General features: G+C 44.3%; 1 protein-coding gene, 3 non-coding genes and 1 pseudogene across 4 annotated transcripts; 3 read left to right on the forward strand and 2 right to left on the reverse strand.

Moving 5' to 3' along the window:
• Positions 1 to 5,882: 5,882 nt before the first annotated feature.
• On the forward strand, positions 5,883 to 7,922 carry LOC136484812 (7-deoxyloganetin glucosyltransferase-like; annotated as a pseudogene).
• An 18,880-nt stretch (positions 7,923 to 26,802) lies between these two features.
• On the reverse strand, positions 26,803 to 26,911 carry LOC136490395 (small nucleolar RNA R71). Its single transcript, XR_010767689.1, has one exon. It is a non-coding gene; the product is annotated as a small nucleolar RNA R71 (small nucleolar RNA).
• An 8,899-nt stretch (positions 26,912 to 35,810) lies between these two features.
• Positions 35,811 to 35,917, forward strand: LOC136490403 (small nucleolar RNA R71). The gene has a single exon (XR_010767696.1). It is a non-coding gene; the product is annotated as a small nucleolar RNA R71 (small nucleolar RNA).
• Positions 35,918 to 43,646: 7,729 nt separating this feature from the next.
• On the reverse strand, positions 43,647 to 43,755 carry LOC136490364 (small nucleolar RNA R71). The gene has a single exon (XR_010767653.1). It is a non-coding gene; the product is annotated as a small nucleolar RNA R71 (small nucleolar RNA).
• Positions 43,756 to 66,920: 23,165 nt separating this feature from the next.
• On the forward strand, positions 66,921 to 69,400 carry LOC136488779 (uncharacterized). The gene is made up of 4 exons (XM_066485599.1): positions 66,921 to 67,164; positions 67,276 to 67,515; positions 67,627 to 68,532; positions 68,985 to 69,400. Exons 1-4 carry the CDS (start codon positions 66,921 to 66,923, stop codon positions 69,398 to 69,400), a joined length of 1,806 nt encoding a protein of 601 aa, XP_066341696.1.
• Positions 69,401 to 72,089: the final 2,689 nt, after the last annotated feature.

The raw sequence follows: 72,089 nt of genomic DNA on the forward strand, positions 1-72,089 counted from the left end.
GATAGTCTTGACTCATTAAATCTTTAATGAACTAAACATCCACCATGACTTTGCTCATATGGGACTGGCCAAAGCTAGTTGCGAATGCTTCCTTGGACTTGATGGCCATGGCCTTTGATGTGGATGCTTCCTCCTTGCCCTTGGTTGTAGAAGTTTCGTTAGTGTTCATTTTGCCAAGCGACTGAAATATCGCCAATACACCAACATCCGGTGGGCTGGTATCATTCTCAAATGCTCTCACGTACTAACACCCTTCATTACGGGATACAGTAGTTTTGCCTAGTGCCAGGGGCACTCGGCAAAGTCCCAAAAACACTCGGCAACTGCTTTGCCGAGTGTAACACTCGGCATACAACACACGACATCTGTGTGTCGGCAAATAGTAGTTTGCCAAGTGTTTTTTATCGCGCACTCGGCAAAAATAAACTCTCGGTAAAAAATGTTAACGGGATGGCACGGTGACGGCGATTTTGCCGAGTGCACGACGGGAAAACACTCGACAAAATTTCTCAAGTTTGCCGAGTGTCAAGCCCAAAACACTTGGCAAAGTTTGTAAACTTTGCCGAGTGTCAATTCTAAAACACTCGGTAACGTTTATAAAGTTTGCCGAGTGTCAAGAAAAAAAAACACTCGGTAACGTTTCTAAAGTTTGCCGAGTGTCAAGACCAAAGCACTCGGCAAAGTTTACACACTTTGCCGAGTGTCACACCCAATACACTCGGCAAACAAGCGCGCAACGGGCAGATTTTATGGTCACTTTGTCGAGTGTCCATTAGAATACACTCAGCAAAGACAAAACACTCGGCAAAAAAAAAGGTTCCCAGAATAACAGAAATTGGTCTTTTTGCAGAGTGTTTTGGCTTGATACTCGGTAATGCCTTGCTTTGCCGAGTGTTACACTCGGCAAAGCGACCAATACCCTTTTTTACTAATCTGTCCCGTATGATAGACCCCTCTCAATTCACAATAAACCATCACAATTCACAATAAAGCATCATCACAGGCATAATTATATGTCACATGCATAATTGTATAAACCATCATCACAATTCACAATAAACCATCATCATAATTCACAATAAACCATCATCACAAGTCACAACTAAGTCACAATAATCCACAAATACAAATGCAATCACTGCGGAGGCCATTGGAACCACTGCGACAAATCCGGGTCTTGAGACTGATTATTTGATGCCGCCGATTGATTCTGCACAAAAAAGAAGAGATTGCATGTGTAAGCTGCAGATATAAAAAACTCACTGCAATCAGAAAGTATAAGTAGTGTCTTGAAAAAATACTTGCACGTAAGTATATATAGTACTAATAAAAAGCTCACTGCAAGACTCATCCAGTTAGCAGGCCAAAAAAAAGACAAGTAACCCAATAATGGCTCATCGACGTCTCAGTTAGCAGGCCTCTTACGCCTCGCCATCACTTGGGCCGTGTGCTGCCTGCAGCTGCTGCGGAGTATTCGTTCCAGGAGCTTGAATCGCATACGTGTGCATACGTGTGCTGCAGCAACGTAGAGCCAATCACGCTGACCTACTCACCTACAGCAGTGACTTTGGCCGCCGCAGATCCGATGCAGTCACTGCTGCTAACTGCAAGATAGATATGGAACAGCTTGGATGAGAGCCTCTTTTTTTCTTTACTTTATCATATGAGGCGGAACCAGGCGGCAGGGAGGGGTAGGGAGCGGCGGTAAAAATCTGCAAGTTGATATGTGGTTGTAAGATTCAAGTAAGAAGTGTTTAGAAAAACCCTAGAGTTTTATTATCAACTTTGTGTGGGACTCATATGATAAGGAGTGTAATCAAATGCTGTTATCTAAAGCTACTCTGCAGATCAGTTACAATATGTAAATATTTGCAGTTTTGTACAACGGAAGTCCAAATTTTCATATCTCAAATGTGGAAAAAGAAACATATTGTTGAAAGTCAAAGAGATTGTTTTTATGTGCTGAAACTAGGCAAGTCTAGGCGATGTTATAATTAGGAGTTGGGACACCTAATTCCCTCTATAAAAAGATATACATTGAGGCCTGTAAAGGGCCACGGGCCACGGCTTATAAGAACTGATACGTTTGTGTTGCTTTGTTATTCTGGAATTTGGAGACAAGCAGGCACAAGGACAGCTGTATTGATCCAATTTATTATATAGCAAAAAATAAAGAATCACAAGTATAGCAACAGTTTGGCTCGAACTAGAACTACCCTGGTCTGGCTCCAATTTTATTTATGATTACTGAGACAATTGGCCACTAAATGGCTCCAAGCAAATGAGACGCGACAAGGGATCACAAGCTCACAACTAGAACACGTGGCCCGCCCCGACCTCCTGGAAGTGGAAAAAAAATCCCACCGTCTCAGGAGGCTGCAACTAACCAACCAATCACCCCCAGATCCGGGCCCAAACGATTATATGCGTGAACCATCAGTCAGCTCAGCTCTCATGGTTATGTTAGGCAGATCCCTGGAATATAGTAGTACCCATTTATAAAGCAGGCGACCAAAACCCAAACTGGTCATGATCAGCCGCCTAAATTAAATTAAATATCATCCACAAATCTCAACCGCATCCCCAGTGAGATTTAGCGATAATAATCAGAATATGATCCTCTGCTAACCAAATCTCACATGTGTTTGCAATGCATGTTGATTACTGCTAACAAATCTCACACACATGCATGGAGGCATCTGCTTATCGGCTGGCTAATAATTAGTCTCAGTCTGAACATGCAAGCAGCTAATACCTGTGCACGTACGACGTCACCATCGGCGTCGGCATCACCCAGCAAACCAGACCAAATCATAGAAGAATATATGGGACCAAGGCCAACTTCAGAGGATTCAGACTCGCTTGGGCCAAACACAAACGACTAGTCGTCTCCTTTTCCATTGCATGCCTTGGTTGGTTCCAAGTCAGTCAGTCACTCAACAGATGGACGGACAGACAGACAACTGAGAGCAACGGCAGGCGGCCGTCCTTTCTTCCTAACAGGCTAACAGAATTGGCCAACCTTTTTCTCATCTTGGCTATGTCAAACCGTGCTGCGGTGCGATATGCATAATTTTAGCATAATCATGTTCTCCTAGTTCGTAAAAGAAACACACAGCAATGTCAGCGTTCACGAAAAACACACAGCAATGGCGGAGAAAAGAGCGGCTGGCACGGTGGATTTGCCCATGTTTACAAGGAAAAAAGCTCGATCTGGGGAGATCTGGGGAGGACAAGGAAGAGAGAGGAAGGGCTCACCAGTTACTGGGAGGCAGGGGCGCCGGGTGGCCAGGCCGCCGTGCGGCGGCAGGAGGGGCGTTGCGCCGGGGGCCGGGCCGGGAGTCGCGCCAGGATGGCAGGGGCCGCCGCCGGCGGCACGGGAAGGCGAGGGCCCGGCAGCAAGGGGCGGCCGTCCGGCGGCGGAGGGTGGTGGCCCGGCTGTGGGGGGTGGTGGCCCGGCGGCCGAGGGCGGTCCGGCGGCGCGGGGTGGTGGGTGGCGCTCCGGCGGCGGCAGTTCGGTGGGCGTGTGTGTGCGGGTGAGTGTGTGAGTCTGTGTGAGTAAGTGTACGGCCGGATCGGGTAAAAACCAAAGGGCTTTGCCGAGGATGGTGGGTGGCGCTCCGGCGGCGCGGGGTGGTGGGTGGCACTCCGGCGGCGGCCCGGCGGCGGCGGTTCGGTGGGCGTGTGTGTGGGTGAGTGTGTGAGTGTGTGTGAGTAAGTGTGCGGCCGGATCGGGTAAAAACCAAAGGGCTTTGCCGAGTGTCCGCGATTTGGCACTTGGCAAAGTAAAGGTATGCCGAGTGCCAGATCCAAAATATTCGGCATTGTTTTTCTCAATTTCTCAACCGGTACGGTACTGGTAAGTGGGGCCGGCTTGGGTATGTTGCCGAGTGTCCACTATATGACACTCGGCAACTATATTGTTTGCCGAGTGTCGTACAGTTAACACTCAGCAAAATAAATTGATATGTCATGCCCACCCATCATCTTTCTTCATAACGTGCTTTACTAAATTTGTTACGATGTAATTTAAAAATACCTTGTCAAATTCACTCAACAATGCATATTTGATTTTTCTACGAATATTCATCCATTATTTCATGCAGTTATAGCTCAAATTCAATATATATCAATTAAAATTCTATAATTGCAGTTAATAAATTAAAATTATCGAACCGATCCGAAAAATTACCAAAATTTGACGTGATCCAATCTATGTTGTCTATTGCCTATATAAAAAGTTTTGAAGTCAAACCCCAATTCGACCGTCACTTTGACTCAAAATCTTACCGGATCCTTCTCAACGCTACGATTCTTCTTCGGAGATGCTTCGGTTTGTAAAGGTCGTACGTGACAAATTGTGCGAAACCTTCTCAATTTTTTTCCATAGTCTCCACATATGATATCATGAGATTTTGACAAATCTCGTCATTTTTAGACTTCGTTTTCTTTTTTTAGAATTTAAAAACCATTCGACCACAAGTTCGTGGTCGTGTTTCCTGAACAAAATGTTCAAAAATTCTTTTCATTTCCCGAGTAAGGCCCCAAAATGGACTCAATAACATGAATATGATTTCTCCACTCAATTTATTCCATTATTTGAATCACTTGCAGTTCAAATTTGACTTAAACCAAAAAATTCCTCTAAATGCAATAAATTAATTAAATATAGCAAACAAATCGAGAAATATGCCAAATTTTAACATGTAGTACCACATGTTGTATGTGGAGAGTAGAAAAAGTTTGGAGGACAGGAGAGGAAAAAAATTATTATTTTGCCGAGTGCCAATAAAAAATACTCGGCAACAACATCATTTTGCCGAGTGTCAAAAAAAACACTTGGCAAAAATATCAGTTTGCCAAGTGTCAATAAAAAACACTCGGCAAACCTTGTCTTTACCGAGTGTCTCTAACGGACACTCGGTAAAGTTATAACGGCAGGGCGGCGCACCCAACGGCCGTCACATGGCCGCCGCACGCCCAGCGCACGTGCCTCTACTTTGCCGAGTGTCCGTGTTTGCCGAGTGTTTCATTGTAGTTTGCCGAGTGTTTTTTATTAAACACTCGGCAAAGTTAAGTTTTTCCGAGTGCTATATGTTTACCGAGTGTTTAATTAAAAACACTGGGTAAATAGGATGTTTGCCGAGTGCACGATGGAATGCACTCGGCAAACCCTCAGGCACTCGACAATTCTACTGTTTTTGGTAGTGCTTGTGATGATCACTAGCATCTCTTCTTCAGAGTTGTCTACTGGCGGTGAGTGTTGCTGTGCTACTGTCTCCTCCATGATCGATGGCATCTGTTGATCATATGTCAGCGACGACGGCACACATGCTTCGTCCGTGGAGCCTATTTGTGCTTTCCTCAACCGAAGTCAATTCCAGCTGAGAAGTAGAAGGTAGCGTCGATAGGCTGGTTGATAGCACAATGTCTCATCGTTATCAAGCAAGAAATACCATACAAGGTTGCCCAAGACCATCTCACCTTAGTGTGCTAAATAGGCCGGCAGGGGGACCTCATCTTTGGCTATGGAGGCACCAGGACTCTGCTTTCTTAACTAAAAGCAACTGTGGTAGGTAGGATCAATGGTGGAAAATTAATGTTGTGATAGTTAGTTGGATCCGAAGGCCAAAAAGAACTAATACTACCACGCCAGCACGAAAACCGGCAGGTGTGGCAATAATACACATGGTTCGTGACTGACAGCAATATGCAGGCATGCAGCACGAAGCTATGTAGGTGTGGCAATAAGGCTGTGTGACACTTTGTGGAACCCATACAATAATTGGATGTCGGAGAAGCGACCGCTTCATTAACCGATCGATTTTGATGGTGCAGCGACAAATAGACAGCAAATCTTAGTTTCAAGCAAGGTTTTAAATCTCCGGCTAGCCTCCGCTATCTCCGGCTATAGCTGTTTGATGATTTAGCTAAGTTTTTTATGTACAAGTTAGCCCTTAGTTGCCGCTATAGCCCGCTATAGCCGGCTATAGCTTATTTTTAGACACAAAAAGCTAAATGGCATAGCCGGCTATTTAAAACCTTGGTTTCAAGAGGATCGATCATGTCCATGCTAGGTGACGCCACCTCCGGGGAGATGGCAGCCGGCTGGCACGCCGTGTTCTTCCCTTTCCCAGCGCAGGGCCACGTCGCGCCTGCGCTGCGCCTCGCCAAGCTCCTCCACGTCCTGGGCGGCGTCCGCATCACCTTCGTCCACACCGAACGCAACCTCCGCCGCCTCATCCGCTCGGGGGGGCCTGCCACGGTCGCCGGCGCCCCAGGGTTCCGTTTCGTCACTGTTCCCGACGGCCTGCCACCGCCGCTTTCCGACGAGGACGAGGACGACCACTCTCCGCAGCACATCGCCGCCCTGCTCTTGTCTTTGGAGGCCTCGGTCCCGCGCCTCAGGAACCACCTCGACGATGCCGCCGCCGACGGTGTACCAGCAACCTGCGTCGTCTCCGACATCGAGTGCGTGCTGCGCTTCGCCAAGGACGAGGCGCGCCTCCCGGCCGTGGCCTTCTGGGTGATGAGCTAGCGCGTGCTCGCTCATGGCGGCCTTGCACCTCAAGAAACTCGTCGACAAGGGATTCGTTCCACTCAAAGGCAAGTGATCGATCGAAGCTGTGTACCTCTGTGACTGTCACTGTCTGACCAAGCATGCATGGTTCGTTTTAATATATCGATAGTTTCGTTTTGCAGGTGAGCAACTGAGCAATGGCTACCTCACCAATACGGAGATTGACTGGATGCCAGGGATGCCCGAAAACATGCGCCTGCGAGACATGCCAAGCTTCATACGTACGACGGACCCCGACGACGCCGTGCTGCGCGCCGTCGTTAGCACCATGGACTGCTACCATCCTGCTGTGCTGTCTGCCGTTATCCTCAACACGTTCGACGAGCTCGAGGGCAAGGTCGTCGCCGCCATGTCGGACGTCCTCGTTCCTCACATATACACCGTCGGGCCCCTTCCACTGCTGAGCGAGAGCGCCGGCGCCGGCGGCAGTGGTGGCGCCGCCAGCCTCTTAAAGGAGGACAAGGGCTGCCTAGAATGGCTTGGAAGCAAGCGACCTGGCTCCGTGGTGTACGCCAACTTCGGCAGCATAGCCGTCTTGACGAGCCAGCAGCTGGTTGAATTCGCGTGGGGTTTAGCCAACAGCGGCTACGACTTCTTGGCGGTCATCAGGAATGACCAAGCCAAGAAGAGCACTGCGGCGGCGCTGCCACCGGAGTTCCTCACCAGTGGCAGGGGGGAGACGACAAAGGAGAGACGAGGCTACGTTGCGAGCTGGTGTCCCCAAGGGGAGGTGCTCCGGCACGAGGCCGTCGGCATGTTCCTGACCCACTGCGGGTGGAACTCTATGCTCGAGAGCATTGCGTCCGGCGTGCCCATGCTGTGCTGGCCCGTCGGCGGTGATCAGCAGACAAACTGCAGGTTCGCCTGCACCGAGTGGGGTGTAGGCATGGAGCTTGCCGGCGACGGCGCAGTGCTGAGAGACCAGGTGGAGGCGCAGGTGATGGAGGTCATGGGAGGCGAGAGAGGAAGAGAGATGAGGCGACGAGCTGCCGAATGGAAGGTGAGTGCAGCTGCGGCAGCACTGCCATTGCCAGGTTGTGGTGGGACTTCTTGGGTCAACTTTAACAAATTGGTCAACCAAGTGTTCAGCCCACGTAAGGACGCCCATTGACAAAACTAGAATCTGTTGCTTGTAATAAGTTGTATAATACACAAAGCTCGAATGCATGCTCTCCATCATCAGTTGTATTGCAAAATCATTTTCATGTGCACAGAGCCAATATCTACTGTTACGCCATGTGGGATGGGCTTCATGTGTAGCCCGCTTAGTGTACCCCGCCTTACTTTGGGCTGTCTGTTATCCATGCCGTGAGGACGTGAGGTACACTAGATCAATATCACCGACACTGTAACTTTGGTTTAGGTTATATCTCCTTCCAATGTCGTTTGGAAAAAGCAAAAAAAAAAAAAGAGTTTTCAAAACTCTAACAACTTAAAACATAATATTTTTTGGATTCTAAATAATTTCAAATAAAAAAATTATCAACTACAAAGTTGTATATCTCTTCGGGCTCTACAATTTTGATTTAAAGTTTGCCTTCATACAATACTGGTATGTTGCATGCTAGCTTTAAACTATCAAGAGATCTCAAGCTAAGTGCCAATATACATTTGTTGACTTCAAAAAATGAACATGGCGCACGCGCTCCAGCCTCGCCGCCAACACGTCAGCAAGCTGGGAGAAGCCAAGTGGAGCAGATCCCGAGATCTCTCAGAACTTCAGAAACACAGGACCGGATGGTCGTGACCTGAGGCGTGCCAGTCAATTTGACCCTGTAATTGACAAGGAGGAAAGATTGATTAGTAATTTAAGGCGCAACATGCTAGTGTTGCTCCAGACAGTTCCAAGTATGCGTCTGAATAGCCGATAAGATAAGGCTATCAAATAAAGAGTTGATATCCAGCATGTTAACGATGCAGAGTGAATAAAATAAATGTTATCGATAATTATCATGTATTAATTATGCAGATTTTAATAGCCGATGATCATGAAAACAAGCGGAAGCATAAAGAATAGGTGTGAAAGCATTCATATTAGTTCAGAATCATACTAGCTTTTGACCAGGACAAAAACATGTACAAGCATTGAAAATAGCTTGTATATCCTCAATAAACAGGATATCGACTGAAATAGCCGATTCCAGTGATATTGTCCTACATCATGCAAACACTTATTCATTGGACATAAATAAATCTACAAACTAACTAAACTCAACCTATTATACTGCCAAAAGATCGAATCAGCTGATGCAACATTGACGGTAGGACCCTAGATCAGAGATCAGCAATCGGTAGATCTACTTATATCTCAATAAAGTCATGAAAGCAAGTCATACGCATGATAGCTCAAGCTATTGGCTAAATAGCCGATAGAAACATAGTGAATGAACGACATCATGTTCTCTTAATAGATAAATTCACTAACTAACAACACTCAATCTATTGTACCGTCAACAGGTCAAGTCAGTTGATGCAGCATTGACAGTAGGACCCTAGATCAAAGATTGATAATTGATGAATCTACCTCTTAGTAGAGCAAGACTTCGAATACTTTCTATGTTCGATCAAGATCAAGATAAATTAGTCGATTTGAGCAGAATCTAACGTCAATATAGGCGTGAAGCAGAGGCAGACGATGGATCAATATGGTAAAGACTAACAAATCCCAATCTAGATCGGATAAATTGTGATATTATATTAAACAGTAAACGATCTAACACAATATCGATAACTTTAATTAGAATCGACACCTACCAGAGATCAATAAGCTGATGTAGCCTTGTAAATAACAAAACCAATCAATAACTAATCTATAACATGACTCACAAGAGGTCAATTAGCTGATGCAACCTTACGAATAACGATACAGATTAATAACTAACTTATACAACGACTTGTAAGAGGTCAATCAGCTGATGCAGCCTTATAAGTAATAATGCAAGTTGTGATGGATACTCACAAATAAGCCGGAGGTCAATCAGCTGATGCAACCCTGCTTGTTTGAAGAACTCGCTGAGATCTACTCTACTCCTACTCCTAGGGTTGGCGTAAGCCAAAAAGTAAAGGTACGGGTTTTGTGATTGATCGAAGGATGTCCATTACAATAGCCGGAGTTCAATATTTATACCCGAGGCTTGACTACGAGTCCTGGTCGAACAAAACCAACTACAATATTAGAAGACAAAACATCCAAAATTAAGATAACTTGGACTCCAATTTTTCCCTACTATGAAGTCCATCATGCCTTCTCGCTTCTGATAACTGCCATCTTTTATCAGTAGAGCCCACTTCCGAGATGATAACATCATGAAATTCAGTCGATTTCAACAGTGTCTTAGTTAGCCAATCCTGCAGAATTTTTGGCTTTTCTCAATAAATCTTGAAATCCGGGGTCCTATGTACTAACCCAAATTTTGGTGTCAATACGTGCCCCCCAATTTCTGATGAAATGATTTCATTCCGAAATTCTCCTTTGCACCAGCCTCAGAAGCTGCTGGTATGCCTTTACTAGAAACCAAGAGAATCGCTTTGGTTCCATTGGCTTTGCTCTGTCACTTTCACTCCTCCAACCTGTTGCTCGTAGGCTTCATGGGCACACTATCCCTTTGTTGCTATCCCATACTCCAAGCCCTCATGAGCACACTGTTGTTTCACGGGCATTTGGACTCAGCTTCTTTGATGGGCATATATACCACATCGGCCTTACCGAAAGATTCGAAGCTTCCACCATGTTCTTTCCATTTTCATTCTGTCAAGCATCTTCACCTCTGCTTGACCCTCCATGAATCAATACTACATCATAGAAACCCCTTGTGGCTAGAAGAATTCTTGTGATTAGGGTGATTGTGTCATCCATTCTAGCATCTTGTCGAGTATGGGAATCAACCGCTGCGGCTAGAAGAATTCTTGTGATATTACCTGAGTCTTCTCACCCTCGATATAAGGCTATTCCAATGTTTGCAAGGGAATGAATGCGTGGACACCATCCCCTTGTTTGCTCTGCCTATGTCAAGAAGCCTATGAACAAATCAATGCGTTCTTCATAGGTTTTGGCGGTCACTAACGATCGAATTCGACTACCAAATAAAGTCCAAAACAGGAGAAATAAATAATCTTTTGACACATATACCTTTACTATTAATATAGTTCCACTTGTATTGGAGAAAACATGTTTTGTAGGACACACATTCAAATACAATTGGAAAACCAAGCAAAAGGCGCAATCAAGCAAAGCGTAAAGCAGATTCGTGCAACCAAATACCAAAGAATTAAGTAAAAGCCCATCCAAAAGCCAATTCTGGGCAGGGCACCGACATGGATAAGGTCTAGGCCCACCCAAGAACCAACCACACGAAGGCGGTCGTGAGGCAGGCCCACCAGGGTGCGGCCGTGCCCTAGTTGCAGCCTCTCGGGCCCACACTTCTCTGGCGGTTGCATGCCGCCATGCATAGGCGGTTCCCAGGTGTTTCCTTATTTTCCAGCACCAAACCGACCTCCATGTCACTATATAAGAAGGGGTAGTGCTCATACTCAACACACAACATTTGGAGCTACACACCTCACTACCCTACTCTTGTAATCTTTTAGTTCTTAGTAGTAGTCTTGTGAGCTAGCAACAACTATCAAGGAGGGATTGGCTTCTTGGAAGAAAAGAGAGAAAAGCTTGGTATCAATACGAAGAGAATTTCTTCCATAGTCATGCTCTCATATCATTTATATAGTGGTACATATGAACTAGAGTATACTTATCTTGTTATAATCATGATATATGAACTAGCATATAGTTTATGTGTTATGATCTTAACATGTTCAACTTTATGCATAATCATTCATATGACTTGTATGAGTAGAAGTAGAGCAAGGGTTGAGGTGACGGTTCGTCATTCCTTCGGTTTTGCCCATATTCTTGCTTGACGATCCGTAGAGTTGGAGTCTCACGTGCATATGGGTAGTTTCCTTATACACGGGCGTGGTGTGCTCAGGTACATGGGAACCTTCAGATATGATGGTGCCCCACGTTTGAGGGGTAGGCGGCAGATGGTTACATCCATGTTTGTCCTTTGTAATCCCCCATGTTCAGCTACTATGTAGGAGTCTTAAAGTCTCTATGGCTTGCTAGCAGACCAGTGCCCGGAGATCTCCTCATTCATCTCACCTTTATTTCTAACTCTAGTCATATAACTTGTATGATCTTTAACTGTTCTTTGCACGGCTATATTGGAACATGCTAGCTCCACATAAGAATATTCTTTTATTCTTTATTTTCCTTTTATCCTTGAGGTTAGCCTAGATGTGTGTCCACTATCCTTGAATTACCATTTTTACCCCTATCATGAACTATTGGTCCACTATGCAAGTATGTAATCTTGTTTATGCTCATGCTAGACTCTTTACACCTTGCCCTGCCATGGTGTGGTGTCCTCTAGAATCTTCTAGATCCTTCTAGTGCCTGTTTCACTATGGGTAAGCACGATTAACTCTAACATATTGGTCCACCTTGATAGATTTCTAAATAAACCCTGCTGAAAACATAGATTCACCAAAACTTGTGGAATTTGTAAGTTTAAACCCCTAAACCTTTGTTGATGATTACTTTCATGCCCTTATTCAAGTTATATTGACATTTTACAATGTTTGTTATCTACCATCAACAGATATGTGGAGGAGCTCTCGGTGCCCCTCTCTAGGTTGCCCCTGCCCACAGATGAGGAGTAGAATGGTCTATCTCGGATCCTCCTCCCCCCTAAGTTTTGACCTTATCCCTTATATACCAAGATAGGTTGGGTACATGGCGGTTTGTGGAGAAGTGTCTACGGTCTACATGCGATGGAGTCTAGGAGGGTCTTGCAGTGGTGCTCTATGGACCATGGCGGTGTCATGGAGCTGAAGAAGCCTTGGGCGTTGTCCGACTGCTCTGTTCTAATACTCTGTGTGTCAGGCTATGTCGGCTTGGACCGGCCTCCCCCAGGTGGACCTTCTAGAGTCTTCTTGGAGGCAAAGGAGGTCGGCTCCAGGGGCTGACGTGTAGGCCTGGGAGCCTCCTAGTCCCTAGAGGCCGAGGGGACTTGTCTTCTTGTGTCACGCCCCGTGCGTGACCCTATCATGGGGGCGGCCGATAAGGCCACGCCTGAAGTGCTATGCCTAGGAGCCCGGCTAGCGTCGTATGCCCGGGCAGGAGCCTAGGGCCTAGTATGGGCCATCGTCGATCGGAGCCTGAGGCTCGGGGAAGCCCCTGAGCCCTGAGCAGGGGCTACGCCATGCCCATGCTCGGTTGGGTATCTTTGGTTGGGAACCATTGATCCCAAGGCTTAACATACCCATATGTTAGGATCTCATTAGGAGCCCCCGAGCCCTTCGTGGCCTCAGTTGGCTTGGTACGTGATGGCAATGAAGGGCTAAATTCGATCTTCTGGTGACCAAGCCAGCCATGGTAGGGATGCCTTCTGCTGACGGGAGTGCAATGCCCTTCATGGGGCCCTATCCTATGTTTGATGGGGGTGCTCAGCTATCGGGGCCAACCGATAGATGTGCTGATCCCTTCTGGTCCTATGTGACGTAGGTCTATGGCCCAAGCGAGGGTTTGGTGAACTCGTCTAGGAGTTACCAACTCTAGGCCTGGGGGCACCCCTCCTTTTGGACAGAGCCTACCGTGGGTTAGGTGATTGAGGGTGTCTGGGCTCTGGCTTGGGCCCAACGGATCACTCAGCGCGCAACACCCTTTTGAGGGCTTTAGTAGCAGGCCCCGACCCTCTCGGGCTGGCCTTCTAGGGCAAACCTTCTATGGCCATAGGTCGGGTGCGGGGAGTACGCCAAGCTCGAGTAAGGGACCCTCATTGGGTCCACCGCTCAGTGGCTCCCGACCCAACTCTGGAGAGTTGGTTGGTTTTATGGGTGTGTCGCCTGATCACTCGTCGATCAGAGGGTCAGGTTGCTCCGTCTGGGGAGCTGGTGCAACCCCCAAGGCTACCATGCGGCCTCCTTGTCAGCGGGTGCAGTGGCATCTGGGCACATCGTTTTTGCTGATGCCTTGAGCAGGCGCTTTGACGGCACTTGGGTCGCCGTGCCTGGCGGAGGAGTTGTGGCATGCACTCCCACATCATCCCACTTCGTCAGAGAGATGGGACATCGGGCCACATGGAGTAGATCTAGTGGAGGAGGAGCTACGACACTTGGTCCACGTAGATCTAGGCCGTTGATGGATGCCGGTGGGCCCGAGGGGAGTTGAATCCCCTCAAGTCCTATGAGGAGGCATGCGTGGAGTGGGCAACGCACTTGGTGGAAAGTGGAGCGTGGACTTGACTCATTGTCAATGCCTCCTAACTCCACCTTTACTACATGGCCACCATCACACAACTACTTTGAGGCATGCTGCGGGGATCAAAGGGGAGCATGGCTGGTTCCCTGAGTTCTCTTTAGTAGTCGATGGCTGATTAGAGGGCTCAAAGCCACTCATAGCACATCGACTACGGCTACAAAGAGGGCCCTAGGGATGCGGTGCCTTCTATCCCTCTTCTGGCTCCTTCTCTTCTTCCTCTTAGATCCAACTCTTGGTGGCCATGGCGATGATGGAGTGCTACGCCTCCCTCCGAGTGAGCCTGGCTCCCTCCACAGTTGATCGCTCCCATGAGGGTGGAAGGACTCCAGCGAAGGAGGGCGATGACATGACGCTAGATGCATCTATCATGTTCCCTTCCCTAGAGGGTGGAAGGATTTCAGTGATGTCACTGGAATCCTCCCTTCCTTTGACGGGGAGGGGGAACCACGACATGTCGGTCACTACCCTTCCCACCCCGGCGAAGGCGGGCCACCGGCCTAAGCCACATGCGCCATAGGGCTCCGACCCAGAGGTCAGGCGTGCCCTGTGGTCTCTGCCACTGTATAGGCAATAGTTGATCGTGGTTTTTGTCGCCATATATTGTAATCGGGTCGTTGCCAATTAATGAAATGAAATTACTTTCGTTTGTAATCTCATTGCTCGTGAGTCATGCTCGGAACTTCGGTCCCTCGCTAGGATGGGCTATTACGATGATGGCCTCGGTGGCCAAGATTGCCGCGCCCGTGCTACTAGCGGGTTAGTCCATGAGAACCCAAGTTTACGGTCATTCCGTGCCCCCCCAGAGGGGAGATCCTCAGCTTCCCAATAGAGCCACTCGTATAGTTCCTGAGCCTATCTATCGGGGCTTAGGGCCTCGTTGCCTCCCTCGTTGGGTCACCATGAGTGGCTCTAGGTTGGTACTTGGACATCACATGATGGTTAGCTGGCTTCGCTTCTGAGCATCCGGCTAAGGCCTCTGGTGCCCGACCATGGGTGTCCCTCACACTTTAGGTGTCTCAGGAAGCCTTGACGCCTCTTGGGCTAGCCTTAGAACCCTTAGCGATGCCCCTCTTGGGGTTCCTAGTACCATCGTGTAGCTAGGAGACCCGATCCAACAAAGGATCGAGAAGCACATAGATAGATGTAAATGAATGAAATGGACACAAGAGAAGGGAAATAAGACAGAGCTGGTAATGCGGTGGCTGGGGCCATTCTGTTAGCGCCTTGCCAACCTTTCACCCATTCGTCCTGCTTTGTCCGTTTGATCCTTGGCTCGCACGGGGGCCTTTTGCTGTGATCCTCCTTCAAAGGGGGCAACATGTGATTAGCTTAGTCGATCCTTTGACATGGCCGAGCCACTGCTGGAGTCACTTGAGATGAAGGAGATAGTAGTGCAGGCAAGCAAAGTAAGAATGTCGGGAGGATGGGACTTATCTTGATTTTTGTTGTTGGAGAGGTGGGCCAGCAAAGGAGCTCGATAGGCGGACACTGGCTTGGGAGGTGGCGCTTCTAGGTGGATGCCTCAGCGGTGGCCTTCCCTCATGGGGAAAGGTTAGAACTCACCTCGATCGGGTCAACCGCTTCTGGGGGGCCGAGCGCCTAGTTGGAGGGTCTAGCCGAGCCATCGCTACCGCTAGGAGTCTTGGCCGCCTCGCTGACGCCTGGGTGGTCGGGCACCGCTGCTTCCTTTGTTGCTTCTTTCGCTGGTGCCCTTCCCGTGTCATGGCCAGGGCCGTCATGAGCACAGGGGCCGATGAGCGTGACTGCTTGGGCGACGCAGTCCTATGCGTAGTAGTAGGCTTGTTCGAAGCTACCTTCAACGGTGATGACTCCCTTAGGGCCGAGCATCTTTAGCTTTAGATAGGTGTAGTTGGGGACAACCATGAACTTGGTGAAGCATGGCTTGCCTAGGAGGGCGTGGTAGACGCTGGGGAAGTCGACCACCTCGAAGGTGAGTGGCTCCTTATAGAAGTTGTCTGGCTAGTTGAAGGTGACATTGAGCTGGATGCACCCCAGGGGCATAGCCTCCTTCCCCTAGATGATCCCATAGAACGACACCTTGTTGGGGCATAGGCTGCTCTGCGGGATGCCCATCCTATCTAGGGTGCTGGCATAGAGTATGTTGAGGCCGCTGCCGCCGTCCATCAACGCCTTGGAGAGGCATGTGGTGCCCACGATTGGGCTAACCTCGAGCGGGTAGCGTCCCATGTGGGGGACACGATCGGGTGATCCCCCTAGTCGAAGGTGATGGCCATCTGGGACCACCGGAGTCACATCGGGGCGGCGAGGGTGTGGACAATGTTCACCTCTTGCTTGGTGATGCGGCGCTGCTAGTGGGACTTGTACACCTAGGAGCCCCCGAAGATCATGAGATAGGGATCGGCCTTAGGGAACTCGACATCGTCTTCTAGGGCAGCGTCCACTGGTCCATCGGCCTTCGAGGCTGGCTTCGAGGCCTTGCCCTATTGGCTGAGGGTGCCATGGATGTAGCCCCTAATGGTGGTGCAATCCTTGAGGTGGTGCCTCACCTGGCCTCCATGGAATAGACAAGGGGCTTCGAGCGTGTTCTCGAAGTGCTTGGCCCGTGTGGCGGGCCCATAGTGTTGAGGCCTAGCGATGTGGTCGGCCGCTACCACCATCTCCTCCCTACGGCACTTCCGGTCCTTGTTCCTCTTATCACGGTGGCGCTAGGATGATGTAGGGTCATCACCGCTGTCCCCACCGCTGAGGTGGGTAGCCGCTTTGGCCTTGTCACAAAAGTTAGCCTAGATTGCCTCCTCACTAGTGGTGTACTGGGTGGCAATGTCCAGGAGTTCCCGCATTGTGCACGGGGTCTCGCGGTCGAGTGCGTGGACGAGCGCATCGCAGGTCGTGCCACAGATGAAGGCGTTGATCACGTCAGCATTGGTGATGTTGGGGAGCTCGTTGCACTTCTTAGAGAAGCGATGGATATAGTCCTAGAGGGTCTTGTTGGGCCTCTGCCTACAGTTGCAGAGGTCCCTTGAGTTCCTAGGTCAAGTGTATGTACCCTGGAAGTGACCGATGAAGACCGAGCGAAGGTTGCCCCAGCAGCGGATGCTGCTTGGCTCGAGCTGCTCGAACCAAGCTCTAGTCAAGCTCGACAGATGTAGGGGAAGGTACTAGACGACAAAGTCATCATCTAACCCCATGGCCCTCATGGCGAGGTGGTAGTCCTCGACCCAATGGTCCAGGTTGGTCTCACCGTCGTACTTGGGGAAGTGCATTGGTGGTCGGAATCGCCTGGGGTAGGATGCCACCCGGATCGCTGCCTCGAACGCTTGGGGGTCAAAGTGATCTAGGGTGGCACCCTCACCCCTCCGCTCAGGAGTGCGGGACTATGTGTGAGCGTGGTACCTGTTGCCGATCTGGTGGCACGCAGGGCAACGCTAATGGTAAAGCTCATGCCTTCGCTCCTATCGGGTCTTGGTGCCCTTAGCCTATGGGTGATCAGAGCTGCTACCAGAGGAGTCACCACTGCTTCTAGCCATCGGCAGGGCATGCACATCAGAGCAATCTGAGTTGGCTATGGTCATTGGCTGCAATGGCCTAGAGGGCATAGCACGCCGTGGCAAAGTGGAGCTGTTGGCCTACTGCTCGAGGGCGACACAAAGGAGCCATCTTCCTCATGCGACCGCTCATTGGTCTTCGGGTCCATCATGTTAGAGATGTCCTCTAGCTAGTAGGCGATGGACGCCATGTTGTAGGCCATCCTTGGGAAGCGTAGGGTGGTGGGTGCCCTTGTGCGGGCGTCACCGTCATTGATGGGAGGCTGTGTGGCTTGCTGCCACACAAAGTCCTGCCTTTGGTGCTTGAGCTATGCCTCAGTGACCTCCAGGTCCACCTGTTGAGCTCGCAAGTGATCCACCTTTTCCTGAAGGTAGTTCGCATGGCTGCGGGGACTCAGGTCCGACGGCATGAGCTTGGGCGCCTTGTCGGCGGGAACCTCGCTGTTGATGTAGTAGCACATGTGCGGTGGGGCATAGCAGTCGATGTTGTCAGAGTTGTACTCTGGGCCATTCCTCGATAGGACCTCGAGAAAGGTGCGCAACAAGGGGACGTCAGCCCCCGCGATGCCAGAAAGGATGGCGCTTCGCGGCTGACAAGGTGGTCCAGCTCTAACTGGAAGGACATCGCTGCATTCTAGGTCCCAAAAGGCAGGTCCGGGAGGTAGTATCAGAAGTGGTCAGGCAACGAGAGAACCTCGTCGGTGGCGATCTGGTGGTGAACGATGGCTAGTATGTAGAACATCTGGCGCCAGTCTGACATGGTGGGGTGCTGACCCAAGTTGCGCTAGATCTACATGGCTAGGGCCTCAAGCTCTGCTCCTAGGAGGCCCAACAGAGGGGGCGATGCCGGGGGCTCGTTGCCCACTAGCATAGCCTCGTCGAGTAGATGAAGCTCGCCGTAGCAGTCGACAACCTAGGCCAGGCTCCCAAAGTTGAGGACCTAGCCCGAAGCAAAGGCACCAACTGTGATGAGGAAGATGAGGCGAGTGTGGTGTCACTTGCTCCAACGATGAGGCGAGTGGCTCTGGCTACCGTAGAGCCTGAATCACACTTGACGCTACCCCATACCTGTTGCGCTAGCTATCACGGGGTTGGAAGCACAACAAGCATTGTTGTTCGAGTCGGTGTCAGAGTACATGTCTCCGGTGGATCGGGTGGACTCAAGAACACAAGAATCACAAAGGAGACACAACAGTTTATCCTGGTTCGGGCTGATCAGTGCCCTAAGTCTAGCAGTTGACGATCCCAAAATTAGGGGGTTACAATAGGGTGTAGAGAGATTTGGTACGGGGATAGCTTGGTGCTAATCCTGAGGTTGCCTCGCTGCCGGTGGAGTCTTCCCCTCGTCGGAGAGGAGGAAGATGACGGGATGCGGTGGAGGAGCTCTCGATGCCCCTCTCTGGGTTGCCCCTGCCCACGGTGCTGAGCAGAAGCTGATCGAATGAGGAGTCGAATGATTTTTCTCAGATCCTCCTCCCCCTAAGGTCTGACCTTATCCCTTATATACCGAGATAGGTCGGGTACATGGTGGATTGGGGAGAAGTGTCTGTGGTCTACAAGCTCTAGAGTCTAGGAGGGTCTTATAGCGGGGCTCTATGGATCGTGGCGGTGTCATGGAGCTGAAGAAGGCTTGGGCATCATCCGACCACTTTGTTTTGACACTCTGCATGTCAGGCTATGTTGGATTGGACTGGTCCCCCTAGGTGGACCTTCTAGAGTCTTCTTGGTGGCAAACGAGGTTGGCTCTAGGGGTTGACATGTGGGCCCAGGAGCCGCCCAACCCCTGGAGGCCAAGGGGATTTGTCTTCTTGTGTCATGCCCTATGCATGACCTTGTTGTGGAGGCGGCTAGCAAGGCCATGCCTAGAATGCAGCGCCTAGGAGCCCCCGACCCTCAATGGCTCAGGGCTTGTCTTCTTGCACCCAGCCCTTGGCTGGCATCGTAAGCCCAGGCAGGAGCCAAGGGCCAAGTACGGGTGCATCGTTGATCAGGAGCTTGAGGCTCGGGCAAGCCCCTGAGCCCTGAGCAGGGGCTGCACCATGTCTAGGCTCGGTCGGGTATCTTCAGTCAAGAACCATTGATCCCAAAGCTTAACATACCCATATGTTAGGATCTCATCAATAGTGTTGCAATCGAGAAATCAATCTGCCTTCACCCCAAGCACTTGTGCCTCTTGTGTGAATCCTCTTCCTTATCTCCAGATCCCCAAAATCATCATCTCTTTCCAAAGGGTTGGACAACGACAAGCGTTCTACCGATGAGATCCTTTCCTAGCTCACGCCGCCATACCAGTGCTTTCGTCCCCAAGGGTAAGGATGAACATGACTTTATCATTTCTGAGTGGATTTTCTTAACCTTTCGCATGTGCAGGGCCGATCCAAGTGCTGGCGTCTCCCATCATGTGGCCGGTCCCTTCAATGAAGATGACGCCCGTCGCTTCCTTCAGGAGAGGGATGAAGCTCAGTCCTTTTACTCCAATGTGATCCATGACCTCAGGTGAATGGATTTCCACCTCAATGCAATGTAGGATGCCCTCACTATTTCAGAGAACAAGGCTAGTGCAGCCCGAGCAAAGCTGGTAGAGGCAGATGCCAGGATCGTAGGTAAAACCTCCAAAATCTCCTTTTAAAACCAGACTTCACTAATCTTTTGACAAATTGTTCTCCCTCAAATCTGCCAGCCCTAGTAGCGCAGCTGGAAGGCCTTCAAATGGCGACAAATGATGCTGCTCAATCAGTTAACGCCAAGTGCGCTATTCTAGAAGTTCATCTTTGTGATGTTCGAATCATGCCAGGGAGGTCACCCTTCATGGTGTTCATCATGGCGCTGCTGTCGCGCTGGCCACAGCACAAGTCCGCTTTGGGTACGATCTTCGACTTCTTCCCCATGGTTTCCTAGTAGCCGACCATCCCAAGGATCATGAAGATTTGATTGAAGACTTCAGAGATGCTGCGACCTCTGTGGCTTTTGTCTCTTCGGCCGAAGACATTGTGAATGAAGTGTTTTTAGCCCTTAAATTGTAATAGGAAATCAGCGAATAAACTCTATGCTTGTATCCATGAACCTTGGTTGAGTAAATTCCTAACATCACTTTACCATATTATGGGTGTTTGTTTTGTTTTTTCCCTAAAGGTGATGCATACCGCATCGGCTTTTGCCCCTTAGGCCGAATTAAAGTCGTTTCATTTTTGTTCTGAAGATGATATTCTTCGGTACCGGCTATCAAAGCCGATGAAAACATAGTCGGCTGTTTTAGGCATCAACCCAAATACTGGGATAATATTTCTTAAAATGTTTCCCATTGAGTGCTCTATAGAACTCTTCACCCTCCAATGTTTCATAAAACTAAGCATTGCTAGGCACACATCGAGTAATACGATAAGGTCCCTCCCAATTAGGTGACCATTTACCATACACACCGTGCTTAGTTCCAATCGGCAAAATTAACTTCCAAACTAATTCATGTTTGTGGATTTGCTTAGATTTAACCTTCTTGTCATAATACTTGGCAATCCCTAATTTGTGAGCTTCAATGTTCTCCAAAGCACGAAGGCGATGGCAATTTAAATCTTCTAGATTATCCATCATAAGAGCTTTGTAATCATCGACTGCCAGGTTTTCTTGGAATTCAATACGTTGTGATCTAGTCCTGATCTCCCAAGGAAGAATGGTTGTATGCCCATAAACCAGCTCATAAGGAGAGAACTTAGTTGATTCGTGACATGCCATCCGATAAGCCCACAATGACTCATTCAACGTTAAGTGCCACTTCGGTCGATCGATTATCTTTTTCTTTATTAGCGTCTGAATGCATGCCTTAGCTTGTCCATTAGCCTGAGCATAGTAAGGAGAAGAGTTCAATAGCTTAAACCCCATATTAGCAGCAAAACTTTTGAATTCTTTAGACATGAACATTGTCCCTTGATTAGTCATGATGGTTTGGGGAACCCCAAAATGCTAAATAATATGTTCTTGGACAAAGTCAATCATGTTCGGCGATGTCACCATATTCAATGGGATTGCTTCAACCCACTTGGTGAAATAATCTATTGCTACCACTATGAACTTATGACCTTTGCTAGATGGTGAATAAATTTGGCTGATTAGATCGATTCCAAATCTCTAAACGGCAATGGCTTGATTATAGGATTCATAACTGATGCTGGCGAGCTTTGAACATTACCGAATTTCTAGCAATCTTGACAACCTTTATAATATTCAAAATGATCTTCCAACATTATCAGCTAAAAACAACCAGACCTCCTAATAATCCATTTCATTTTATAAGCCGACTGATGAGCTCCACAAACTCCTTTAGGACTTCACCTATGAGGACCTTAGCGTCTTCTTGATCCAAGCACTTGAGCAACACCCCATCGACTGTTTGTAATATAGTTGATCATCAAGCAATACATATTTCATTGACTTGTACCTGAGCTTCCAGGAGACTTTTTGCGATGGGTTTTTAAGATAATCAGTTATTTCTGTTCTCCAATCGCCAGCAATAATTTCGTTGTTGAAGACTTCTTGAATTTGCTGGTCCAGGCCAACTTCAACGGCAAGAACAAAGCTGCCACCCACCTCAATGGTGGGGATGGCAGCGATGACCCTGCATCGTCCCAGTGTTGCTGCAGCCAGAGGAACAAGGACCGGAAGCGCTACGGAGAGGAGATGGTGGCAGCGACCGACCGTGCTGCCAGGCCTCAACCCCGTCGGCGCGTCGTGCGGCCTGAGTGCTTCGAGAAGGTGCTCGAAGCCCCCTACTCATTCCATATAGGGTAGGTAAAGCACCTCCTCAAGGACTATGCCACCATAATGGGCTACATCTGTGGTACCTTCGGCCAGTAGGGCAAGGCCAAGAAGCCAGCCCTAAATTCCGACAAACCAGCGGATGCCGCCCTACAGGATGAAGCCGAGTTCTCCGAGGTCGATCGCTATCTCATGATCCTCGGGGGCTCCCAGGCATATGAGTCCTGCTAGCAGTGCCGCATCACTGAGTAGGAGGTGAACGCTGTCCACACTCTCACCGCCCCGACATGACTCTGATGGTCCTAGACGGCCATCACCTTCGACCAGGGGGATCACCCCAATCCCGTTCCTCACCTGGGACGCTACCCTCTCGTGGTTAGCCTGATCGTGGGTACCACATGCCTCACCAAGGTGCTAATGGACAAAGGTAGTGGCCTCAACATACTCTACGCCAGCACCCTAGATAGGATGGGCATCCCATGGAGCAGCCTGTGTCCTAGCAAGGCGCCATTGTACGGGATTGTCCTAGGGAAGGAAGCCATGCCCCTCGGGCGTATCTGGCTCAATGTTACCTTCAGCCAGCCAGACAACTTTCACAAGGAGCTGCTCACCTTCGAGGTGGTTGACTTCCTCGGAATCTACCATGCTTTCCTGGGCCGACCATTGTTGGCATTTCTTAGCGCAATCACCAAGTATGGAAGTTTCAAGTCCATATCCGGTAACAGCGCTAGAAATGCCTGCTGGTATTTCTTAACACCATCACCAACTACGATAATTCTTTAATGATTACAAAAAATATCCATAAGCATACGGATCTATCATTGTAGCATTTCACCCAGAAGTATTTAGCGTATCGTTATTTATAATTTCCCAAAGGAGGGCATGGTATAAGAGTCTAGCATGAGCATGAATAAGATTACATACTTGCATTAGTAAACCAATAGTTCATGACAACGGTAAAAATGGTATTTCAAGGATAGTGGACACACATTTGGGCCAACCTCAAGGATAAAGGGAAAACAAAGAATAAAAGAATGGTCCTAAGTGGAGCAGGCATCGTCAAAAATAGCCGTGCAAAGAATAGTTGATGATCATACAAGTTACATGATTAGAGTTGGAGCTAAGTGTAAGATGGATGGGAAGAGCTCCGAGCACTAGTCTGCCAGCAAGCCAGGGAGACTTTAAGACTCATATACGATACCCGAACGTGGGGGATTACAAGGGACGGATAGGGTTGTCCTCTCCTACCACCTACTCCTCAATCGGGGGGCACCATCATATCCGAAGGTTCCCTTGCACCCGAGCACCATGCCCGTGTACAAAGAAACTACCCATATCCCCTGGGACTCTGACCCTATGGATCGACAAGCATAGGATATGGGCAAACCCAAGGGAACGACGAATCACCACCTCAACCTAGCTCTACTTCTACTCATACAAATCATATGAATGGTTAAGCATAAAGTTGAACATGTTAAGATCATAACATACAAACTATATGCTAGTTCATATGTCAAGAATATAACATGAAAACTATAGTCTAGTTCATATGCACTACTATATGGTAAATATGAGAGCAAGACTTTGGAAGAATTCTTCATAGTATTCATACCAAGATTCCTCTTTTCCAAGGAGCCAAGCTCTCCAAGGTAGCTCTTGCCTAGCTCACAAATACTACTAAAAGGTAAAAAGCGTACAAGTGGAGGTGGAGGTGTAGAGCCCAAATGAAGTGTGTGTTTAGGAGAGAGCTCCACCCCTAGATTTATACTACAACATGGTCAGTTTAGCGCCAATAAAATAGGAAACTAGCCTAAACCATCATTGCATGTCACCATGCATCCGTCGGTGGAAGCTAGGCCCAGGTGGCAGCCCCTGGGGTGTGGCTGCACCCCTGGTGCGCCTGCACCCTGGTGGGCCTGCCTCGTAACCGCCTTCATGTGGTTGGTTCCTGGTTGGGACTGGGCCCCTCCCATGTCGGTGCTCGGCCCAGATTCGTTGATTGGATGGGCCTTTGCATGTATTTCCTTTGCGCATTTTTGCATTACACTTTCTGCTTTGCGCCTTTTTCTTGGTTTTCCACTTGTATTCGAATGTGTCCTATGAAACATGTTTTTTCCAATACAAGTGGAACTAGGTCAATAGTATATGCATATGTGTCAAAAGTTTGTTTGTTTCTTCTATTTTGGATAGTAATTGGGGGTCGGATTTAATCGTTAGTGACCGCCAATAAATCCCCCAAGCTTAACCGTTGCTTGTCCCGAGCAAATAGCTAAGTACTTGGTTGTTGATTAGGAGTTGCTACAATGTCGAATATATTTCATAAGTGCCATGCCTATAACAAAGTATTCTTCTGCAATTTAAATAAGTTGGTATTTTTATCCATCCTTTTACCTTGATCCCTATTGACAGTAGTTAACAACCAATATAAACCATCAATTAAATATGCATAAGGGCATACATATAATTACCAATGAAGGTTTAGGGGTTTAAACTAATAAATTCCACAAGTTTTGGTGAATCTGTGTTTCCAACAGGGTTTAATCAGAAAACCGCCATGGAGGACCTAATCGTCAACGGAAAATATAGAGTTCTACAACGGCACCTACGTGGGAAGACTCTAGAAGGGTCTAGAAGCCACATCACTGAAGCGGACAGCCACCCCATGATAGGTGGGGCCGCTCCGCCCCCATGGTCCCCACCTGTCAGCCTCGTCGCCATGTCGGTTTCCCACCGCCTTTGAGGAAGCATCTAGGCCATTCCTTAAGTCGGTTTGATCTAAGGGCTTACGTTAGAACCTCAAGGCTATATAATCCATCCCTTGCCTCTCCCCCCAGTCATAACCTAAGTAATCAAGTCATTTGAGAAGACAGAAACCCTAATCTCCTCATAGCTCCTCCTCCATAGCATAGCTCGTTAGGATAGATCAAGAGGGAGGCAAGCAGGACTTCACTTGGATTCCTGATCTTCTCAAGAATGTGGTTCGGTATAAACTTTGTACCTCTCTCACTCTTGTTTCTCCATTATTTTTATATGCTAGCTACAATTGTTATGACAATCTCAGTGTTCATCTTATTCATGTTCTTTGTTATGATGTTTAACTTCTACTTTGATTATATACTTAGTATAACTAGTTTATCATTATGCTTATGCACAAGTTTATGTAGCGCTCACTCTAAAGTACACGGGTGGGTGGTCGACATTGTGTAAGCGTGGTGCTTATACATTGTTTACCTGCGGATACACCCTATATTCTAGGTCATGTGGTAGATCGCAGATGTGACACTCCTGTTGAGTCCTTTGTAGTCCACTCTCAGAATATAGGTGCACGTAGGGTTCGGCTACGAAGGTAGAACGAGCTCTACCCTCAATCTTCCTTAGTAATATCCCTTATGTGTAGATATGATGATGATTATAGCCATGATTACTAGGTGTAATTGCACTAATCAAATGCATGCTTTGACTTGTAATTAAGAATGACTTAGGAATTATCCCTCTAATATTCTACCTGACCATGCTAATGCTATAGAAAGGAGTGGTCTGAGTGATTTATCATTATTATTACTTATCATTTATACATATCTTATCCTATGACTTATCCCTGTTGTGAGTAGAGTAATGGATATGGTTTATTTCTCCATCAAAAGTATAAAGTATCAATACATGTACATGCTAGACCTTCCCAGTGGTAAAAATATAAATAACGATACCTCGAATACTCTCAAGTAAAAGGCTCCAATGGTATATTATCTGTGCGCTTGCGGATACTTTTCATTCATAGATTTATATATATTCTCTCTAGTCACATAATTACTAAAGAACTGCTTAGTGTTATTCTAGTAGTAATACTATGTAGCACCAACACATATCTCTGGCATCATCACTAGGGATGATAACCTAGTAAAGTTAGGGGATATAGGTTTATAATAGCTGGCTAAGTACTCAAACAAGTGACACGTTAATAAACACCAACAAGCATTTTTGGCGCCATTGCCGGGGAAGGTAGCTAGACAAAGGAAGTATTGATAAACTTATGCTTATTGATGTGATCGAGATAAACCACTGACCTCTGCTCAAGCAGAGTTACCCTTGTTTTGTCTACTTGTGTATCTTAAGTAGGGTAATGTATGATTGGTTTTAGCCTTCCAACAAACTATGTTGAAGATCCAGAAGCATTAATCAGGAGGACCAGAGCTAAACTCATGAAAGTCTCTGCTTTGAAATTGGAAGATAGCCATATAAGGCGAAGCTTAACACCAGAATTTGAAGCCATGGCTAATAGGACTCTCCATGAATTCTCTGCTCTAACTACAACCAAGATCCGTACTGGACCAACAGTCATTGTCGAAGACAATGGATTCGAGCTTAAGCTAGCTCTCATCAAAATGGTGCAAGCAAACCAGTTTTGTGGAAAGCCACATGAAGATGCAAGTGCACATCTCCAACACTTCTTGGAGATCTGCAGCAGCTTCACCATCAAAGGAGTAACCTAGGATGCCATACTACTTCGCCTTTCCCATTCTCACTTTTGGGAAAGGCAAACCAGTGGTTGTACACCAATAAAGATATAAATACTACATGGGATAACTGATCCACTGCCTTTCTAGCAAAGTTCTTTCCCATAGGCAAGACCAATGCTCTGCGTGGGAGAATCTCAAGCTTTCAGCAACAACATGATGAATATGTCCCTGAGGCATGGGAATGCTTTCAAGACTATATATCAGAATGTCCCCATTATGGGATGGAGAATTGGCTACTCATGTAGATGTTCTACCATGGGTTAACCAACAGTACCCGTGAGACCATGGATGCTACTGTTGGAGGTGCATTCTTGTCACTTACACTTCCAGCTGCGACCACTCTTGTGGAGAAGATGGACTCCAACTAAGGTTGGAATGAAGAACGTGTTCAGACCCATAAGAGAGGTGGAGGTATGCATCAACTCAAGGAGGTAGACATGCTATCTGCCAAGATGGACCTACTGATGAAGAAGCTAGAAGATCGAGCTAATGAAAAGCAAGAAGTCATGCACATTCATGATTCTCACATGACATGTGATGTGTGTGGAAGCACTGGGCATTCAGGGAATAGCTGTCCTAAGACCCATGAGGATGTGAATTTTGTCAACAACAACTACTTCTTTCAGCCTCAGTAGAATCAAGGATGGAACCAGCAACAAAGGCCGAACTACCAAGGTAATTATCAAGGTAACTATCAAGGTAATAATTTCAATCAAACACCTTTGAGAGAATTAATTGCTGGTCAGTCCAAACTTATAGAGGGATTATCTAGAAAGGTAGCTTCCAATGATAAAATTCTCAAAAATATAAGTAATAGAATGGATAGCTTTGCTTCTGCCATTAAGAACCAACGTAGCTTTAATAAAATGATAGAATCACAAATAGCTCAGCCGGCGACTGCTGTTCCTCCGTCTGACAAAGGTAAGATTCTGGGGCAACCAAAAGATCTAGAAACTGCAAATCTTATCAATATTCACAATGCAGCTTACTACTACACAGTGCCATCGATGGGAAGGTGGATAGAATACGCCTTACCTAACAAGAAATGTGATCCTAGGAGACCTATCATCCCGATCGCCACTGGACCTCACATTTTCCAAGAAGCTATCTATGACTTCGGAGCAAGTGTCAACATCATGCCTAAGGTAATTTATGATTGAATTAATGGAGATACTTTGTTGAACACAAATATGTGTTTGCAGCTTGCAGATCAGTCACTCTGTTACCCCAAGGGAATTCTTGAAGGTGCTATTATTCAAGTGGGGCAATCATATGTTCCTGTAGACTTTGTGGTTTTGGAAACAGGTGGAGATGTATGGGCACCCATTATTTTGGGCCGACCTTTCCTAAGCACCTCAAAAGCCATCATCTATGCGGATAGTGCCAAGATATGTTTCATGATCAAGGATAAAAAGGAGAAGTTCTCTTTCATGAACCGCATCTTGCAATCTCCTAGTCATCCACAAAAGGCATATATGCCTAAAGAGACAATAGTGACCAAGAAGAAGAACAACCGAAGAAGGTGGAAGAACAAGACTAGTTAGCCACAAGAAGAAATGGTCAACATGATCAACACAGTCCGATCTGAGTACGACCACCTCCTCGCTTCACCATTCCTTGCCAAGAAGGATGATCCTAGTGTACCGATGATCGAGTGTACCATTGGACAAAGAATCTTCCACAAGACCTTCTGTGACATTGGATCGAGCATCAATATAATGTCCAAGGTAACGTATGGATATTTATTCGGTAATGAACCTTTGTTTCCTACATATATGCAGTTGTAGATGGTGGACCAATCAATCCAATTCCCTGAGGGAATAGCGAGGGACGTTATGGTAAGAATACAAGATCACTATGCCCCTACTGACTTCATGGTCCTGGACATAGGAGAAGAAGAATACGATACACCCATCATCCTTGGAAGACCATTCCTCAACACCACCAACGCGATCATCTATGTCGGATCTGGACAAGTCCATTTCCAATTCCCTGGAGAAAAGGTACGGTGTTATTTCAATAGTTATACTACTTATGAACAGCCGAAGAAGAGCCGCTCCAAGAGGGGACATCGATCATCCCAACGTCAAAGGAGCCAACCCTGATGGAATGGATGGGAAGATGAAGAACCTAAAGCGCCTGTGAAAGATGAACCTACTCTGCCTAAGACAAGTCCACAATCCAGGCAGGTATGGAAAGAAAAGGTGACATCATCATTGGAATCACCATCACAAGATGTGCAGCCATCTGGGTCCCCATCCTCAGGACCAGATGATGCACCCAAAAAGTGAAGGACTCTTCTCCAATAAAGTTCTGTCTGAAGGACTTAAAAATCTGAACCCTAACCGTGAGGTAACATCGGTAGTTATTCATATTTACTTGTTAGTATTGTATGAATTATTTTCACTTTAGCATATTTACTTTTCTACATTAGCATTACATTTAGAAAAGAAAATAAAAAGTTTCATTATTGCATTACATCATTGCATCAGGAAAATCCTAAGCCCCCATGTGAATAAATCTATGGTGTGTAAAAGCCCATGGGATTATTCACTGTGGTGGCATAAAAATAAAAATAAAAATGCATGCGTATTTCCTTTCTGTATTAAATAAATAATAAAATCCAAAAATATTAAATAGACATCCTGCTAGAACTTTGTCAATTAGGAAATCTGTCTAAACCTCTAAGGACAACAAATCTCTGAATGGCTGACTGCTAACCCCTTATCCTAATCTGTACCACGAGCTTTGGTGTTCTTGTTGGAGTATTTTACAGGATGATCAGAAGTAAAACCATCCATCCAAAGTACATTCTTCCAAACCGCTGCTATAGCCGCTGCATGAGGAAAACAACTTCTAGAAGGATGAGAAAGATCTTAAGAAAGACCATGACAACATCCAGCTTGGGGGAGGAGCATCCCCCATGTATCTAGCTAAGTATTTCTTTCCCTTTTCAGTTTTACTATCTTTGAGTTTTCTATATATTTGCTAAAGTCATAAAAAGATGCATAATAATCAAAAACAAAATAAAAATTCATCTTAGCTATATATATAGTAAGGTGTGATCTTAAAAATGAAAAACAAAATAAAAGAGTGTGTCTAATTTTGAGGAGTTAAATAAATGAGCTCTGAGGATAATCTCTTGCAATGGAAATGATGAATTGTTGCTCGGTGATAATTCCTTTCAAGTATCTAGTTTTCAGCCTTGAATTCGCCCGAGTTTTGGATAAGACTGTTTTGATATAAGAATTTACTCTGAACTTGAAACTCGTGGGTAGCATACGCTTGATCTAAGTCTAGGTAGATGACGGATATGATATGAGAAGGTCTGAGCTGTTGTTTATCTTGTTCCTAGTGATACTAAAGTTTTGGAGATTTATCTTTTGAAAAACATAAAAATCTTACATGATGAGCTCCTATATGACAAAACTTGAATTCCTACCAAGACCATATATGATATTTAGATTAGGAAAACTTCCACTCATATATGCTGCTTGTTTTGCATTGAGTTTAGTCAAGCTTTGTTGATGTCTTCTGAGAGGTTTGTCATGCTCTTAAAATCAAGATCATGTACACACCACCCAAATATGCACTACTCCTACACTAGGGGTAGGCGCAACAACATGCCATCCATCTAGATTCACCCAAAAATGTTTTACCCCTACACTAGGAGAAAATACCAAAAATATGCCCTATAGGATATCCACCAAATAAATGCTCCAAGTTCTTGTTGCTATCTCTCAAAAGTTTCGTTGCAGTCAAAAGAGACATGGGGCTATGCAAAAGTTATTCATAAAAAAAGAAAAAAGAAAGAAAGAAAACAAAATGGACAAGTGTTCGTGATATTGAAAACAATAGGTACTCCGATGCTTGCCTAAAAAAAGAAAGAGATGAATAAGATAGCCCATGTTTTCTTGCAAAATTGTTTCTAAGTTTCAAAAGAGAGATATGTTTTCAAGGAGCAAAGTAGAATTAGGTTAGCCACCATATATATCCACCATATACATCCACACATATGCACATCTTGATTTGATTGTATGACTCAACTCTCTTTGGATCCATTGTTTGACTTTACAATATACGTATTGCAAGTATGCTCTTTATGCTATCTCCCTACCTGTGAACTCCACATAAGCCTTAGTTGTAGGAAGAGAAAGGCATAACATTATTATTGCCTTGGTAAGGATCCGTAAATACCACAAATATTGAGAGACTTGAGAGTGTCATACAAGGGAAGCTTTGAGTTTAATTTTGAAAATCTATAAAAACTCCAGAATAATGGTTGAGCGAAGAACTTGAGACATAGTGCTTGACTTGATTGTTCTGTCTTTCAATTGCTCAAGACCTAAGTGAAGGCTGAGAAGCCCCATGGTTGAAGGTAATATGGATAAGTTTGAAAGTCAAATTGGTTTATTCTAATCCGGAGGAGAATTCTTGTTTGAACACATGTGTACTTTTGAGGAGTTGCTTCAATGTTTTCAAAATCCTTAAACTCCAGATTTAGTTACTAATTTTAGTTTTGCTAAGGGACTAGCAAAAGGTAAGCTTGGGGGAGTTGTTGATGGTAGTTAATAACCAATATAAACTATCAATTAAACATGCATAAGGGCATAAATATAATCACCAATGAAGGTTTAGGGGTTTAAACTAATAAATTCTACAAGTTTTGGTGAATCTGTATTTCTAGCAGGGTTTAATCAAAAAACCGCCGAGGACCTAATCGTCAAAGGAAAATACGGAGTTTCGTCGTGGTAACCACGTGGGAAGACTCTAGAAGGGTCCAGAAGCCACATCACCGAAGCGGAGGGCCACCACCTGATAGGTGGGGCCACCCGGCCCCTATGGACCCCACCTATATGCCTCATCGCTATGTTGGTTTCCCATTGCCTTTGAGGATGCATCTAGGTCATTGCTTAAGTCGGTTTGATCCAAGGGCTCACGTTGGACCCTCAGGGCTATATAATCCAGCCCCTGCCTCTCCCCCTAAGCAGAACCTAAGTCATCAAGTCATTTGAGAAGACAGAAACCCTAATCTCCTTAGAGCTCCTCCTCCATAGCATAACTAGTTAGGATAGATCTAGAGAGAGGTAAGCAGGACTTCACTTGGATTCCCGATCTTGTCAAGAGCATGGTTCAGTATAAACTTTGTACCCCTCTCTCTATTGTTTCTCCATTATTTTTATATGCTAGTTACAATTGTTATGACAATCTCAGTGTTCATCTTATTCATGTTCTTTGTTATGATGTTCAACGTCTACTTTGATTATATACATAGTATAGCTAGTTTATCATTATGTTTTTGCACAAGTTTGTATAGCGCTCACTCTAAAGTACACGGGGTGGGTGGTCGACATTGTGTAAGCGTGGTGCTTATATATTGTTTACCTACGGATACACCCTATATTCTAGGTCATGTGGTAGATCGCGGATGTGACACTCCTATTGAGTCCTTTGTAGTCCACTCCCCGAATATAGGTGCACGTAGGGTCCGACTACGAAGGTAGAACGAGCTCTGCCCTCAATCTTCCTTAGTAATATCCCTTATGTGTAGATATGATGATGATTATAGCCATGATTACTAGGTGTAATTGCTCTAATCAAATGTATGCTTTGACTTGTAATTAAGAATGACTTAGGAATTATTCCTCTAATATTCTACCTGACCATGCTAACACTATAGAAAGGAGTGCTCTGACTGATTTATCATTATTATTACTTATCATTTATACATATCATATCCTATGACTTATCCCTGTTGTGAGTAGAGTAATGGCTATGGTTTATTTCTCCTTCAATAGTATAAGTTATCAATACATGTTCATGCTGGACCTTCCTAGTGGTAAAAATATAAATAATAATACCTAGAATACTCTCGATAAAAATGCTACAATGGTATATTATCTGTGCGCTTACGGATACTTTTTATTCATAGATTTATATATATTCTCTCTAGTCACATAATTACTAAAGAACTGTTTAGTGTTATTCTAGTAGTAATACTATGTAGTACCAACACATATCTCTAGCATCGTCACTAGGGATGACAACCTAGTAAAGTTAGGGGATATAGGTTTATAATTGGTGGCTAAGAACTCAAACAAGTGACACGTTAATAAACACCAATAATCCCTGTGGGGCGTATAGCTTTTCCAAGTTCTTGGGCGGCTGCAAGATAGAACAGTTATAATAGAATCACCAATCATTCATTCTTTGATTGACTATCTATCCGAAGGTTTTATGAGTTTTCCAAAAATAAATGTAAGTTCCTTAAATGATTCTCTTGATCGCTCAATGTGTATGAAACCTTACCAAGGCATTTGGTATTTTGCCTTCTTTTTCATATCCTACCACTAAAGGCTTTTGAGTGGAGTTTTGGGTAGGTATGAAAACTGGGGCATACTTGCATCACATATTTTGCTAAGTAAAAAACCAGACCTCAAGGAGATGCAAGTCATACACCATGATCAAGACGTGCAAGTGTGTGGGATTTTTCATAAAGTTCCTATTTCTAAAATATTTTTGGTACTCCTTTGATCATGAATCTCTCTTTTGGATGAATGCCTTTTATTTGAAAGCATGTGCTATCTTTATTTTTTTCTTTCTTCTTCTTCTCTTCAAGCTCTTTGGCATGCATTTTTTTTTCTCTCATGCCTTTTGGCGTGGATATTTTTTTTCTTTTCTATCTTCTCTTTTTTTAGCATAGCCCATACTATTCTTTTTGGCATATGAAATTTTTGAGAGAGAGGCACATGATAAAGTGAATGGAGTAATTATTTGGTGGACGAAAAACATGTTTTTACGTAGCTCTCAGTGTAAAAGTTAGCAGTTTATTTGTGGGTGTACGCGTGTCTTGATCACGGGTGCATGACGAGAATCTCAACTTGGGTCACAACAGTTTGACAAAGCTTAATGCTCAAACAAGTAGCGTATGACTAAGGTTTGAATTTTGAATCATTTCAAATGGTCTTGGTAGGTATTCATAATCATTGAGGAACTTTGAATTTTAGTATTTTTGGAATTAAAAACTCCGGATGACAAGTTTCTCTCAGAATAAAGTCAGAGTAAATTCTATTTATACCATATCATAACTCGCAACAACTTAGAAAAGGAGCATGCATTTGCAACCCACAAGTTTTCAAGTTTTTAGGATGAGATATTTTTAGCCAACAAACTTAAATCTTGGGAAATATTAAGTTACAGCCTAGGAACAGATGAATATAGACAGAGCAACTATTCATCATTTCAACATAGGAGAAATTAAACATTCTTAAAACACATATGAGAGTAGAATAAATATTTTTGTTGTTTTTATCATATTTCATTTTTTTGGTATTTTTAATTTTTTGATTTTTAAATGCTAATAAATAGATAAATGCAAAAAATAAATGTGAAAAAGATACAAGGTACCTCTGCGGGGTCCTCCCCCGAGCTAGCCCTGGGCCTATGGTCGGGGATTGTATCCCATGGACCGCCAGTAGGCCGCCAGTGCTTCTTGTTGTTGTCTCTGCAGCGCATTAATGTCAGCGAACTGTTGATGTTGCTGTAGGTGCCACTGTCTCGTATCTTGCACATGAGTGTTAAGTGTAATTTGAATTTTACCAGTGCGGATTTCCAATCTTTCCAGGCGAGTGTTCATGCCGTCCAACTCCCGACGGTCCGATGTAGACTGTTGTGGATGGACGGGTGGTGGTAGCCCCTCAGAGTCGAACGAGTGGTGCGTCCATGCCGCGGCATCGGCATCATGACATCCCGATCCACCGGCCTTGTGTGGTTGTGGGGCATGTCCCCAGCTAGGCTGATACCCAGGTGCAAACCCAGGCATCTGCATGGTCGGGAACCACTCCGCATGGTACACCTAAGGCACGAGCGGTGTTAGTGTCGGTGGTGGCTGTTGAGAGCTGCCAGCTTCGTCTCTAGCCCTACTCCATGTTGCCCTGTGAGAAACAAAACTCCTATGCGCTTCCTCTTGTTCGACAAGAGTGAAGGTGGGTGATGGGGATTTATACAAAGAGAGTTCCGGGTTAGGGAGCGGAATCTCATTTGTATATTCCGAAAAGAAAAATACAAGGTTCCCTGCATCATCATTTTTTAAATGGTGCTCTTGCATCAAGTAGTGCTCATCAATTTTGATGCGTGGAGTAGAGATGTATTTTACATAGGAAGGTACTTGTAAGACGTCCATTAGGGGGACGCTCACATATATCTTCTCTATCATCTTGACAAAACGAGCAAATTGCTCGACCACGGCTTGCTTTCATTTTTGTCAGAAACAACAAGTAACTGGTGTTGACGAAGTCTTGCGGTGCCGTTTCCTCCTCTTGATCCTTTTGTGTTTTTGTTGAAGAAGATCCCTCCTCCTATTGTCCTTGTGCTTTCCCTGCTTTATTGTTAGGGTTTGGTGGATCACGAGTGGATTTACCACCCCTCGTGGTCACCACATTAACTTTTTCAAGAGAATTCTCGGGTTGCCCCGGGATCTTCCCTTTATTATTAATGGGAACAGCAGCAACAATTTGAGCTATAATTGTGTTTCTATCATTTTGTTAAAGCTCAATTGATTTTTAACAGTGGAAGATAAATCTTCTATTTTTGAGTTAATATTTTCTAGCATTTTGTCATTATAAGTTAGTTTTTTAGTAAGATTTTTGTTGATTTGTGCTCGTAGGACCAGGTCTTTAAAGTAAGGTTGATTTGAATTTTAATTTGAGTTAAAGTTTGAATTACCTCCTTATGGACGGGACTGGTTGTTCCACCCATTATTGTTACCTTGTCGGAACCCATTGTTGATGTATGATACATCCTCATGGGTCTCAGGGCAATCATTCCCAGAGTGCCCGACCTCTCCATAGACTTCATGGCTTCTTTCTCGTGGGCCCGTTCATTTAGTCTTTTCAACAATAAGTCCATTTTGAGGCAAGCATACCCGCCTCCTTCATGGTATGCATGACTTTTTGTTGTTTTCTTTCCTCCCCCTAGCTTTGATTGGCCACCATCTTTTTGATGAGAGCCGTGGCTCCATCAATGGTGAGGGAAAGGAACGCTCCTCTAGCTACGGCATCTACGTGCCCTTCGACATGGGCGTAAGCCCCTCATAGAAGTTCTAGAGCATGAGCCAGTTCTCCATCCCATGGTGTGGGCATGCCTGGACGTAATCCTGCAACCTCTCCCACGACTCGGGGATGGACTCCATTGAAGTTTGTTGGAAGTTTGAAATTTTCCCCCTTAGGGCATTTATTTTGCCAATGGGGAAAGATTTTGTGAGAAACCCCGTGGAACACTTGTCCCACGTACTGATAGCTTCCTTCTCCTTATAGAACCACGGTTTCGCCTTCCCCACGAGGGAGAAGGGAAACAGATAGAGCCTGATGCTTACTGGTGAGATGTCTTTGATGACTATGGTGTCGCACAGCTCTAGGAAGTGTTGCAAGTGTGCACTTGCATCCTTGCTAGGCAAACCACATAATTGGTTCGCCTAGACCATCGTAATCTGGTCAGTGTGAAGCTCAAAATTTCTAGCTCCCGTGTTGACAGCGGGCCCAATGGGCACGTTGGCAACAGTGAGGGTGGAGTAGTCGTGGAGTGTCTTGGCCATAATGGTAGTAGCAGATGGTGCGGTGGTGACTAGGTCAACTACCGGCGGAGTAGCAGAGGAAGAAGTGGTATGGGACCTGTTCTTCCTTAGGAGCGTCTCCAGATTATCGGTGTAGTTTTCTGGCAGGTTGTAACCGCTCATACACTATATCATGTTTTTATCCACAACAGGAAGAAAACAAGCAGAATTAGCCTGCATAAACTATGGCTACCATTACAAGCATGTGATCATGATTTGTCCTACTAGATTCTTTTACCTATGCCCTCCTTGGCAACGGTGCCAGAAATGCTTGTTGGCATTTCTTAGTGCAATCACCAAGTATGGAGGTTTCAAGTCCATACCTAGAAACGGCGCCAAAAATGCCTGTTGGTATTTCTTAACAACATCACTAAGATTGAGTAAACCTTAGCGACACTTCCAAGAGACACCAACTATGATAGTTCTTTAACGATTACAGAAAATATCCGCAAGTGCACGGATCTATCGTTGTAGCATTTCACCTGAAAGTATTCAGGGTATCGTTATTTATAATTTCCTAAAGGAGGTCAAGGTATAAGAGTCTAGCATGAGCATGAATAAGATTACATACTTGCATTAGTAAACCAATAGTTCATGACATGGGTAAAAATGGTATTTCAAGGATAGTGGACACACATCTGGGCCAACCTCAAGGATAAATGAAAAACAAAGAATAAAATAATGGTCCAAAGTGGAGCAGGCATGGTCAAAAATAGTCATGTAAAGAACAATTGATGATCATACAAGTTACATGATTAGAGTTAGAGCTAAGTGTAAGATGGACGGGAAGATCTCCGAGCACTGGTCTGCCAGCAAACCAGGGAGACTTTAACACTCCTACACGACACACGAATGTGGGGGATTACAAGGGACAGATAGGGTTGTCACCACCTGCCACCTACCCCTCAACCGGGGGGCACCATTATATCCAAAGGTTGACATGCACCCAAGCACCACGCCCGTGTACAAAGAAACTACCCATACCCCCAGGACTCTGACCCTATGAATCGACAAACATAGGATATGGGCAAACCCGAGGGAACGACGAACCACCACCTCAACCTAGCTCTACTTCGACACATACAAGTCATATGAATGGTTAAGCATAAAGTTGAACATGTTAAGATCATAACATACAAACTATATGCTAGTTCATATGTCAAGAATATAACATGAAAACTATAGTCTAGTTCATATGAACTACTATATTGATAATATGAGAGCAGGACTTTGGAAGAATTGTTCATAGTATTCATACCAAGATTCCTCTCTTCCAAGGAGCCAAGCTCTCCAAGGTTGCTCTTGCCTAGCTCACAAATGTTGATGGCCACTAAACACTTATTTTAGCCATCAACAATGCCAACATTTCAAGGGAAAATCAACATAAAATGGAAAGATTTGGTGTATTACTAATGGAATTCCACTTGTACATGAGATATGTTTGAATGCAGGAAAAATAGTGAAAATGGAGCAAAATATGTGATATGGAGGCAAATGGACATGGCAGGGGCCTCTATTCCCACACTGCCACACCGGCCTGTGGCCATGTGGCGCCGCCTAGCACGACCCTGTCCCCGTCCACATCACCGATCCGTGGGATGGCTCCTACCCTACCTCACAAATGTCGATTTCATGTTGGTTCAAGTAATGGTCATGATTCACTCACCTTGGACAGATAGGCCCATTGTCATTCACTTGGAGGCCATTAACCGACCTTGCAACCGCCATACGGACCAAATCTTCACACGTGATGGAAAGGCAACCGACTTTGGGAGCAAACCGTGACCCTACGATGCAATGGCGGTGCATTGGAGGGCCTACCGGTGCCCTCACTAGGCCGCCCGGTGCCTAAGGCACCTCCACCGCCTCTCCACTGCCTACAAATACCCCCTAGCTCCTTAGTGCTATAAATAGAGGTGTTCTCCCTAGTTGTAAAGCATCCCAAGTAGAATCATTCTCTCTACTCCTAAGTTTAGGTTAGTAGTGAGAGTGAAGAAGTGAAGAGCTAGGAGCTTGGAGAAGTCTCCTAGAGTATCTCTGTAAGCTCTTGTAAGCTACTCTTACCCAGGTGCAAACCCAGGCATTTGCATGGCTAGGAACCACTCTGCATGGTACACCTAAGGCACGAGCGGTGTCAATGTCGGTGGTGGCTGTTGAGAGCTGCTAGCTTCATCTCTAGCCCTGCTCCATGTTGCCCTGTGATAAACAAAACTCCTATGCGCTTCCTCTTGTTCGACAAGAGTGAAGGTGGGTGACGGGGATTTATACAAAGAGAGTTCTGGGTTAGGGAGTGGAATCTCATTTGTATATTCTGAAAAGAAAAATACAAGGTTCCCTGCATCATCATTTTTTAAATGGTGCCCTTGCATCAAGTAGTGCTCATCAATTTTGATGCGTGGAGTAGACATGTATTTTACATAGGAAGGTACTTGTAAGACGTCCATTAGGGGGACGCTCACATATATCTTCTCTATCATCTCAACAAAACGAGCAAATTGCTCGACCATGGCTTGCTTTCATTTTTGTCAGAAACAACAAGTAACTGGTGTTGATGAAGTCTTGCGGTGCCGTTTCCTCCTCCTCATGATCCTTTTGTGTTTTTGTTGAAGAAGATCCCTCCTCCTATTGCCCTTGTGCTTTCCCTGCTTTATTGTTAGGGTTTGGTGGATCACGAGTGGATTTACCACCCCTCGTGGTCACCACATTAACTTTTTCAAGAGAATTCTCGGGTTGCCCCGGGATCTTCCCTTTATTATTAATGGGAACAGCAGCAACAATTTGAGCTATAATTGTGTTTCTATCATTTTGTGAAAGCTCAATTGATTTTTAACAGTGGAAGATAAATCTTCTATTTTTGAGTTAATATTTTCTAGCATTTTGTCATTATAAGTTCGTTTTTTAGTAAGATTTTTGTCGATTTGTGCTCCTAGGACTAGGTCTTTAAAGTAAGGTTGATTTGAATTGTAATTTGAGTTAAAGTTTGAATTACCTCCTTTTGGACGGGACTGGTTGTTCCACCCATTATTGTTACCTTGTCGGAACCCGTTGTTGATGTACGATACATCCTCATGGGTCTTAGGGCAATCATTCCCAGAGTGCCCGACCTCTCCATAGACTTCATGGCTTCTTTCTCGTGGGCCCGTTCATTTAGTCTTTTCAACAATAAGTCCATTTTGAGGCAAGCATACCTGCCTCCTTCATGGTATGCATGACTTTTTGTTGTTTTTATTCCTCCCCCTAGCTTTGATTGGCCACCATCTTTTTGATGAGAGCCGTGGCTCCATCAATGGTGAGGGAAAGGAACGCTCCTCTAGCTACGGCATCTACATGCCCTTCAACATGGGCGTAAGCCCCTCATAGAAGTTCTAGAGCATGAGCCAGTTCTCCATCCCGTGGTGTGGGCATGCCTGGATGTAATCCTGCAACCTCTCCCATGACTTGGGGATGGACTCCATTGAAGTTTGTTGGAAGTTTGAAATTTTCCCCCTTAGGGAATTTATTTTGCCAATGGGGAAAGATTTTGTGAGGAACCCCATGGAACATTTGTCCCACGTACTGACAGCTTCCTTCTCCTTATGGAAGCACGGTTTTGCCTTCCCCGCGAGGGAGAAGGGAAACGGATAGAGCCTGATGCTTGCTGGTGCGATGTCTTTGATGACTATGGTGTCGCACAGCTCTAGGAAGTGTTGCAAGTGTGCACTTGCATCCTCGCTAGGCAAACCACATAACTGGTTCACCTACACCATCGTAATCTAGTCAGTGCGAAGCTCAAAATTTCTAGCTCCCGTGTTGACAGCAGGCCCAATGGGCACGTTGGCAACAACGGGGGTGGAGTAGTCGTGGAGTGTCTTGTCCATAATGGTAGTAGCGGATGGTGTGGTGGTGACTAGGTCAACTACTGGTGGAGTAGCAGAGGAAGAAGTGGTATGGGACTTGTTCTTCCTTAGGAGCGCCTCCAGATTATTGGTGTAGTTTTCCGGCAGGTTGTAACTGCTCATACACTATATCCTGTTTTTATCCACAATAGGAAGAAAACAAGCAGAATTAGCCTACATAAACTATGGCTACCGTTACAAGCATGTGATCATGATCATGTCCTACTAGATTCTTTTACCTATGCCCTCCTTAGCAACAGCGCCAGAAATGCTTATTGGCATTTCTTAGCGTAATCACCAGGTATGGAGGTTTCAAGTCCGTACCCGAAAACGGCGCCAAAAATGCCTGTTGGTATTTCTTAACACCATCACTAAGATTGAGTAAACCTTAGCGACACTTCCAAGAGACAACAACTACGATAGTTCTTTAACGATTACAGAAAATATCCGTAAGCGCACGGATCTATCATTGTAGCATTTCACCCGGAAGTATTTAGGGTATCGTTATTTATAATTTCCTAAAGGAGGTCAAGGTATAAGAGTCTAGCATGAGCATGAATAAGATTGCATACTTGCATTAGTAAACCAATAGTTCATGACATGGGTAAAAATGGTATTTCAAGGATAGTGGACACACATCTAGGCCAACCTCAAGGATAAATGAAAAAACAAAGAATAAAAGAATGGTCCGAAGTGGAGAAGGCATGGTCAAAAATAGTCGTGTAAAGAACAGTTGATGATCATACAAGTTACATGATTAGAGTTAGAGCTAAGTGTAAGATGGATGGGAAGATCTCTGAGCACTGGTCTGCCAGCAAGCCAGGGAGACTTTAACACTCCTACACGATACACGAATGTGGGGGATTACAAGGGACAGATAGGGTTGTCACCACCTGCCGCCTACCCCTCAACCGGGGGGCACCATTATATCCAAAGGTTGACATGCACCCAAGCACCACGCTCGTGTACAAAGAAACTACCCATACCCCCAGGACTCTGACCCTACAAATCGACATAGGATATGGGCAAACCCGAGGGAACGACGAACCACCACCTCAACCTAGCTCTACTTCGACACATACAAGTCATATGAATGGTTAAGCATAAAGTTGAACATGTTAAGATCATAACATACAAACTATATGCTAGTTCATATGTTAAGAATATAACATGAAAACTATAGTCTAGTTCATATGCACTACTATATTGATAATATGAGAGCAGGACTTTGGAAGAATTCTTCATAGTATTCATACCAAGATTTCTCTCTTCCAAGGAGCCAAGCTCTCCAAGGTTGCTCTTGCCTAGCTCACAAATGTTGATGTCCACTAAACACCTATTTTAGTCATCAACAATGCCAACATTTCAAGGGAAAATCAACATAAAATGGAAAGATTTGGTTTATTACTAATGGAATTCCACTTGTACATGAGATCTATTTGAATGCAGGAAAAATAGTGAAAATGGAGCAAAATATGTGACATGGAGGCAAATGGACATGGCAGGGGCCTCTATGCCCACACTGCCACACCGGCCTGTGGCCATGTGGCGCCGCCCAGCACCACCCTGTCCCCGTCCACATCACCGATCCGTGGGATGGCTCCTACCCTACCTCACAAACATCGATTTCATGTCGGTTCAAGCAATGGTCATGATTCACTCACCTTGGATCCATAGACCCATTGTCATTCACTTGGAGGCCATCAACCGACCTTGCAACTGCCATACGGACCAAATCTTCACACGTGATGGAAAGGCAACCGACTTTGGGAGCAAACCGTGACCCTACGATGCAATGGCAGTGCATCGGAGGGCCTACCGGTGCCCTCACTAGGCCGCCCAGCGCCCAAGGCACCTCCACCGCCTCTCCACTGCCTACAAATACCCCCTAGCTCCTTAGTGCTATAAATAGAGGTGTTCTCCCTAGTTGTAAAGCATCCCAAGTAGAATCATTCTCTCTACTCCTAAGTTTAGGTTAGTAGTGAGAGTGAGAGTGAAGAAGTGAAGAGCTAGGAGCTTGGAGAAGTCTCTTGGAGTATCTCTGTAAGCACTTGTAAGCTACTCTTGCTTTCTATTTATATTTCCTTTAGTACTTGTCTTATATTTCCAGGATTTACTTTCTTGCAATTAGAGTAAAGTAGTGTTGCGAATATTCTGATCATTTCTTGTTTAGCTAGTAAGTTTCTGATATATGGGATCCTTGTCACTAGTTGGTTCTCTAATCTTAGTGCAAGGTTAGCGTGGTATCACTTAGTGTAGGCGTGGTGCTTAGACTATAGGGTACCTTGGGTTGTGGCTAGTTCTCCGGATAGATTGTGGTAGGTGGCAGGTGGTGACAGCCCTATCTGTCCTCTGTATTCCACCACGTTGGAATTAGTTATTAAATCATAGGGCTCATGGTGCTTTGTGCCTAATCAACCTTAGGGTGAGTTTAGGGCAGGTATGTCCAGAATTATATTCATTGCTTATCTTGCTAGACAATTGATAGGTTGACTTAATTAAGATAGTACTTAATTTATCTTCACCTACTTTGTGACCATAGTTCTATTTTCTTTTGTTTTTTTGTTTCTAGTTAGTGTAGTTTTCTTTCATTTACATCATCACATTCATGCCTAGGTAATTCACTAGAATTTAGTTAATCATTTATCTGAGTCATACTACACCTTCTCTGTGGAAATAAATACGATACTTGGTTTACTCCCAAGTGAAGTGCTACATCGATATATTCTATGCGCTTGCAAAATTAATCCAATAGTCATAAGAAATATCAACAAGCATTTCTGGCACCGTTGCTGGGGAAGGCATTGGCCTAGATATTTGCTTAGTGTAGTTCTAGTGATTTTTCCTAGTTTAGATTCCTGCTTGCTTTGCAATAGACAGTCAAGTATGGGTGGATTCAATTTGCCAAAAGATTTCCAGGACGATCCTGAGGCTCTCCTTCGAAGGGAAAGAGCTAGTATCACCCCTCCTCAGAGAAACCTCCCTCTGATCCATCCAAATCCTCCGCAAACTGACCCAGTCTATTCAAAAATCCTGACTAAACTGGTCTTTTCCAACCTCCACCCACTGAACTTATTCATCCTAGCAGTATTGCATCAACCAGTTCCAGTGCAACTGTAAAGGCAATTCACGATTATTCCTTCCCTACCATCTCCAATGTAGCCATAGGTCCTAATTTCCTTAGTGGAAAAGAAGAGTTTGTGCTTAAGCCCGCACTAATAACCATGGTACAAGCAAGCCCTTTTCATGGCAAACCTTCTGAGGATGCCAATGCTTAGCTTCAGAATTTTCTAGAGATTTGCAACACAATCTCAATTAGAGGAGTCTCACAAGACACCGTTCGACTCTGACTTTTTCCTTTCTCATTGCTCGAAAAGGCAAAGCATTGGTTTTATACCAACGCGGGATCCTTGAATACGTGGGAGAAGTGTTCAAATGACTTCCTCCTCAAGTTCTTCCCCATCGGTAAAACCAATCTTCTTCATAGCAAAATTCTAACTTCCAACAACAAGCCCGAGAATCCATTTTGGAGGCTTGGGAGCGACTCCAAGAGTACATCCAAATATGCCCTAACCATAGAATGGAGGATTGGTTGCTCATCTAGAACTGCTACCACTGGCTCACTATGGAGTCCCGTCAACACCTTGATGCTGCCGCCGGAGGTGCATTCTTCTCTTTGAAGGTGGGTCAAGCGAAGGAGTTGATCGAGAAGATGGTGGAAAACCAAGGATGGACTGATGACCATCTCAAAGGTACGTCCCATAGTTATGAAGTTAATTCTTTATCTATGGAATATCTTTTAAATAAGTTAGAAAAAAGAGCAAATTGGAAAAGATATTGTGCCGCTATAGAATACTTTGCAGCCAAACAGCCACAAGTAAGCCTGCCATGTGAGGAATGCGGGGGCATGAATCACACTAGTGATGTCTGCCCTAGTAGAGACCTTAAGTCCCTTCTTAATGATGGTGGAAATGGGCCACCTCCACCATAGCCTTACCAGAGATGGAATCCGTGAGTTAATCAAGATAATTCAACCACTCATCCCTCCGATTATTCTTCCCTTAGAGATCTTGTTTTTAGTCAAGCCAAAATCAATGAGCAAATTCATGCTAAATTGCTTGACCATGATAGGATCTTAGGAGATATTCATGCTAGGCTTGATGAATTTTCTTTAGCTTTAGGAAATCAGCTTAACTTTAATGAAAGGCTAGAAAATCAATTAGCCACTTTGATTTCAAAATTTTCACATAATGAAAAAGTTAATGCTATAACCATGAGAGGTGGAAAAACCACATGTGATCCACCTTATCCTGAAGCAACAAAGAAGAAAGTAGTAATTGAAGTCCCAACTGAAGAAGAAGCCCCCATTGTGCCCAAAGAAAAAGGAAATACAACCCCTCATGAGTTCTTTGACACTGAGGTGTTACCATTTCCCGAGCGTAATAGAAAGGCAACAAAGGATGAACAATTCAAGAAATTCATCGAGGTAATTCAAAAATTATATATACATATACTGTTAATTGATGCGATGTAGGTCCCCACATATGCCAAATATTTAAAAGATATACTCAACAAAAAGAAGCCGTTGCCAAAGGTAGAGGTAGTGAGATTGACCGAGGAGTGCATCGCAGCCATACTTAATCAGCTGCCTAAAAAGAAGGACCCAAGAAATCCTACTATATTATGCTCCATCTGTGCTCAGCAATTTGATCAAGCCCTCTGTGATTTTGGAGCAAGCGTTAGCGTCATGCCAAAGGTAGTGTATGATAAATTAAATCATAATTCATTATCTCCAACCACAATGTGTTTGCAGCTGGCCGATCAATCAATCCGATATCCTGCGGGAATAGCGAAGGATATTCCTATCAAGATAAGGAGCTATTTTGTTCCCGTATATTTTGTGGTGTTGGATAGTGCCGACACTAAAACACCACTAATCTTTGGAAGACCATTTTTTAGCACGGCAAATGCTCACATTGATGTTGGAGCTGGAGAAATTCATCTCAACATCAATGACAAGGAAGAAATATTCCATTTCAAGCCAAGACCGGAGCAATGTTCGTTGGTGGAATTAAAGCCTCCCGACATATCCATCACGCATGAATAGAGCGATGATTCCATCACTCACGGGAGCAAGCCACCATAGATCATTTGCATGGAAGGAATCTAAGGAGCTAAATCGAGGTGAGTTAAGCAAAGGTATGCACCATCATTTCTTGTCAAAACATGCTTAGTACCTTGCTTAAAAAGTTGAAAATCATTAAAAGGTGGGATTAGGTGGCCACCTGGCCATCTTTGGCCATCGGCCGGCCCCACCTCTGCCCCCTCTTGGCTTCTTTCACCTCCATGCATGTGAAGAGCAAGGCCAAGGCAAAAATCTGATGGTCACTTTGTTCTTTATCCTCCAATCACCTTGTCGTTGCCTCCAACATTTCCAATCCATTCTTTCACCTCTTGGCATTTTCCTTTCACTCATTCACCTGGTGGCACACTTGTGAGGGCATCTAGGAGGGAATCCATGCAAGGGATGGCAGAATTGCCACCAAGGGGGCGGGCCGACGCCCTACTCTAGTGCCTTTGGCACTTTGCTCTCTCTCCCACTCATTTATGTCCTTGTGAAGCTCATGCACACACCACCAGCATTTTCACTTCCAAGAGCTAAAGTTACACTCCTCCTCTCTCCTTCGTACTCCACTCCATGAGCATCTTTGCATAAATCACTAAGCAAATGATTTATTAGGGAGAGGAGAAGCATCGTAGTGGTGATCCACTTATCACACAAGGGAGTAGCTCTTTTGTTTTCCTAATCCTTAACACCTCTCTTATCTCTAGCTTGCTCTTGCTTGTAGTATCATGAAGAAATTCAAAGGTGCTTTGGGCATTGGAAAGAAGAAGGCCAACAAGCACATTCGGTTCCCGTCGGATGACAACTCCGTGACTGGAAGCCAAAGCAACCATGGCAGCGATGCCATGTCCATCGACCAAGCAAGCCAAGAGAGTGGAGAAGCCACAATTCACGTTCTAACTAGCGATGAGCAAATCATCTTGGTGGATGATTGCGAGAGGCAAGCTTTCCGAATCCTCAAAGACCGAACATTTCATCACACCCATGCCTACAACCATGTCTTTTTAAACCGCACAGGTATGATCACTGAGTTCCAAGTTATTTTCCGTGCAATAGGATGGGAAAATTTTTGGCGAGTAAATGAAGATGGGTGTAGGGAACTTACCATAGAATTTTTATAAATGCTCACTAGGACCGCTACACATGTCACATTTAGATTTTTCGGTGAACAATATACCTACACTTGGAAACAATTTAGTGTATTGCTACGCTTTGATAAAAAATACAACCATAATTTGGATAGAGCCGTAGAAGGATTTGATCAAGTAGACTTTTGGAAAGAAATTAGTGACAAAGATAGCTGTACTCAACCTAGGACTAGTGAAATTCATAATCCCACTTTGCGCTTTATGCACCGATGGCTTGCTATGACATTGTTCCCAAGGAATGATATCTGTAACGTTAGAGTTGATGAAATGAAAATCATGTATGCCATGCTAAATAAAACTCGCATTTCTCCTATCATTGGCATGATAGATTATTGGCTAGGAACTTTTCAACGTGATGAATATGTTGAGTGCACCTGCTTAATCACTAGACTTGCAAGAAACATGGGATTGCTTGATAGGGCTTTAATTAATTACATACCCACCGATAGAGTCTATCTTGATTATGATCACTTTTTCCAAGCACACATGATGAAAATAGATCAAGAGGAAGATTCTTATGTCATGACTTATCGTGGGTGCGTTAATGAAATTCATTTGCCCAACATGGAATTTTTGTTAAGTAATGTTGACTGGCTAACCATCCCATTGGAAACCATAGAAGCATACAACTGTAGGGTTGCGGGTGACAAGGAGGATGACAAGGAGGCAAGCTACTACCGCCTGAGCTTCTGCACAAGCTCAGGCCAAACAAAATGTTTGAGATGCTCTCAACCGGGGCATGGAGCACCCATCTTAGTGGGGTGCTTGGGCTGCCCTGCCTAGTTCACAGGAGGCTGGAGGATCTCACTAGCACCAGCAGCCAAAACACCATTGGCAGCAGGCGCCAGAAAGGGTCTCTCCCTAGGATCAGCACCAGTATGGAGGATCCTAGTTGCACTCAGCGGGAGGATCACAGCTGCACTCAGCAGGAGGCTCACAGTGGCTTCCTCCATTTGGAGAAGGCCCTTCTCATTTTGTAGGTCGTAGAGATATGCAGCTATCTAGTTTAGAGGGATATCCCCCTCCCCTGTAGGACGTCACTCCACTTTAGCCATTCCTGGAGATTAGGAGAGTGATGTAGGCTTCCTACAGCACCAGATGGATGGAATCTGCCTCAACACAACCTCGCTTCGTCATGACTTTCGTGCACATGTGCAGGACTTTCAGCAGTTTCGACAGGAGACCAGAGGAGAGCTAGCGGCCATTCATGCGCTAGCTGAGGAGAATGACCACCATTGGGACATTGCTTTTCATCGCATGGGATGGAGATGCAACTAATCTCGTGATAGAAGCAAGCTTGGGGGAGCCCCCCCAAGGTAAGTATTGACGGTCACTAACACAAATTATACACCGTCAACATAACCTACATTTATATTTAATTACAACACCAAACATAGGTATAGGGGTTTAAACTAATGAATTCCATGAGCTTTGGTGATTTCATGACTGCAGGAGGACTTATCTAGAGAAAAGTTCCTAGGATCACTATCATACACTCCAAACAAGCAAACCATCGACAACAAGTGATTGTACCCACGACACCTATGAAAGTGGACTCAAGATGGAGCCCAAGACCCACCTCTGGAGGAGGAGGCCCACCTAGCACCATAATGGGCCAACTGGCCCAAAGGGGAGGCTGCCTAGCCTAGTAGGGTGGCCTCTCGCCTCCTCCCCCCCCCCCCACCACCTCATTCTCCTTCCTACGATCTACACTGTTGATTCTAAGGTGATTTTAGGTCGGTTTATCCAATGGTGATCGAGGGAGTTGACGTGGATCGATGATGTGGCGATTCCTTGCCCCCTAGTCCACCTTGGCCTATATATAGTAGTCCCTTCACCCCTCCCTAGAAGCCATCCTAAAACCCTAATTCATATTCTCCTTGTCAGGAGCCAGCTATCAAGAGAAGATTAGTCCTCCATAATATCTAGTCTTGTAAATAATAGTGAGATGGAGAGTGAGGGAAGAGTTTGGAGAGGTGCCCTCCTGTCGGTGCTCTCTCTATGGCTTGTACCTTGGCGGATCCAAGTTCTATTTGAGCTTGCCTTTGAGATTCCTCTGGTAATCAAATTCTGATTCAAGTAAGCATTTTGTTTATATTGTTCATCAGGTTTGTGATGCGTTTGAGTGCTTTATTCTCTTCCTAGGGGGAGTAAAGTATTAATCATAAGTGTAAGCATGGTGCTTAGACTTAGGTTAATCATGGACGCACCCTACATTCTAGATCAGTGGTAGCTCGCGAGGATAACTCTTATAGCCTCATTGAATCCTTTGTGGTCCACCTCCCATTTGTAGGCCAAGTAGGACCCAATTACGAAGGAAAGCAACCTCTGTTGTTGTCTTTCCCTAGTAATGTCCCCAATTGAATAGTAGAAGACATAGCTTACCAAATTTAGAATTAGAGAACCTTAGTTATCCTCTCTATGCTCCTATTCATCCTAACCTTATTGCTACCCCTAATTAAGTTAGACCATAGTTAATCTCACACGTTTCCCTATGGATACGATACTTGGAATACTTTCGAGTGAAAGCTATAGCGGTATCCGTGCGCTTGTGGATTTATCTGTGTGTGTTACTTTATACCAACAGTAAGTATTCTATGTCTCTACTTAGTAGTATTTATATTTTTATCTTGCATTTTTTTATTTTGATTGCATCTAAAACAAATGTTGCTATGCTTTGTAAATAAATAAATTAAGCTAATAATCCATGGTTATGCTTGTTTGTTTTAAGTTTGGAATAAAGACACTCTCATGACTGCCTAATAAATAGGAGACAACTACCAGACCCAAATAAATGTTGCTCTATTAGTTTCTGCACCACTCTCATTTTTTGCAAAAACCAATGTTTGAGATTGTTAGTATATTTTTGCTCTTACCATGAACTTGAGTCCCGTGGGTTGCAAGTGCTAGAATTAAGTTTGAGTGGTAGAACATCATGATTAGCAAAGAATGGAGCAAGTTTTTATCATGTCTTGAGCAAAGTTTATCACTGGAGAATTTATTTGTGAAAACATAAAAACTTGCTTAGTTCTCCTATGGCAAGAAACACCTACCAGAGCCATATATGTTTAGCACTTTAGAAAACTTCGGCATATGCTACTTGCCTTAGTAGTGAGCCTAGTCAAAGCCTTGTTGATTTTAGTTGAGAAACTTGTCATACTCCCATGACAGAGAGCACATACACCTACCTATATATTTGCTACTCTTACACTAAGAGTATGCAACCACATGCTTTCCACTCCAAATATTTACTCCATGGAAAAAGTTTGTTCCTCATTGAAATATCTCTCAAAAAAGGGGCTTGGCTATCTCTAAAAAAAGAGAAAAAGAAGAAAAAGATTTGTGTTTCACATGTCGAAAAAAGAAGGGAGATGGAAAAGAGAGGTAGCCATGCCTCCAACAAGGAGAAGAGAGGTAGCCATGCCTCCAACAAGGAGAAAAAGAGGAGCCAAAGGAGTAAATTCCACATATACCACACACATGCACTCTCTTGGTCTAGGTTTATGACTTGTTGCTCCTTTTATCCAAGTGTTTGACTTAGCAATAAATACTATGCAAAGTATGCCTTCATATTTCCCTTGCCCATAAATTCCATATAAAGCTTTAGTGATAGGAATGAAGGCAACAATTTGAGCCTTTGGTGAGAAGCATATACACTTGTGAGAGAATGAGTATGCCATAGAAAGAACTAGAGCTTGTGATTTTTCTTGTCAAAATCTATAAAAGCCTCTAGATGATATTTCTAAGCAAAATAGATATGGAGAAAAGACCCTCTTTCTAGTTGATCTGTGTTTGACACCTAGACAAGGTGAAGGCCAAAAGCCCCATGGTGACAAAGATAATATGGGTAAGAGTTTCTATTTTAACATTTCCAATTCAAAGGTTGGTATGTTTGTGAGCAGAATTGCAGGAATTAGTAAGCAACAGACATTTTCACGCTAAGTCCCCATCTTTGCTTCGGGACAAGCAAAAGGCAAGCTTGGGGAAACTTGTTGATGGCCACTAAACAACTATTTTAGCCATCAACAATGCCAACATTTCAAGGGAAAATCAACATAAAATGGAAAGATTTGGTTTATTACTAATGGAATTCCATTTGTACATGAGGTCTATTTGAATGCAGGAAAAATAGTGAAAATGGAGCAAATACATGACATGGAGGCAAATGGATGTGGCAGGGGCCTCTGGGCCCACACTGCCATGCCCCCTAGCTCCTTAGTGCTATAAATAGAGGTGTTCTCCACAATTATAAAGCGTCCTAAGTAGAATCATTCTCTCTACTCCTAAGTTTAGGTTAGTAGTGAGAGTGAGAGTGAAGAAGTGAAGAGCTAGGAGCTTGGAGAAGTCTCCTGGAGTCTCTCTGTAAGCTCTGGTAAGCTACTCTTGCTTTCTATTTATATTTCCTTTAGTACTTGTCTTATATTTCTAGCATTTACTTTCTTGCAATTAGAGTAAAGTAGTGTTGAGAATATTCCGATCATTTCTTGTTTAGCTAGTAAGTTTCCGATATACGGGATCCTCGTCACTAGTTGGTGCTCTAATCTTAGCGCAAGGTTATAGTAGTACCACTTAGTCTAAGCATGGTGCTTAGACTTGTCACACCCAATTTTAAGGATAAAATGGGATGCATAATCTTATGTGCGCCCGGAGATCAATCACACACATAAGCCGACAAATTATAGAAAGTACCATCACAAGTGTTTATTACATCACGAATATTATCACATAGTCTACACACAAATATAGCGGAAATATAAAGATAACTCTCTCACGGAAGCTCCATAGCATAGGGACATCAACTCGTTGACCACAAGACTAGTAATCCTCAGGAAAGTCGTCATTGCCATAGCAATCTATTACCCATCCGGGATTTTTGTCCAAATAATGAAAATAAACAAGCATAAGTACATGTCGTACTCAACAAGTGTAACATGGGGTTCATGAGGCTCAAAAGGCTTCACACAGGTTTAACAGCATTTAGCTTTTAGTTGTCACAATTTTAGCATATGAATAGCATCAAGTTGTCATAACCCCATAGTAAACACATGATCATTGTAAATATGCATGATTAATGAATAGCATAAACAAATAATTAATAGTGATCATCTATTCCATAAGGGTTCCAAGGTCGCTCGTAACCATGAGCATGGCTGATATACTAGTTTTACACTCTGTAGAGGTTGTACACTTTCACTGTGAGTCATGTTTCCCACTTGCCTGGGGTTTGCAAGTCCCCAAAACACTACCAAGGTGAGCAGGCAGGGTACACTATGAATCCTTTTAAAGGTTCATCTAACAAGTTAGGGCCGCTAGGTTTTTGTGCCCCGCAAATGTAGGGCTCCCCTTCCCGATGGCACATTCTGCGCAGGCTATACATACAAGGACAGAGGCCGCACTACACCCAACCCAAAACACACCCCATTTGCGCCTTTCGGTAACCTCTAACAAGCTAGTAAAGGTCCTTGTACTGAGCTAAAGCCAGAGCCATGTGGCCCTCATAGTTGTACTATAAGTCCCGGATGATCACTTACAGATAAGTCCTTAGGGAGAGGAATCTAGAGCACCATAAAACCCAATGCTCCAGCTCTCTTAAACCAAGTTGCTAAAAAGCATATTTTAATGTTTATTGCATATACCATTAGTCAAGTTACAAGATCATGGTTTCGTTGAGCACTAGCCTTAGCTACCTAATGCAATATCCCATAGGAGTCAAGGCATAAGTACAATTCTAGGAAATCCTTATCAAGGTGACACGTGCATATATGAATTAAATGTATTAAGGTTAATAGGAAACAAGGATACTCCCATGCTATACTTTCCTTGATCAAGGTGTTTCTGCGGACCTGCTCGTCAAAGTAGTACTCTTGATCACCCATGAATTGCTCACCGTCTATACTTGACCAACACAGCAACATACAAGCATCCAGAAGCAATCATGCATAGCAAACAAAGGCTATCGATTAGAACAGTACACCAACAGCATAGAATCAAGATGAAAAGTTTGTAAAACAAATCTACATCTCGCTATGAACACCCAGACGCGAAGATCACAAAAATCAGAGCTATAACGAAGAAGTTATGAATTAAACAAGATTTCCTTTAATGAAATAATAGATTCAAACTAATGTTGATTTTCAAAAGTTGAAAACATATTTAACAGTAGTATGAACATGTAGATTATGCAATTATGAATCTAACACAACTTGAACGGATCAAAATGGAGTTAAAATGAAGAAGTTATAGCAATAAAACTAGTGGCAAAACTATAAATAGATGAATCTGCTTTTTGGAATAAAAATAAATCTAAATCAAATTTAAAACAGAGCCAAGGATGGCAGGCCGGATTATTGAGAACCCGAGGGGCTCTTTAGCAAAAGTAACAGGTGAAGGGGTATGGGTGAATGACAGCCGATGGATTAGATTTGGATGGATCTGATTAGATCGGGGAGGAGAGAGAGAGAGAGAGAGAGAGCAACCGGCCAAAACAATGACCGGCACGACGACTACCATTGCCGATGGCGAAGGAGCTCGCCGGCGATCTTGAAACTGACCCTAGAGACCTCGGTTTGACTTGCGAAAAGCACAGGAAGAAAGAGAGAAAGGCGGCGAACTCACCACGGCAAATCACAGCGGCGAGGAGCGGATGGAGGCGACGCACGGCTTAGGACGGCAGATGGCGATGTTCTGCAGAGTATGATGAAGATTAGAGAATGACCTAGAGCAAGAAAAAGATGGAAAAGAGGCCCGGCAGCTTCGCAAATACGACACGAAGCTTGGCGAGAAGCTTACGGAGGTAGCGATGCGGCGAAACGGTGAACCTCGAGCTCTGGTGGCGTTTAGGGTTGTGACGGCTCTCGCGGGCTTGATTGGAGGTGGTGTCTTGCTCTAGGGCTTGATGGGGAGATGGCGTGGGCATGGGACTGCTATTTATGAGAGCCTTGGCATGCGGGTCACGCCAAACTCGGCGTAAATCGGGTGGTGGCGGAGTCCTAAGCGAAATAGAGTCCAGCTTGAAGATGACACGAGGAAGACAACGCCATCAGGTGGGTCCCACCGGTCAGTCACAAAAAGGGGTGAGGTTGTGAGGTCAGTGAGTCAGGGAGAGAAGGGAGAGACACGCGCGGGCTTGTTGCTTCGGCTGGTCCAGCCCAAGAGCGAGGCGTAGGAGAGGGAAAGGGAGCTAGGCTCTAGTGGCTTGGGCCTATGGGATGGGTGAGGCCAAGCAGGCTGAAAGCCGGGGAGGTAGAGGGGAGGAAAAGAATTCCTTTTTCTTTTTCTTAAACACATTTTCAAAACCAAATTCAAATTAGATTCAAATTCTTTTGCAGTTTTGATCAAACCCAATCATCACAAAAATAAATATGAAGCAGCATGTATGCACAGACATGTAGCTAGACCTATAGTTGATTTTTATTTAACAAAAGTTATTATTTCTCTAAGTTTGTATGCACATATAAATACATAAATAAATCAAATTATCCTATCTTAAAATGATGCAAATTTTAGGATGTTACAAGACTATAGGGTACCTTGGGTTGTGGCTAGTTCTCTAGATAGATTATGGTAGGTGGTAGCTGGTGACAGTCCTGTCCATCCTCTATATTCTACCACATTGGAATTAATTATTAAATCAAAGGGCTCATGGTGCTTTGTGCCTAATCAACCTTAGGGTGAGTTTAGGGTAGGTACGCCTCAAAGTATATTCATTGCTTATCTTGCTAGACAATTGATAGGTTGACTTAATTAAGATAGTATTTAATTTATCTTCACCTACTTTGTGACCATAGTTCTAGTTTCTTTTGTTTTATTGTTTCTAGTTAGTGTAGTTTTCTTTCATTTACGTCATCACATTCGTGCCTAGGTAATTCACTAGAATTTAGTTAATCATTTATCTGAGTCATACTATTCCTTCTCTGTGGAAATAAATACGATACTTGGTTTACTCCCAAGTGAAGTGCTACATCGATATATTGTGTGCGCTTGTGGAATTAATCCATTTTTCATAAGAAATATCAACAACAAATACTACTAAAAGGTAAAAAGAGTACAAGTGGAGGTGGAGATGTGGAGCCCAAATGAAGTGTGTGTTTAGGAGAGAGCTCCACCCCTAGTCTTATACTACAACATGGTCGGTTTGGCGCCAATAAAATAGGAAAATAGCCTAAATCTTCATTGCATGCCGCCATGCATTCGTCGGTGGAAGCCGAGCCCAAGTTGCAGCCCCTAGGGTGTGGCCGCACCCCTAAGGCGCCCGTACCCTAGTAGGATCGTCACATGATTGCCTTCGTGTCGTCGGTTCCTTGGTGGGCCTAGGCCCCTCCTACATCGGTGCTCGGTCCAGATTCGTTGATTGAATGGGCCTTTGCATGTATTTCCTCTGCGCATTTATGCATTACGCTTTCTGCTTTGCGCCTTTTGCTTGGTTTTCCACTTGCATTCGAATGTGTGTCTTGCAAAACATGTTTCTTCCAATACAAGTGGAACTAGGTCAATAGTATATGCATATCTGTCAAAACTTTGTTTGTTTCTCCTGTTTTAGATAGTAATTAGCGGTTAGATTTGATCGTTAGTGACCGCCAATAGCCATGCTTCGCCAAGTTCATGGATATCCCCAAGTACACCTATCTGAAGCTAAAGATGCCCAGCCCTAAGGGTGTCATCACCATCGAAGGCAGCTTCGAACAAGCCTACTACTGTGAGTAGGACTGCGTCGCCCAAGCGACCCCGCTCATCGCCTCCTGTGCTCCCGATGGCCCCGGCCGTGACATGAGAAGGGTGCTAGTGAAGGAAACATCCATGGCAGCGGTGGTGCTCGGACACCCGTGTGTCGGCGGGGCAACCAAGACTCCTGGCAGCAGTGTTGGCTCGATTGGCCCCTCCATCTAGGTGCTTAGCCCACCAAAAGAGGTTGACCCGATTGAGGTGAGTTGCGACCTTTCCCCATGAGGCAAGGCCATCACTGAGCCATCCGCCTAGAAGCGTTGTCTCCCGAGCCAGTGCCCGCCTACCGACCTCCTTCACCGGCCTAGCTCTCCAACAACAAAAACCAAGATAAGTAACATCCTACCGACCTTCTTACTTCGCTTGCCTTTACTATTGTCTCCTTCGTCCTGAGCGACTCTAGCAGTGGCTCGACCATGTCAAAGGATTCACTAATCTAGCCACCCATTGCCCTCTCTGAAGGAGGATCATAGTAGAAGGCCCCCTGGTGAGGCAAGGATTAGACAAATGGAGCATGGGGAATGGGTGAAAGGTCGACAAGGTGCTAACGGAACGGCCCCGGTGCCGCGTTACCAGCTACGTCCCCTTTCCCTTCTCTTGTGTCAATTTCATTCATTTGCAGCTATCTCTATGCTTCTCGATCCTTCATTGGATCCCATCTCCTAGCCACACGATGGTACTAGGGCCCTAAGAGGTGCATCGCTAATGGTTCTAAGGCTGGCCCGAGAGGCTTCAAGGCTGCCCGAGGCACCTAAAGTGCGAGGGACGCCCATGGTCAGGCAATAGAGGCCTTAGCCAGACTCTCAAAAGTGATGCCGGCCAACCATCGCGCGATGTCCAAGGGAGCCGCTCATGGTGACCCACCAAGGGAGGCAGTGAGCCCCCGAACACCGATAGACGAGCTCAGGAACTATACGTGTGGTTTAGTCGGGAAGCCGAGGATCTCCCCTCTGGGGGACATGACTAGGGCACAGAACGACCACAAACCTAGGGTTCTCATGGACTAACCCATGTTGGTATTTGTTAATGCACACAGAAAAATCCACAAGCGCACGGATACCGATGTAGCTTTCACCCGGGAGTATTCTAGAGTATCAATTTCCATGAGGAATGTGAAGTGTTCTAGTAAGAATCAAGGTCATTAGGTTAAAGATAAAAAAGCATTTTTGTGGGTAGAGAGGGATTTTCTATGGCTTATACTAGAGAACTAAGGATCACGCTTACTATACTTTACTTACTTTGGAGCAACAGTACCTTTTCGAGTCTCAAAGTAGGTGAGAAAAGGGTAGTCGGGGGAAGGCTACCTAAGCTCTATGAAACACCAATTCTAATGTGGTGGATTACAACGGCCTAATAGACTGTCACCTCTGGGGCTACCACAACTAACCGTAGGATTGGGCGCAAACTCAGGTAAACTCTAGCCTAGACACCATGTCTACACTAGGGTTTACTACTCTAATCACAATTTATAATTCGAGCACTCAATGCAAGCGGAGTCCCCATAAATAAAATATAGTAAAGATTGAATTCAATTAACTAGAGAACTTAAAAATACCAAAAGAAGAACCTGGATGTTACTAAGAGATGAATCAGATCCATAGAGGTACAAAGTCAAGAAGAATCTGACAAATTAGGCTTCTCCTCATATCTCTATCTGGCTTCTCCTCATATCTCTCTACTCTCCTCTCTCCCTATTTTCTATTATTCAACTAGATGAGAATCGTCTAGAGGGACACTACTTGAATTAGGCTATGAAATAAGGGTGGTAGATGTGTCTCCTAGAGGGGGTCTGGGTATCCATATATAGGCCGAGGTGGAGTAGGGGGCAAGGAATTGCCACATCATCAATCCGCATCAACACCCTCGATCACCATTGGATGAACCGACTTAAAACCACCTTATAATCAATGGTGTAGATGTTAGGAATGCATATGAGGTGGTGGAGGGCGAATAACCTCCTGTAGGGTCGAGATGGTGGACTAGAGGGGGGATGAATAGTCCTTTCTAAATTTAATCACGTCGGCTAACTTAAACAAGTGTGGAATTACAACAATCGGTATAGCCAAGACTACACCCCTCTATCTATTGTCTCTAGCACCTTGCAAAGATCCTAATTAAGCAACAAAGGTGACGGGCTAGATAGAGCTCACCTATCCAATCCTAGGAGCAAGGTCACACAAATCTATGCCGCTAGTATTTTGCACACTAGGAAGCTCCTACACAATTCTAGTAAGCAAAAGCACAAAGCTCCTAATCTCACTAGCAATGCTCAATAACAAGGCAACCAATGCCAAATTAGAGAGCGCAAATACTTAGCTACAAAAACTAAGCAATGTGACTAAAAAGGTTACACAAATCTAATTAGCCACACAAGGGAGCTACTTCTATGATACACAAACAAGAAGGTAACTAGTGAGCTACACAAGCTAACTAATTACAAGAGCAACTACACAAGGACAATGTATATGAAAGTAATTACAAGCTTGTGTAAGGGGATTGCAAACCAATGGGAAGAACAATGTTGACACGGTGATTTTCTCCTGAGGTTCACGTGCTTGCCAACACGCTATGTCCCCATTGCGTCGACCGCTCACTTGGTGGTTCGGTGTGTAATTGGCATCACCCACCAAGCCCGCACGTCGGGCACCACAAGAACCTACCCTGAAAGTGAGGGTAGCTCAATGACATGCTCAACTAGAGTTGCTCTTCACGGCTCCCGCGGGGCGAGCACAATGCCCCTCACAAAGCTCTTCACCGGAGCACTGCACACGCTTCTTGTGGGCTTCGATGGAGACCACCACCCAGCCATCTAAGAGGTGGCAACCTTCAAGAGTAACAAGCACCACTGGCTTGCAAGATGACCACCTACTGCCACTCGATGCAACCTCATGATGCAATCGCACTAGAATCGCTCACTCACTCGATCGGATGGACACTATCAAGCTCAAGTGAGTTAGAGGGCTCCCAAGCACTACCACATAAGCCACCAAGGCTCTAGTGTGCTCAGCACTTCCAAGCTATCGGCCAAAGGCTGACCAACACTTTGAATCGACCGGACGCACCCTGCTAGTGTCCGGTCAATGGATGGCTGCCACTTCATCCCTGGCTTCAAATGCTAAGCGCCCGATCTCAACGGTTAAGTTGCGACCAGATGCACTACAAGGATGATCGGACGCTGCTATGCCTGAGTCTAGTCATTTCTAGAGAGCTCCCCGAGCCTCTGTTTTGCGACCAGACGCGTTCGATCATAGATGACCGGACGTAGCTCAGGGTCTGGTACTCACTAGCTTCTCGCGCCTGCCCATGTCAACGTACGTCAGCCTTACCGGATGCAGTCCCTGCACGTTCGGTCACTCTTCACACCAGCGTCTGGTCACAAGACTGATACCGTGCGCTCAACTATAGCCAATGACCGGACGTGCTGGTCCTGCCGAGACTAGTGTCCGGTCACTTATAGTGACCCCTTCTCGCGTCTGTTTCATCGCTGAGTTGATCCACATCAACTCCAACTTCTTGTTTGTAAGTGTACCACCACCATCAAGTGTACAACACCTTGTGCACGTGTGTTAGTTTTTCACAAACATTTTTCAAGGAGTTAACCACTCAACTTGCCGCGCCACTTGATCCTAGCAATGATAAAAAGTTAGATCACTCGAGTGGCACTAGATGACCGATATGCAAACATGTTTGCCCCTCTTGATAGTATGGCCATCTATCCTAAACCCAGTCATCAACTTCTTTACACACCTATGACTGGTGAAATGAAATGCCCTAGGTTAAAACTTTGCCTTGCGCATTCCATTCCATCTCCTCCAACGTCGACGCAACACATGCACCAACATGATCAACAATGATATGATCCACTTCATGTCATCACGTGATCATATTGGTTCATCGATCTTGACTTCACTTGCTTTTCACCGTTGACTTCGTCCATCGGCGCCAAGTCTTGCTCAAGCTTCACTGCCGCACGGTCCATTGCTCCAAAGCCTCTGACTTGCCCTTCACGCTTGCAACCAGTCCATCAAGCCAAGTCTTGTCTTGATCTTCTCCACCTTGATCACATGACTCCATGTCATGTCTCATGTGCAATGAGCTCCTTCATCATCACATGTGTGAGCTTTGCAACATCTTTGAGCCATCATCGCCGTCATGGCATATGTTGCTCACACACATGTACCTGTGGACTAATCACCTGTGTATCTCACTTAAACACATTAGTCCACCTAAGGTTGTCACACAATTACCAAAACCAAACAAGGACCTTTCAATCTCCCCCTTTTTGGTAATTGATGTCAACTCTACAAAGATATGGAAATTAAGCTCATTTCAAGCTAGAACGTCACAAAAGTGTAAATTACCAACTTGATTTGGATTTTATGCCACTTATCCAACATTTAAGCTCTATGTTAAGATTTAGATAAGCATCATAAAACCTGACTTGGTAGTGATAGCACCCCCTACATGTGTGCTCAAATGATTTGGTTTCAAGTCTGCACACATGCATAAATATGAAATTTGTGGGAGTGATATCACTACTAAGTAATGCTAAGGTGTATAGAATAACCTTTGAAGTGTGATACCAATCGGAGTTGCACTTTTAACACCATCCTTAGTATCATGAGTAGCTAGACAACAAAAACACTAGAAACCCTGTGAGATCAACATTATAAATAAGGTTCTAGTACCATGTGTAAAAATATGAGTCTAGCTACCATCCTATGTATGCTAGTTATCAAATCATCATTCAAATTCTACAACTAGCATACACCACACAAGCATGCATATTGAATTTAAAAGCTTATGCTATGCAAGCAAGCACATGAATATACACATCTCAAATGCAATCAATCAAAGTTCATGAGCTTGCTCCCCCTACTTGTGTGCTTCTCTTGTCGAAGAATTTTGATCCTTCTCAATTTCTCAATGTTGCTCCCTCTTTGTCCATGTCCATGTCCCACCTCTACTTCTTTGTCTCAATCTATCTTGAAGCTTTCATATCTTTGTACAATCTCTCCCCCTTTGTCATCAATTTCCATAAAAGGTGTGCTTCTCATTGATGCAAAGGTTTGCATTTGGGGTAGATGGTTGAGGCTTGTATCTTGCATTTTTTATGGACATCACTTGATTGTTGGAATAACACCACTTGTATAGCTTCTTGAGATACCACACATAGGATCTTTGATGATACCAATTTGTGGGAAACCTCCCCCTATGTCATAGCATGGGTCATCCATTTGATAAACTTGAGCTCTTGTTGGTGAGGGATGCATTCTTTATTTGATGATCACTTAAAGTTGAGGATCACTTGTGGAACCATCGTCTTGCATGATTGATACCACGTGTAGATGTGATACCATTTGAAAGAATTTTCTAGTATGGAACCACTTGTTGGATTTATCAATAAGAACCATTTCTTGAACATTTGCTATCTTCATAAGTACCACTTATAGGATATCACTTGTGAGTTGATCTAGACATCACTTGTGAATTCTTGATGAAATACTTGAGTCTAGATACCATTTGAAACAAACAAACAAGATATCCATTTGCATTGTTGTCTTGTGCTTGTACTCTTATCACTATCATGAGTTTCTATGGTTGACTTGAGCTAAATTGATTTGCCTAAGCTTCCAAGTCCGGTTTGAGCCAATGACAAGCTTCTTCACACCTCTTGCAAGGGTTATCTTGCCAATGTTGTACTTGTCACTTGTTGGCAATCCAAATTAAATCAAGTACTTGGGATCACTAGCTCATGAACAAATTCATATACTAACCACTAGATCAACTAATCATTCAAGCAATAGTGGTAGACTATGAATTTAAACATTTCATTTGTTATGCATGATCCTATGAAGCTTGTACTATATGCACTAATCACATACTAGTAAGGGATGAAATGATCATGCACATTACAATGGTACCTTTGCTATGTTGGAGTAGAGGATTGTCACATAGATTCCAATTTATTACTCCAATAGCAATGTGAAGTCCAATTATAAGCTTGGTGAAGGCCAATAGATACCATTTTGAATTCCATTCTTCACCCATATGAAATGAATACCACATATGATCAAGTGCACTATCTTGTTGTGGTTAGCTTGCTTCATCTTTTGATCAATGCTTGCACGAGAGAACTATTTGGAATACCATATGAATTGCCATAACTAGCTCTCTTTTGGGTGTTGCTTGCTTTTCTTGATCAACCATTTTGATTTCTTCAACTAAGCATCTCAAATGTCCCTCGGATCACCACTTCTATGTTAGCCTTCCAAGTACCACACTTGGTTTACCTACACATAGGTGGTAAGCCCCTACACTAGGGAGAAGTGACCTCTCTCCAAAGAACCATCCTTGACACTCACTTGAAATAACTTATTGATTGATCCATGTGATGGACTTAACTTGATGAGTAACATTGATTCCTTCTTTAAGTCATTTTCTTTCTACTTGTTTAAGTCCTTTCTTTCTACCAAATGATTTTCAATCATTACTTGAACTTAAACTTCATCTTTATCTTGAGTTTGATCTTGATCTTCTAATTTGAGTACCAAATATGTGCAATGTACACTCCACAATCAAATGGCCTTGTACTCTTTGCTTGTCATGCTTCTAGATCATCTCAAAACCAAACTTAGGTGCCTCAATCACTTATAAACATGATTCCAACTTGAGGACCTTTCAATCAAAGTGACTCCAAATAAATCCAATAATTGTCACTTTTTTGGCAGATTCTGTACTCTTCAAACAAAAATGCATATCTCCCAAAGTACAAATCCAAATACCACAAAATTTGGTGGAGATGTGATTCACTAAGTTGTCTAGAATCTGTAAAAATTTGAGCTTCATTTGACTTCTGGATTGCTACCAGATTTTAATTCTTCCACCACTGTTACATTCTAAAAACTGTTGCACTATAGCTAACAAGATCCACTCCAAAACCGAAGCATCTCTTATCCAATTCTCATGAAATTTGTACAACATCTTATACCATAAGTCTATAGAATGTACACCAATTTTTATGCCAATCCAATAAGTTTTGATCACTCAAACATGGCTAAAATTACAGCTCACTTCAGATTTTCAATTTAGGACAGATTGATAAACTTGAGCTATACTTCATCAAATGTGAATCAAACTTGAAACCAATTTGTTTGAATACTTTCACAAGACATAAATCCATTCAATCCACTCACTAAGAGTCATCTCATGAATTTATCCAACACAAATCAATCCTAACTTGATTACTAAGCAATTATCCATTCAATCATCTTATAGCAAGCAACATTGCATATTTATCCAATTCAATCAACTCATAGCACCCAAATGAAATGATCAACAAGAGATATACCTTGGTTAGCTTATGATCATCCAACTAGAAAGCTTCAACTCAAATATTTGCAAGCCATCTAATATATATCCAATGAATCACCAACAACTTGAATTTGACACTTGTATGTTGTAGCACATTTGGACTTCACTCAATTATCATGGCATTGGGTTTGGATGTGCACTAGGCTTCATAACTTGATTCAACATATGATGATCAATATGAAATCAATTGAATCAAGTCTCCAATGCTGATGGTACCTACAATCAATCATTCACTTTTTGATGGTACCCAAACAAGTTTGGGTCCTCTCAAGTTAGGAGCAACATACTTAGGCAAAGCCTTAGTATGAGTAGCGGGATGTTTTGCAATAGCAACCATAGAGGTACCATCACCATCCTTCCTAATCATAGAATCATCATCAATTTAAATAGGCTTAGGAGTGTTACCTAGGGGACATGAAAGTACCATGTGTCCCCTTTCCCAGCATGAGTAGCACTTTCTTTTTGATTGAACCTTCTCTTCCTTCCTCATGTGGTGCTTCCCATTGCCTTGCCTCTCATTGATTGTTTGATCCTTTTTCTCAAGCTTGGTAGGACACTTAGAGGCAAAGTGTCCCGTATTTCCACACTTGAAGCACTTGATGTGAGCATAATCTTTCTTCTCATCTTCATTCTTGCTCATCATCTTGGCATCTTGAGTTTGTATTGGATGCCTTGCCTTTCCACCCCTTCTTATCTTCTTCTTCTTCTTCATCATCAAATCACTACCATCATGGTTGATCTTGATTTGCTCTTGGGGTGTCTTCTCTTGCTCAACTTGTGGCTTTGGTTGAGGCTCTTCTAGTTGCTTCACCAATTGCTTGGTTGGGCACATTGAAGTATGATGACCCCAAGTGCGGCACTTGAAGCACTTGACATGCTTTAGCCTCTCTTCTTCCTTTATCTTCTTGAGCTTCTCAATGTTAGGGCAATCATTTGCAAGATGTCCCGCTTCATGACACCGGTAGCACATGCTATGAGAGAACTTTCTTTGTTGTAGCTTCTTCATCTTTCTTTCTCCCTTTGTCATCTTCTTGAATCCAAGTCCACACTTGTCACCATAGTTTCTTTGAGTCTTCAACATGTACTCAAAGGCAACTTTTGAGTTGTAGCACCTCTGTAACTTGTTGTTTCAAATTCTTCACTTTATTTTTGAGCTCATTGTTCTCCTTCAAAAGGTTAGTCTCACAAGACATGAAAGTAGAACAAGCATCTATATGTGAAGAGCATGTCATATCTAATAAATCATCACAAGAGGTGGATACATGCTTCTTGCCTACATCGCAAGGGTTAGCAACATTTTGCAATTTATCATTTGATCCATGTGATGAGCACTCATTATTTTTAAGTTTCTTTGTAAACACTTTAATGAGAGAAGCATGTTGTTCTAATAATTCTTCATGAGATGCAAGTAGTGTCTCATGATTCAATTTTAGCTCACAATGTGAAGATTTAAGAACATCAAGTAATTTCTTATGTTCTTCACCTGAGTTCTTTAGAAATGAGTTTTCATTTTTCAATTTCAATGGTTTAGCATTCTCATTTTCTAAAGACATGGTCATGCTAGCAAGTCTACTAACAAGCTCATCATATGTATCAACATAATCAACCACATTAGCATTTGATACCTTGGTGTCACCTTGTGACATGAAGCAATGTGGTGTAGTGGATGGGCTTGTAGTAGCATCACAATCATTATCCGAGCATGAGCCATCATCATGATCATCAAGTGTGCTTGGGGTTGAATCATCATTTGCATCACTTGAATCATCATCATCAACCTTGTCAAGTGAACTTGTAGTAGATCGATCATCATCATCACTTGACCATGAGGTGGAGCAATCTTCCACAATTACCAAATTGTGGTCATGCTCAACACACTCATGTGCCTCCTCCTTGGGCTCCTCCTTCTTGAACTTGCCATCATCCCATGTGGAGGAATCACCGAAGGTGCGCTTGATGGACTCCCATATCTCACGAGCGGTTCCCGTGTAGTTTACTTGTTTCACCAAATCAAAACTCAATGCATCCATTAGAAAACAACAGTCATGTGCATCAAGTTCATAGAGAACTCTTTGAGCTTTGGTGAGATTTCTATGATCCAAGACATGAGTGAGACCACTAGTGACAATCCACCAAAACTTAGGTCCTTTTGCACGAAAATGATCAAGCATGTGATTTTTCCAATGTGCAAAGTTTGTGCCATAAAAAATGTGTGTCTCACAAATATCTAGCCCACTAGACGCCATCCTCTCGGGTCGGTGAAGACCACAAATGAGAGACCTAGCTCTGATGCCACTTGTATGGTCGAGATGGCGGACTAGAGGGGGGGTGAATAGTCCTTTCTAAATTTAATCATGTCGGCTAACTGAAACAAGTGCGGAATTAAAACAATCGGTCTAGCCAAGACCACACCCCTCAATCTATTGTCTCTAGCACCTTGCAAAGATCCTAATTAAGCAACAAAGGTGTCGGGCTAGCTAGAGCTCACCTATCCAATCCTAGGAGCAAGGTCACATAAACCCAATGTTCGCCTAAATGGTCTAAACGGCCATGTACACAGTTTAGAAAACGGAAACGGCACCATGCTGTCTTGTTTAGGCCATATTCCGTGCATTAAACGTTGTCGCCGTTTACACGGTCCGAAACGTTAAAAACGGTATAAACGGGCGACACAGAACGACATTAAACAAGACTGGATGGGTGACACGGAACGTTCAGGCGAAACATGAGCAAGGGCGGGAGTGAAATTTTGGATCTCGTGGTCAATTTTGGGCCAACTGGTAACAGATAAGCCCAGTTCGGCGCAAACTCGCCCTAGGGTTTTCATTTGGCATTTGCCACTCATCTCAGACGGTGAGCCTCTCAGCCACCACCGCTCGTTTCGTCATCCAGGCTCGCCGCGAGCAGCAAGGGCTGGTCGGCGAACAGCAAGGCCGACTAGGTCACGTACTCGCACAGACGCACCGCAGGCACGTCACGCCTGCCAGCTCCCGCGCCCTTTGTCGTGACTGGCAACTCACCAGTGCCGCCAGCAGGCCACTCTGCTTGCGTCGGAGCCTCGGCGCCCACGCCGTCGTCCAGGGGCCAGGGCTCAAGGCTACAGAGGCTTGCTCATAGCTGCTGCGGGCCATCTCCGGCTCCCCACTAGCCTGCCCACCTCACCTCATGGCAGCATCACGCTCTACAATGGCTCAGCAGGAAGTTGCTGCTACAGAGGCTCGCCCCGCGGCAGCACCTACGCTCTGCAGTAGCTGCTGCAGCAGGACATCAGCTAGGCTAGAAGTGCAGGAAGCCAGGAGCAGGCGAGCAGGTCCGTACCCTACCCCATCCACATCCAGCCGGATGACCAGTCTATTTCTATATATTCCAAATTTGAAACCTCTAGGAATTATGACTGTTCTATTGAGGCATCAGTAGTTGTATACATAATACATTCACTGATTCAATTGGATTGGAAACTCAAATTAGAGTCTAAATTTACAGATAGCTCAGATGATACAAATAGATAATGAAGACGACCAAAACATCTCTATATGATGACATCTTACATCATTTTTCAAGAATTGAGCTCACTTACTGATTGAAATTGAGCCTAGCTAGTTAGCCTTTCCTGCTGTACATTGATTTTCAGTTATGTTAGCTTCTTTGTTGGATGCCATTCACGGCTCGATGCCTGCTGCCTGGTTAGCTTTGGCCTTTGGGGCATGTCTGGACACATACAAATGGGATAAATAACTAGTTAGCTTGTGAATTGGGAACACTTTCTGCTGAGTATCTTAGTAATTGTATTATTCAGACAAGTGCAGCTAAAGGAGATGGCTGTATTAAAAAATTTCATGGTGATTGCATCTGCTTAGAACTGGACATGGAGTATCTCACACATCAAGATTGCATCTGCTGCTCCTTTCTGATAGAATAGGATGCAATGATAAATACTAAATAGTTGTCTAAAGTTTGCTCATTAAATTATTTGTCGTTGCAGGATGTCATCCGCTGCATCTAATCCTTCTAGTTCCACTAGCAAACCCATGATCCTAAAGAGGAACTCTAGTGACATTGGGTGGAGTGTTGGTGGATCCAAACAACTTGAATGTGATCAAGTGCAAGTATTGTGGCCTACAGGTGACAGCAGGAATACATAGGCTAAAGCTCCATATTGCTAGGATTCGTGGCGAGGTTAATATATTATATCTATTCTCTATCAAGCCATGATTCTATATTCTTGCTGAGAACTTAATGTTTCTTTTTTAAATAATAAATATGCAGGTTAGACCTTGCAAATTATCGATGGAAAAGGATAAACAAAAGTGCAAGAAAGCCATAGATGACTCAAAAAAGGCTAAAAAGTCTAGGCTTACTCAACAACAAGAGGAGATGCTATGGACCTTGATGGTGCGCCGGATGCTGATGAGGACACCAACATAGCAGAGGTAGAAGAGGTTGATGCGGCTGGAGGGAAGACCATTAGGAAAATAGGGCCTCTGAATAATTTTACAATGCCTCTTGATCAAGCCTCCCTAAGCAGCACAAGGGTGATCCGGCAGCAATTAATTACTGAATCAATAATGAAAGAGAGAATGCATAGCTTGCAGCGCTACATTACGAGATGGGTGTATGTGCATGGTAAGTTCTTGCCTTGCAGCTTGCCATTTGCTCCATTATAAGTTCTAACTATAAATTTCTTGCATTCTGTGCTTTTAATGTCTAACTGTGAATATCTTGGTTTCATTTTAGGTGTGGCTTTTAACCAGATAAACAATGTAGAGTTCGATCAAGTTATAGAAGCAGCTGGCAGATTTGGCCCTGGTGGAAAGAAACCAAACCAGCACCAGTTGAGAGAGAAATTATTGTTTGAGGAAGTTGAGGAGACAAAGAAGATGATGAAGGCACATGAAGAGGAATGGGCTAAGAATGGTTGCTCAATCATGACAGATGCATGGACTGACCAGAAAAGGAGAAGTATCATGAATATGTGTATGCACTGCACCATTGGCTCAAGCTTTCTTGAATCAAAGGAAACCTCAGAAGAGTCACACACTGGAAAGCTTATTTTTTAGTTTGTGGATGGCTGTATTGAGAGAGTAGGTGCTGAAAATGTAGTCCAAGTTGTCACAGATAATGCTTCAAACAATATGGCAGCAAAGGATTTACTTTTTCTGAAGAGGCCAAACATATTTTGGACATCATGTGCAACTCACACCCTGAATTTGATGCTTGAAGGAATTGGGAAGATGAAGAAGTTCAAGGGCTACATTGATCAAGCTAAGTCACTGACCATCTTTATCTACGCACACCATAGAACCTTGGCTTTGATGAGGAAATATACAAAGAAGAGAGATATTGTGAGGCCTGGTGTAACTAGATTTGCTTCCAATTTCCTAACTTTGCAAAGCTTGTATGAGAAGAAGGAGCAACTACAGGCAATGTCTCAATGTGATGAATGGGACAAATTCTTAGGTTTGAGCCACATCAAGAAGAATAGCAAAGGTGTCCTAGCAACTTCCACAATGACAAAACCTACCTTTTGGAGCGGGGTTGCACTTTGCTTGAGGGTATTTGAGCCACTGATCAAGGTACTTCGCATGGTTGATAGTGATATCAAACCATCCTTGTCATTTCTGTATGGGGACATCATAAAGGCCAAGGAAGAAATCAAGACGGGCTTTCGCAACATTGAGAAGACAGGAAATCTCAATCTGTACAACAATGTTATAGAGATCATTGATGACAAGATGAAGGATAGGCTGGACACTCCATTGCATAAGGCTGCTTATTTATTGAATCCATATTACAGCTACAATGATGATTCCATCTTCATGAATGATGAAATCATGGATGGATTCTTCACTGTTGTTGAGACCTTTTACCATGGTGACTATGACAAGCAAAACAAAGTGCTCAATGAGGAGCTATGCAAGTTTAGAGAGAAACAAGGTCACTTTGGAAAACCTGTAGCAAAGGCTGGCTGCAAGCAATATGATTTCAACCCAGGTAATTCTGCAGTACATTGATATACTATACCTTGTTGTTTTCACTTTTAGCAATGTGCTTTTCCTTGCTAGAATCTGCTGCAACATTATTTCCATGCTAGAATCTGCATCAACATTTTTTCCATGCTAGAATCTACACCTTCTAATTTATTTCAGTGTAATTTAAGTTGATATAAAACCTGGCTGTAAGGACTAATTCTGCAATAATTTGATATACCTTGGTATTTTCACTTGTAGCAACATGGTGGACAAATTATGGAACACAGGTTCCAACTTTGCAAAGAATGGCCATAAGGATTCTTTCTTTAACTTCTAGTGCTTCTAGATGTGAAAGGACTTGGAGCTGTTTTGAATCTCTAAGCCTCCCGACTCTTTGTGCTTCTATAAACTCTAATTATGTCTATATAACTTGTGATTTTAGACTGTTAGCTAAAACTAAATTTGCTTATGCAGAATCATACAAAAAAAGGAACAAGCTGACATGTGAGCGTCTCAACCAACTTGTATTTGTTCAATACAATAATACGATGAATGCAAAAAAAATGAAGGCTAAAAAGAATCAGAACATGGATCCTCTTTTGGGAACCAAAGCAACTAAAGCTCAGGGATGGCTTGTTGAAGGTGGTGATGAAGAGGATGGTGAGCCTATTTCTGGGCTAACATGGAAATTAATTGAAGAAGCTTGTGGGGTTGAGGAATGTGGGAAACTTCGTCGAAGTGCAAGGCTGGCCCAAATGAGAGATGTTAGTGAAGATGAATTTGAGTCTAAAAAAGAAGAACCAATCAATGAGGATGAGATTGACTTTGAATCTGACCAAAAGGATGTGGTCCCAATTGTTGGGGATGAGGAGGGGGAGAATGATGAGTAGTTAGTAGTCACTCACAGTCACAATGACATACAGAGCTGCTGAATTTTGCTTTTGCATGGCTAGTAGCTAGTGATGGGCTGATGGCTGATCTTTTGGTTATGACATGTGATTGAAATTGATTGTGGTCTTGTTGTGATGACCTAATGTGCTTGTATGACTGAGAGTTGTGACTTGTGAGAACTCAACTAATGTCCTTTTGCTTATTTACTAATTTGCCTTTGGTCTGTGGTCTTGTACGGTGAGCCTGTGATGACCAATGCGGCAATGATTTTTAGTTTAGACATGGTGTAATCTGAATTTATGTACTCATGTGATGTTATGCACTATTGTATTGACATGAAGACATGTTAAATAGCTGCCATTTGTCAGTTTGTGAGTGTGTCAATTGTGATTTATCTTGCTATTGACTATCATTTGACTCATTTCTTTATCATTAATCATGATTTGATTGACATGTGAATGTGGAATCAATACTTGATATTGTGCTACAGATTAGAACACTTATTTATTTACAGTGACAAAATACATATATTTGATAGAATACTTGATTTTTTACATGCACATATATAATTATATGTATTTTTTTAAAGTACAAAACCATTTAGACCGTTTAACTTCGTTTAAACACCGTGTAAACAGTCTAAACGCTAAACGAACGGCGACCGTATAAAGACCGTGTACCGTTTAGGAAAACATTGCATAAACCTATGCCACTAGTATTTTGCACACCGGGAAGCTCCTACACAATTCTAGTAAGCAAAAGCACAAAGCTCCTAAGCTCACTAGCAATGCTCAATAACAAGGCAACCAATGCCAAATTAGAGAGCGCAAATACTTAGCTACAAAAACTAAGCAATGTGACTAACAAGGTTACACAAACCTAATTAGCTACGCAAGGGAGCTACTTCTATGCTACACAAGCAAGAAGGTAACTAGTGAGCTACACAAGCTAACTAATTACAAGAGCAACTACACAAGCACAATGTATATGAAAGTAATTACAAGCTTGTGTAAGGGGATTGCAAACCAATGGGAAGAACAATGTTGACACGGTGATTTTCTCCCGAGGTTCACGTGCTTGCCAACACGCTACGTCCCCATTGTATCGACCGCTCACTTGGTGGTTCGGTGTGTAATTGGCATCACCCGCCAAGCCCGCACGTCGGGCACCGTAAGAACCTACCCCGAAAGTGAGGGTAGCTCAATGACACGCTCAACTAGAGTTGCTCTTCGTGGCTCCCACGGGGCAAGCACAATGCCCCTCACGAAGCTCTTCTCCGGAGCACCGCACAAGCTTCTTGCGGGCTTCGACGGAGACCACCACCGAGGCATCTAGGAGGTGGCAACCTCCAAGAGTAACAAGCACCACCAGCTTGCAAGACGACCACCTAGTGCCACTCGATGCAACCTCATGATGCAATCGCACTAGAATCGCCTACTCATTCAATCGAATGGACACTATCAAGCTCAAGTGAGTTTGAGAGATCCCAAGCACTACCACATAAGCCACCAAGGCTCTAGTGTTCTTAGCTCTTCCAAGCTATCGACCAAAGGCTGACCAACACTTCTATTTATAGCCCCATGGGCTAAAATAGCCGTTACCCCTTCACTGGGTAAAAATCGTAGCGACTGGACGCGCCGGTCGAATCGACTGGATGCACCATGCCGGCGTCCGGTCAACGGATGACTGCCATGTCATCCCTGGCTTCAAATGCTGAGTGCTCGATCTCAACGGTTAAGTTGCGACCGAACGCACCGCGAGGATGACTGGACGCTGCTATGCCTGAGTTCGGTCGTTTCCAGATTGCTCCACGAGCCTCTATTTTGTGACCGGACACATGCCTGCATCAGCGTACGCCAGCCTGACCGGATGTAGTCCCTGTGTGTCCGATCACTCTTCGCACCAGCGTTCACTCAGAAGACCGAGACCGCGTGCTCAACTGCAGCCAATGACCAGACACGGCGGTCCTACCGAGACCAGCATCCGATCACTCATAGTGACCCCTTCTCACCTCCGTTTCATTGCCAAGTTGATCCACATCAACTCCCACTTCTTCTCCTTTGTAAGTGTACCAACACCATCAAGTGTACAACACTTTGTGCACGTGTGTTAGCTTTTCACAAACATTTTTAAAGGAGTTAACCACTCAACTTGCCGCGCCACTCGATCCTAGCAATGATGCAAAGTTAGATCACTCGAGTGGCACTAGATAACTGATATGCAAACAAGTTTGCCCCTCTTGATAGTACGGCCATCTATCCTAAACCCTGTCATCAACTTCTCTACACACCTATGACTGGTGAAATGAAATGCCCTAGGTTATACCTTTGCCTTGCGCATTCCATTCCATCTCCTCCAACATTGACGCAACACATGCACCAACATGATCAACAATGATATGATCCACTTCATGTCATCACGTGATCATATTGGTTCATCGATCTTGACTTCACTTGCTTTTCACCGTTGACTTCATCCATCGGCGCCAAGTCTTGCTCAAGCTTCACTGCCGCACGGTCCATTGCTCCAAAGCCTCCGACTTGCCCTTCACGCTTGCAACCAGTCCATCAAGCCAAGTCATGTCTTATCTTCTCCTCCTTGATCACATGACTCCATGTCATGTCTCATGTGCAATGAGCTCCTTCATCATCACATGTGTGAGCTTTGCAACATCTTTGAGCCATCATC

Source organism: Miscanthus floridulus, chromosome 10, assembly GCF_019320115.1.
Source record: "Miscanthus floridulus cultivar M001 chromosome 10, ASM1932011v1, whole genome shotgun sequence".
Taxonomy (NCBI): Eukaryota; Viridiplantae; Streptophyta; class Magnoliopsida; order Poales; family Poaceae; genus Miscanthus; species Miscanthus floridulus.

What these genes read in the sequence shown, in the direction of transcription:
- LOC136488779 (XM_066485599.1), top strand. Translation starts at nt 66,921, where the DNA reads ATGGACCTTGATGGTGCGCCGGATGCTGATGAGGACACCAACATAGCA. An exon ending in GAGATGGGTGTATGTGCATG is followed by an intron (nt 67,165 to 67,275) that starts GTAAGTTCTTGC and finishes GTTTCATTTTAG; the next exon opens with GTGTGGCTTTTAACCAGATA. An exon ending in GCAATATGATTTCAACCCAG is followed by an intron (nt 68,533 to 68,984) that starts GTAATTCTGCAG and finishes TTGCTTATGCAG; the next exon opens with AATCATACAAAAAAAGGAAC.